We start from the raw sequence: 72,089 nt of genomic DNA on the forward strand, positions 1-72,089 counted from the left end.
GAGCTCAGGGGCACTGCAATTCACAAACCTGCAGAGTTATAAATGATAACTCTCGTCCACAAATATATTGAGGGAAGGCAACGAGGAGGATTTGAAAGCAAGGCAGAATTGCAGGAAACAGATTTCAGGAGGTAGGTTCGAATCGCCTTTAAAGCACAGGAAAAGCGGCAAAACCTCGACCATGATGCCCTTGGCCAAAAAGGGCGTATGCGTTTTTTCCTGAATATATTCAGGAAAAAACGCATACGCCCTTTTTGGCCAACCAAGCAACCTGGAAAGGCAAATCAGCGCTACAAAGAAGTCTCGCTTCCCATCGGTCAAAAGGGCCATGCTGAATACAGTGTCAAAACCAGAAATGCAGGACAGGCCATGGAGAAACGGGAGCCTTGCTACGCTGATGGGCGGGAGGTAAATTGCCAACAGCCACTCTGGAGAAGTGTACGGTGTGTCCTGAAACATCTAAAAAACTCAGCTTAGAGAGCATAGGGCACTTCCACTCATGGGCGTATAAATTGGGAAAATTAAAAATCAGCAAGACACAGGCACCCCAAAGTTTAGGGCTGCTCTGTTGACAAGAACCTCCACTTCGTTACACCTTAAATATCCCAGGCAATAGAAAAATGGATAAAGAAGTTGTGGTCCATATGTATAATGGCATATCACTCAGCAATGAAATCAACATCATAAGGCTAGTAGCAGCATGATGAGAAGATTTAGGTACGACGATTCTAAGTGAAATAAGTCACACAGAAAAAGGCACTTATCATAAGATATCACTAATACAGGGAATGTAAAAACCGCTACACTTGAACTGAATTACAAAACAGAACAGCGTCACACGTTTAGAAAACACATTATGGCTGCTTAACGGGAAAGGTGAGGAGGGGTGATGCATAAAACAAGGCTTCCAAGTTAGCTCAGATACTGTTCCATAAACCCAATATGTAACAGACAAGACCTACTCCTTGCTCAGTGAACTGGATTCAACACCCCCTGTTCACCGCCCAAGAATATATCTGACTAGTAAGACTCTTAAAACCAATGTATTGATATCTCTCTGTAAGTGAGTCAAGTGGGTGTAAAGCGGCATAAACACAGCAGTGAAAAGAAGCTAAACCCCATTATAAAAATCAATTACTTTTAAAAACCCGTGAAACAAAGACAGTGAAAGAGAGAGAAATTCATACAGAATTCGTTCAGGGGCTGGGATGCCACCTGGATTGACCATCTCTAGACCCACAGCTGATTGAGACATAAGGGTGGACACTCTTGGGGCTGAGAGGTTTGGTGAGGTTGGGTGAGCAAACGCAGACCCTTTAAAGTAGTACTTCGTGGTACCCATCCCATGGGTCCAAAATCTCCAGGTTCAAGGGCATCTTCCTACATCGAAAACATGCATGAGAAACCCCGAAGACGGTACACCGTGTGATCGGGAAAGGTTTCTAAAACGCACCTCATTTCTCATCTCCTTGTGCTCGGGCTCGCCATTACAGCCGCTTTACTAGCAATCTCCCTCCTTGGAGAATGAGCACCTTTAACCTCCTGTTCCGTACAGGTTGCAAATTTGTCCTGAGGATGAACGGGAAGAGGGGGAACCAATGAGAGACTAGGTCTAGGTGTGGGGACAGGCACAGGTCACTCTATTTTCCCATCAGGAAGAAGAATTAACCACAGGCTCAGCCTGCCGCCCGGAACCACAATAGGGCCTGAAGCAATCCTGCGCTTTTGCGGCCAGCTCCCAAGAAAGCGAGTTGAAAAATGGAGCTCAGGGGCACTGCAATTCACAAACCTGCAGAGTTAGAAATGATAACTCTCGTCCACAAATATATTGAGGGAAGGCAACGAAGAGGATTTGAAAGCAAGGCAGAATTGCAGGAAACAGATTTCAGGAGGTAGATTCGAATCGCCTTTAAAGCACAGGAAAAGCGGCAAAACCTCGACCATGATGCCCTTGGCCAAAAAGGGCGTATGCGTTTTTTCCTGAATATATTCAGGAAAAAACGCATACGCCCTTTTTGGCCAACCAAGCAACCTGGAAAGGCAAATCAGCGCTACAAAGAAGTCTCGCTTCCCATCGGTCAAAAGGGCCATGCTGAATAAAGTGTCAAAACCAGAAATGCAGCACAGGCCATGGAGAAATGGGAGCCTTGCTATGCTGATGGGCGGCATGTAAATTGCCAACAGCACTCTGGAGAAGTGTACGGTGTGTCCTGAAACCTCTAAAAAACTCAGCTTAGAGAGCATAGGGCACTTCCACTCATGGGCGTATAAATTGGGAAAACTAAAAATCAGCAAGACACAGGCACCCCAAAGTTTAGGGCTGCTCTGTTGACAAGAACCTCCACTTCATTACACCTTAAATATCCCAGGAAAGAGAAAAATGGATAAAGAAGTTGTGGTCCTTATGTACAATGGAATATCACTCAGGCATGAAATCAACGTCATAAGGCTAGTAGCAGCATGATGAGTGGATTTAGGTACGACGATTCTAAGTGAAATGAGTCACACAGAAACACACTTATCGTAAGATATCACTTATAGAGGGAATGTAAAAACCGCTACACTTGAACTGAATTACAAAACAGAACAGAGTCCCACGTTTAGAAAACACACTATGGCTGCTTAACGGGAACGGTGAGGTGGGGTGACGCATAAAACAAGGGTTTCCAATTAGCTCAGATACTGTTCCATAAACCCAATATGTAATAGACAAGACCTACTCCTTGCTCAGTGAACTGGACGCAAAAACCCCCTATTCACCGCCCAAGAATATATCTGACTAGGAAGAATCTTCAAAGCTATGTATTGATATCTCTCTGTAAGTGAGTCAAGTGGGTGTAAAGCACCATAAAAACAGCAGTGAAAAGCAGCTAAACCCCATTATAAAAATCAATTACTTTTAAAAACCCGTGAAACAAAGACAGTGAAAGAGAGAGAAATTCTTACAAAATTCGTTCAGGGGCTGTGATGCCACCTGGATTGACCATATCTAGACCCACAGCTGATTGAGACATAAGGGTGGACACTCTTGGGGCTGAGAGGTTTGGTGAGGTTGGGTGAGCAAACGCAGACCCTTTAAAGTAATACTGCGTGGTACCCATCCCATAGGTCCCAAATCTCCAGCTTCAAGGGCATCTTCCTACATCGAAAACATGCATGAGAAACCCAGAAGATGGTACACCATGTGATCGGGAAAGGTTTCTAAAACGCACCTCATTTCTCATCTCCTTGTGCTCGGGTTCGCCATTCCAGCCGCTTTACTAGCAATCTCCCTCCTTGGACAATGAGCACCTTTAACCTCCTGTTCCGTACAGGTTGCAATTTGTCCTGAGGATGAACGGGAAGAGGGGGAACCAATGAGAGACTAGGTCTAGGTGTGGGGACAGGCACAGGTCACTCTATTTTCCCATCAGGAAGAAGAATTAACCACAGGCTCAGCCTGCCGCCCGGAACCACAATAGGGCCTGAAGCAATCCTGCGCTTTTGGGGCCAGCTCCCAAGAAAGCGAGTTGAAAAATGGAGCTCAGGGGCACTGCAATTCACAAACCTGCAGAGTTATAAATGTTAACTCTCGTCCACAAATATATTGAGGGAAGAAAACGAAGAGGATTTGAAAGCAAGGCAGAATTGCAGGAAACAGATTTCAGGAGGTAGATTCGAAGCGCCTTTAAAGCACAGGAAAAGCGGCAAAACCTCGACCATGATGCCCTTGGCCAAAAAGGGCGTATGCGTTTTTTCCTGAATATATTCAGGAAAAAACGCATACGCCCTTTTTGGCCAACCAAGCAACCTGGAAAGGCAAATCAGCAAAACAAAGAAGTCTCGCTTCCCATCGGTCAAAAGGGCCATGCTGAATAAAGTGTCAAAACCAGAAATGCAGGACAGGGCATGGAGAAACGGGAGCCTTGCTACGCTGATGGGCGGGATGTAAAGTGCCAACAGCCACTCTGGAGAAGTGTACGGTGTGTCCTGAAACATCTAAAAAACTCAGCTTAGAGAGCATAGGGCACTTCCACTCATGGGCGTATAAATTGGGAAAACTAAAAATCAGCAAGACACAGGCACCCCAAAGTTTAGGGCTGCTCTGTTGACAAGAACCTCCACTTCGTTACACCTTAAATATCCCAGGAAATAGAAAAATGGATAAAGAAGTTGTGGTCCATATGTATAATGGCATATCACTCAGCAATGAAATCAACATCATAAGGCTAGTAGCAGCATGATGAGAAGATTTAGGTACGACGATTCTAAGTGAAATAAGTCACAAAGGAAAAGGCACTTATCATAAGATATCACTTATAGAGGGAATGTAAAAACCTCTACACTTGAACTGAATTACAAAACAGAACAGCGTCACACGTTTAGAAAACACACTATGGCTGCTTAACGGGAAAGGTGAGGTGGGGTGATGCATAAAACAAGGGTTTCAAATTAGCTCAGATACTGTTCCATAAACCCAATATGTAACAGACAAGACCTACTCCTTGCTCAGTGAACTGGATTCAACACCCCCTGTTCACCGCCCAAGAATATATCTGACTAGTAAGACTCTTAAAACCAATGTATTGATATCTCTCTGTAAGTGAGTCAAGTGGGTGTAAAGCGGCATAAACACAGCAGTGAAAAGAAGCTAAACCCCATTATAAAAATCAATTACTTTTAAAAACCCGTGAAACAAAGACAGTGAAAGAGAGAGAAATTCATACAGAATTCGTTCAGGGGCTGGGATGCCACCTTTATTGACCATCTCTAGACCCACAGCTGATTGAGACATAAGGGTGGACACTCTTGGGGCTGAGAGGTTTGGTGAGGTTGGGTGAGCAAACGCAGACCCTTTAAAGTAATACTGCGTGGTACCCATCCCATGGGTCCAAAATCTGCAGGTTCAAGGGCATCTTCCTACATCGAAAACATGCATGAGAAACCCAGAAGATGGTACACCGTGTGATCGGGAAAGGTTTCTAAAACGCACCTCATTTCTCATCTCCTTGTGCTCGGGCTCGCCATTCCAGCCGCTTTACTAGCAATCTCCCTCCTTGGAGAATGAGCACCTTTAACCTCCTGTTCCGTACAGGTTGCAAATTTGTCCTGAGGATGAACGGGAAGAGGGGGAACCAATGAGAGACTAGGTCTAGGTGTGGGGACAGGCACAGGTCACTCTATTTTCCCATCAGGAAGAAGAATTAACCACAGGCTCAGCCTGCCGCCCGGAACCACAATAGGGCCTGAAGCAATCCTGCGCTTTTGCGGCCAACTCCCAAGAAAGCGAGTTGAAAAATGGAGCTCAGGGGCACTGCAATTCACAAACCTGCAGAGTTAGAAACGATAACTCTCGTCCACAAATATATTGAGGGAAGGCAACGAAGAGGATTTGAAAGCAAGGCAGAATTGCAGGAAACAGATTTCAGGAGGTAGATTCGAATCGCCTTTAAAGCACAGGAAAAGCGGCAAAACCTCGACCATGATGCCCTTGGCCAAAAAGGGCGTATGCGTTTTTTCCTGAATATATTCAGGAAAAAACGCATACGCCCTTTTTGGCCAACCAAGCAACCTGGAAAGGCAAATCAGCGCTACAAAGAAGTCTCGCTTCCCATCGGTCAAAAGGGCCATGCTGAATCAAGTGTCAAAACCAGAAATGCAGGACAGGCCATGGAGAAACGGGAGCCTTGCTACGCTGATGGGCGGGATGTAAAGTGCCAACAGCCACTCTGGAGAAGTGTACGGTGTGTCCTGAAACATCTAAAAAACTCAGCTTAGAGAGCATAGGGCACTTCCACTCATGGGCGTATAAATTGGGAAAACTAAAAATCAGCAAGACACAGGCACCCCAAAGTTTAGGGCTGACTGTTGTCAAGAACCTCCACTTCATTACACCTTAAATATCCCAGGAAAGAGAAAAATGGATAAAGAAGTTGTGGTCCTTATGTACAATGGAATATCACTCAGGCATGAAATCAACGTCATAAGGCTAGTAGCAGCATGATGAGTGGATTTAGGTACGACGATTCTAAGTGAAATAAGTCACACAGAAAGACACTTATCGTAAGATATCACTTATAGAGGGAATGTAAAAACCGCTCCACTTGAACTGAATTACAAAACAGAACAGAGTCCCACGTTTAGAAAACACACTATGGCTGCTTAACGGGAACGGTGAGGTGGGGTGACGCATAAAACAAGGGTTTCAAATTAGCTCAGATAGCGTTCCATAAACCCAATATGTAATAGACAAGACCTACTCCTTGCTCAGTGCACTGGATGCAAAAACCCCCTATTCACCGCCCAAGAATATATCTGACTAGGAAGAATCTTCAAAGCTATGTATTGATATCTCTCTGTAAGTGAGTCAAGTGGGTGTAAAGCAGCATAAACACAGCAGTGAAAAGCAGCTAAACCCCATTATAAAAATCAATTACTTTTAAAAACCCGTGAAACAAAGACAGTGGAAGAGAGAGAAATTCTTACAAAATTCGTTCAGGGGCTGTGATGCCACCTGGATTGACCATATCTAGACCCACAGCTGATTGAGACATAAGGGTGGACACTCTTGGGGCTGAGAGGTTTGGTGAGGTTGGGTGAGCAAACGCAGACCCTTTAAAGTAATACTGCGTGGTACCCATCCCATAGGTCCCAAATCTCCAGCTTCAAGGGCATCTTCCTACATCGAAAACATGCATGAGAAACCCAGAAGATGGTACACCATGTGATCGGGAAAGGTTTCTAAAACGCACCTCATTTCTCATCTCCTTGTGCTCGGGTTCGCCATTCCAGCCGCTTTACTAGAAATCTCCCTCCTTGGAGAATGAGCACCTTTAACCTCCTGTTCCGTACAGGTTGCAATTTGTCCTGAGGATGAACGGGAAGAGGGGGAACCAATGAGAGACTAGGTCTAGGTGTGGGGACAGGCACAGGTCACTCTATTTTCCCATCAGGAAGAAGAATTAACCACAGGCTCAGCCTGCCGCCCGGAACCACAATAGGGCCTGAAGCAATCCTGCGCTTTTGCGGCCAACTCCCAAGAAAGCGAGTTGAAAAATGGAGCTCAGGGGCACTGCAATTCACAAACCTGCAGAGTTATAAATGTTAACTCTCGTCCACAAATATATTGAGGGAAGAAAACGAAGAGGATTTGAAAGCAAGGCAGAATTGCAGGAAACAGATTTCAGGAGGTAGATTTGAAGCGCCTTTAAAGCACAGGAAAAGCGGCAAAACCTCGACCATGATGCCCTTGGCCAAAAAGGGCGTATGAGTTTTTTCCTGAATATATTCAGGAAAAAACGCATACGCCCTTTTTGGCCAACCAAGCAACCTGGAAAGGCAAATCAGCAAAACAAAGAAGTCTCGCTTCCCATCGGTCAAAAGGGCCATGCTGAATAAAGTGTCAAAGCCAGAAATGCAGGACAGGGCATGGAGAAACGGGAGCCTTGCTACGCTGATGGGCGGGATGTAAAGTGCCAACAGCCACTCTGGAGAAGTGTACGGTGTGTCCTGAAACATCTAAAAAACTCAGCTTAGAGAGCATAGGGCACTTCCACTCATGGGCGTATAAATTGGGAAAACTAAAAATCAGCAAGACACAGGCACCCCAAAGTTTAGGGCTGCTCTGTTGACAAGAACCTCCACTTCGTTACACCTTAAATATCCCAGGAAATAGAAAAATGGATAAAGAAGTTGTGGTCCATATGTATAATGGCATATCACTCAGCAATGAAATCAACATCATAAGGCTAGTAGCAGCATGATGAGAAGATTTAGGTACGACGATTCTAAGTGAAATAAGTCACAAAGGAAAAGGCACTTATCATAAGATATCACTTATAGAGGGAATGTAAAAACCTCTACACTTGAACTGAATTACAAAACAGAACAGCGTCACACGTTTAGAAAACACACTATGGCTGCTTAACGGGAAAGGTGAGGTGGGGTGATGCATAAAACAAGGGTTTCAAATTAGCTCAGATACTGTTCCATAAACCCAATATGTAACAGACAAGACCTACTCCTTGCTCAGTGAACTGGATTCAACACCCCCTGTTCACCGCCCAAGAATATATCTGACTAGTAAGACTCTTAAAACCAATGTATTGATATCTCTCTGTAAGTGAGTCAAGTGGGTGTAAAGCGGCATAAACACAGCAGTGAAAAGAAGCTAAACCCCATTATAAAAATCAATTACTTTTAAAAACCTGTGAAACAAAGACAGTGAAAGAGAGAGAAATTCATACAGAATTCGTTCAGGGGCTGGGATGCCACCTTTATTGACCATCTCTAGACCCACAGCTGATTGAGACATAAGGGTGGACACTCTTGGGGCTGAGAGGTTTGGTGAGGTTGGGTGAGCAAACGCAGACCCTTTAAAGTAATACTGCGTGGTACCCATCCCATGGGTCCAAAATCTGCAGGTTCAAGGGCATCTTCCTACATCGAAAACATGCATGAGAAACCCAGAAGATGGTACACCGTGTGATCGGGAAAGGTTTCTAAAACGCACCTCATTTCTCATCTCCTTGTGCTCGGGCTCGCCATTCCAGCCGCTTTACTAGCAATCTCCCTCCTTGGAGAATGAGCACCTTTAACCTCCTGTTCCGTACAGGTTGCAAATTTGTCCTGAGGATGAACGGGAAGAGGGGGAACCAATGAGAGACTAGGTCTAGGTGTGGGGACAGGCACAGGTCACTCTATTTTCCCATCAGGAAGAAGAATTAACCACAGGCTCAGCCTGCCGCCCGGAACCACAATAGGGCCTGAAGCAATCCTGCGCTTTTGCGGCCAACTCCCAAGAAAGCGAGTTGAAAAATGGAGCTCAGGGGCACTGCAATTCACAAACCTGCAGAGTTATAAATGTTAACTCTCGTCCACAAATATATTGAGGGAAGACAACGAAGAGGATTTGAAAGCAAGGCAGAATTGCAGGAAACAGATTTCAGGAGGTAGATTCGAAGCGCCTTTAAAGCACAGGAAAAGCGGCAAAACCTCGACCATGATGCCCTTGGCCAAAAAGGGCGTATGCGTTTTTTCCTGAATATATTCAGGAAAAAACGCATACGCCCTTTTTGGCCAACCAAGCAACCTGGAAAGGCAAATCAGCGCTACAAAGAAGTCTCGCTTCCCATCGGTCAAAAGGGCCATGCTGAATAAAGTGTCAAAACCAGAAATGCAGCACAGGCCATGGAGAAATGGGAGCCTTGCTATGCTGATGGGCGGCATGTAAATTGCCAACAGCACTCTGGAGAAGTGTACGGTGTGTCCTGAAACCTCTAAAAAACTCAGCTTAGAGAGCATAGGGCACTTCCACTCATGGGCGTATAAATTGGGAAAACTAAAAATCAGCAAGACACAGGCACCCCAAAGTTTAGGGCTGCTCTGTTGACAAGAACCTCCACTTCATTACACCTTAAATATCCCAGGAAAGAGAAAAATGGATAAAGAAGTTGTGGTCCTTATGTACAATGGAATATCACTCAGGCATGAAATCAACATCATAAGGCTAGTAGCAGCATGATGAGAAGATTTAGGTACGACGATTCTAAGTGAAATAAGTCACACAGGAAAAGGCACTTATCATAAGATATCACTTATAGAGGGAATGTAAAAACAGCTACACTTGAACTGAATTACAAAACAGAACAGCGTCACACGTTTAGAAAACACACTATGGCTGCTTAACGGGAAAGGTGAGGTGGGGTGATGCATAAAACAAGGGTTTCCAATTAGCTCAGATAGCGTTCCATAAACCCAATATGTAATAGACAAGACCTACTCCTTGCTCAGTGAACTGGACGCAAAAACCCCCTATTCACCGCCCAAGAATATATCTGACTAGGAAGAATCTTCAAAGCTATGTATTGATATCTCTCTGTAAGTGAGTCAAGTGGGTGTAAAGCACCATAAAAACAGCAGTGAAAAGCAGCTAAACCCCATTATAAAAATCAATTACTTTTAAAAACCCGTGAAACAAAGACAGTGAAAGAGAGAGAAATTCTTACAAAATTCGTTCAGGGGCTGTGATGCCACCTGGATTGACCATATCTAGACCCACAGCTGATTGAGACATAAGGGTGGACACTCTTGGGGCTGAGAGGTTTGGTGAGGTTGGGTGAGCAAACGCAGACCCTTTAAAGTAATACTGCGTGGTACCCATCCCATAGGTCCCAAATCTCCAGCTTCAAGGGCATCTTCCTACATCGAAAACATGCATGAGAAACCCAGAAGACGGTACACCATGTGATCGGGAAAGGTTTCTAAAACGCACCTCATTTCTCATCTCCTTGTGCTCGGGTTCGCCATTCCAGCCGCTTTACTAGAAATCTCCCTCCTTGGAGAATGAGCACCTTAAACCTCCTGTTCCGTACAGGTTGCAATTTGTCCTGAGGATGAACGGGAAGAGGGGGAACCAATGAGAGACTAGGTCTAGGTGTGGGGACAGGCACAGGTCACTCTATTTTCCCATCAGGAAGAAGAATTAACCACAGGCTCAGCCTGCCGCCCGGAACCACAATAGGGCCTGAAGCAATCCTGCGCTTTTGGGGCCAGCTCCCAAGAAAGCGAGTTGAAAAATGGAGCTCAGGGGCACTGCAATTCACAAACCTGCAGAGTTATAAATGTTAACTCTCGTCCACAAATATATTGAGGGAAGACAACGAAGAGGATTTAAAAGCAAGGCAGAATTGCAGGAAACAGATTTCAGGAGGTAGATTCGAAGCGCCTTTAAAGCACAGGAAAAGCGGCAAAACCTCGACCATGATGCCCTTGGCCAAAAAGGGCGTATGCGTTTTTTCCTGAATATATTCAGGAAAAAACGCATACGCCCTTTTTGGCCAACCAAGCAACCTGGAAAGGCAAATCAGCACTACAAAGAAGTCTCGCTTCCCATCGGTCAAAAGGGCCATGCTGAATAAAGTGTCAAAACCAGAAATGCAGGATAGGGCATGGAGAAACGGGAGCCTTGCTACGCTGATGGGCGGGATGTAAATTGCCAACAGCCACTCTGGAGAAGTGTACGGTGTGTCCTGAAACATCTAAAAAACTCAGCTTAGAGAGCATAGGGCACTTCCACTCATGGGCGTATAAATTGGGAAAACTAAAAATCAGCAAGACACAGGCACCCCAAAGTTTAGGGCTGCTCTGTTGACAAGAACCTCCACTTCGTTACACCTTAAATATCCCAGGAAATAGAAAAATGGATAAAGAAGTTGTGGTCCATATGTATAATGGCATATCACTCAGCAATGAAATCAACATCATAAGGCTAGTAGCAGCATGATGAGAAGATTGAGGTACGATGATTCTAAGTGAAATAAGTCACAAAGAAAAAGGCACTTATCATAAGATATCACTTATAGAGGGAATGTAAAAACCTCTACACTTGAACTGAATTACAAAACAGAACAGCGTCACACGTTTAGAAAACACACTATGGCTGCTTAACGGGAAAGGTGAGGTGGGGTGATGCATAAAACAAGGGTTTCAAATTAGCTCAGATACTGTTCCATAAACCCAATATGTAACAGACAAGACCTACTCCTTGCTCAGTGAACTGGATTCAACACCCCCTGTTCACCGCCCAAGAATATATCTGACTAGTAAGACTCTTAAAACCAATGTATTGATATCTCTCTGTAAGTGAGTCAAGTGGGTGTAAAGCGGCATAAACACAGCAGTGAAAAGAAGCTAAACCCCATTATAAAAATCAATTACTTTTAAAAACCCGTGAAACAAAGACAGTGAAAGAGAGAGAAATTCATACAGAATTCGTTCAGGGGCTGGGATGCCACCTGGATTGACCATCTCTAGACCCACAGCTGATTGAGACATAAGGGTGGACACTCTTGGGGCTGAGAGGTTTGGTGAGGTTGGGTGAGCAAACGCAGACCCTTTAAAGTAATACTGCGTGGTACCCATCCCATGGGTCCAAAATCTGCAGGTTCAAGGGCATCTTCCTACATCGAAAACATGCATGAAAAACCCAGAAGATGGTACACCGTGTGATCGGGAAAGGTTTCTAAAACGCACCTCATTTCTCATCTCCTTGTGCTCGGGCTCGCCATTACAGCCGCTTTACTAGCAATCTCCCTCCTTGGAGAATGAGCACCTTTAACCTCCTGTTCCCTACAGGTTGCAAATTTGTCCTGAGGATGAACGGTAAGAGGGGGAACCAATGAGAGACTAGGTCTAGGTGTGGGGCAGGCACAGGTCACTCTATTTTCCCATCAGGAAGAAGAATTAACCACAGGCTCAGCCTGCCGCCCGGAACCACAATAGGGCCTGAAGCAATCCTGCGCTTTTGCGGCCAGCTCCCAAGAAAGCGAGTTGAAAAATGGAGCTCAGGGGCACTGCAATTCACAAACCTGCAGAGTTAGAAACGATAACTCTCGTCCACAAATATATTGAGGGAAGGCAACGAAGAGGATTTGAAAGCAAGGCAGAATTGCAGGAAACAGATTTCAGGAGGTAGATTCGAATCGCCTTTAAAGCACAGGAAAAGCGGCAAAACCTCGACCATGATGCCCTTGGCCAAAAAGGGCGTATGCGTTTTTTCCTGAATATATTCAGGAAAAAACGCATACGCCCTTTTTGGCCAACCAAGCAACCTGGAAAGGCAAATCAGCGCTACAAAGAAGTCTCGCTTCCCATCGGTCAAAAGGGCCATGCTGAATAAAGTGTCAAAACCAGAAATGCAGGACAGGGCATGGAGAAACGGGAGCCTTGCTACGCTGATGGGCGGGATGTAAAGTGCCAACAGCCACTCTGGAGAAGTGTACGGTGTGTCCTGAAACATCTAAAAAACTCAGCTTAGAGAGCATAGGGCACTTCCACTCATGGGCGTATAAATTGGGAAAACTAAAAATCAGCAAGACACAGGCACCCCAAAGTTTAGGGCTGCTCTGTTGACAAGAACCTCCACTTCGTTACACCTTAAATATCCCAGGAAATAGAAAAATGGATAAAGAAGTTGTGGTCCATATGTATAATGGCATATCACTCAGCAATGAAATCAACATCATAAGGCTAGTAGCAGCATGATGAGAAGATTTAGGTACGACGATTCTAAGTGAAATAAGTCACAAAGGAAAAGGCACTTATCATAAGATATCACTTATAGAGGGAATGTAAAAACCTCTACACTTGAACTGAATTACAAAACAGAACAGCGTCACACGTTTAGAAAACACACTATGGCTGCTTAACGGGAAAGGTGAGGTGGGGTGATGCATAAAACAAGGGTTTCAAATTAGCTCAGATACTGTTCCATAAACCCAATATGTAACAGACAAGACCTACTCCTTGCTCAGTGAACTGGATTCAACACCCCCTGTTCACCGCCCAAGAATATATCTGACTAGTAAGACTCTTAAAACCAATGTATTGATATCTCTCTGTAAGTGAGTCAAGTGGGTGTAAAGCGGCATAAACACAGCAGTGAAAAGCAGCTAAACCCCATTATAAAAATCAATTACTTTTAAAAACCCGTGAAACAAAGACAGTGAAAGAGAGAGAAATTCATACAGAATTCGTTCAGGGGCTGGGATGCCACCTTTATTGACCATCACTAGACCCACAGCTGATTGAGACATAAGGGTGGACACTCTTGGGGCTGAGAGGTTTGGTGAGGTTGGGTGAGCAAACACAGACCCTTTAAAGTAATACTGCGTGGTACCCATCCCATGGGTCCAAAATCTCCAGGTTCAAGGGCATCTTCCTACATCGAAAACATGCATGAGAAACCCAGAAGATGGTACACCGTGTGATCGGGAAAGGTTTCTAAAACGCACCTCATTTCTCATCTCCTTGTGCTCGGGCTCGCCATTCCAGCCGCTTTACTAGCAATCTCCCTCCTTGGAGAATGAGCACCTTTAACCTCCTGTTCCGTACAGGTTGCAAATTTGTCCTGAGGATGAACGGGAAGAGGGGGAACCAATGAGACACTAGGTCTAGGTGTGGGGACAGGCACAGGTCACTCTATTTTCCCATCAGGAAGAAGAATTAACCACAGGCTCAGCCTGCCGCCCGGAACCACAATAGGGCCTGAAGCAATCCTGCGCTTTTGCGGCCAGCTCCCAAGAAAGCGAGTTGAAAAATGGAGCTCAGGGGCACTGCAATTCACAAACCTGCAGAGTTAGAAACGATAACTCTCGTCCACAAATATATTGAGGGAAGGCAACGAAGAGGATTTGAAAGCAAGGCAGAATTGCAGGAAACAGATTTCAGGAGGTAGATTCGAATCGCCTTTAAAGCACAGGAAAAGCGGCAAAACCTCGACCATGATGCCCTTGGCCAAAAAGGGCGTATGCGTTTTTTCCTGAATATATTCAGGAAAAAACGCATACGCCCTTTTTGGCCAACCAAGCAACCTGGAAAGGCAAATCAGCGCTACAAAGAAGTCTCGCTTCCCATCGGTCAAAAGGGCCATGCTGAATAAAGTGTCAAAACCAGAAATGCAGGACAGGCCATGGAGAAACGGGAGCCTTGCTACGCTGATGGGCGGGATGTAAAGTGCCAACAGCCACTCTGGAGAAGTGTACGGTGTGTCCTGAAACATCTAAAAAACTCAGCTTAGAGAGCATAGGGCACTTCCACTCATGGGCGTATAAATTGGGAAAACTAAAAATCAGCAAGACACAGGCACCCCAAAGTTTAGGGCTGACTGTTGTCAAGAACCTCCACTTCATTACACCTTAAATATCCCAGGAAAGAGAAAAATGGATAAAGAAGTTGTGGTCCTTATGTACAATGGAATATCACTCAGGCATGAAATCAACGTCATAAGGCTAGTAGCAGCATGATGAGTGGATTTAGGTACGACGATTCTAAGTGAAATAAGTCACACAGAAAGACACTTATCGTAAGATATCACTTATACAGGGAATGTAAAAACCGCTACACTTGAAATGAATTACAAAACAGAACAGAGTCCCACGTTTAGAAAACACACTATGGCTGCTTAACGGGAACGGTGAGGTGGGGTGACGCATAAAACAAGGGTTTCAAATTAGCTCAGATAGCGTTCCATAAACCCAATATGTAATAGACAAGACCTACTCCTTGCTCAGTGAACTGGATTCAACACCCCCTGTTCACCGCCCAAGAATATATCTGACTAGTAAGACTCTTAAAACCAATGTATTGATATCTCTCTGTAAGTGAGTCAAGTGGGTGTAAAGCACCATAAAAAAAGCAGTGAAAAGCAGCTAAACCCCATTATAAAAATCAATTACTTTTAAAAACCCGTGAAACAAAGACAGTGAAAGAGAGAGAAATTCTTACAAAATTCGTTCAGGGGCTGTGATGCCACCTGGATTGACCATATCTAGACCCACAGCTGATTGAGACATAAGGGTGGACACTCTTGGGGCTGAGAGGTTTGGTGAGGTTGGGTGAGCAAACGCAGACCCTTTAAAGAAATACTGCGTGGTACCCATCCCATAGGTCCCAAATCTCCAGCTTCAAGGGCATCTTCCTACATCGAAAACATGCATGAGAAACCCAGAAGATGGTACACCATGTGATCGGGAAAGGTTTCTAAAACGCACCTCATTTCTCATCTCCTTGTGCTCGGGTTCGCCATTCCAGCCGCTTTACTAGAAATCTCCCTCCTTGGAGAATGAGCACCTTTAACCTCCTGTTCCGTACAGGTTGCAATTTGTCCTGAGGATGAACGGGAAGAGGGGGAACCAATGAGAGACTAGGTCTAGGTGTGGGGACAGGCACAGGTCACTCTATTTTCCCATCAGGAAGAAGAATTAACCACAGGCTCAGCCTGCCGCCCGGAACCACAATAGGGCCTGAAGCAATCCTGCGCTTTTGGGGCCAGCTCCCAAGAAAGCGAGTTGAAAAATGGAGCTCAGGGGCACTGCAATTCACAAACCTGCAGAGTTATAAATGTTAACTCTCGTCCACAAATATATTGAGGGAAGACAACGAAGAGGATTTGAAAGCAAGGCAGAATTGCAGGAAACAGATTTCAGGAGGTAGATTCGAAGCGCCTTTAAAGCACAGGAAAAGCGGCAAAACCTCGACCATGATGCCCTTGGCCAAAAAGGGCGTATGCGTTTTTTCCTGAATATATTCAGGAAAAAACGCATACGCCCTTTTTGGCCAACCAAGCAACCTGGAAAGGCAAATCAGCACTACAAAGAAGTCTCGCTTCCCATCGGTCAAAAGGGTCATGCTGAATAAAGTGTCAAAACCAGAAATGCAGGATAGGGCATGGAGAAACGGGAGCCTTGCTACGCTGATGGGCGGGATGTAAATTGCCAACAGCCACTCTGGAGAAGTGTACGGTGTGTCCTGAAACATCTAAAAAACTCAGCTTAGAGAGCATAGGGCACTTCCACTCATGGGCGTATAAATTGGGAAAACTAAAAATCAGCAAGACACAGGCACCCCAAAGTTGAGGGCTGCTCTGTTGACAAGAACCTCCACTTCGTTACACCTTAAATATCCCAGGAAATAGAAAAATGGATAAAGAAGTTGTGGTCCATATGTATAATGGCATATCACTCAGCAATGAAATCAACATCATAAGGCTAGTAGCAGCATGATGAGAAGATTTAGGTACGACGATTCTAAGTGAAATAAGTCACAAAGAAAAAGGCACTTATCATAAGATATCACTTATAGAGGGAATGTAAAAACCTCTACACTTGAACTGAATTACAAAACAGAACAGCGTCACACGTTTAGAAAACACACTATGGCTGCTTAACGGGAAAGGTGAGGTGGGGTGATGCATAAAACAAGGGTTTCAAATTAGCTCAGATACTGTTCCATAAACCCAATATGTAACAGACAAGACCTACTCCTTGCTCAGTGAACTGGATTCAACACCCCCTGTTCACCGCCCAAGAATATATCTGACTAGTAAGACTCTTAAAACCAATGTATTGATATCTCTCTGTAAGTGAGTCAAGTGGGTGTAAAGCGGCATAAACACAGCAGTGAAAAGAAGCTAAACCCCATTATAAAAATCAATTACTTTTAAAAACCCGTGAAACAAAGACAGTGAAAGAGAGAGAAATTCATACAGAATTCGTTCAGGGGCTGGGATGCCACCTGGATTGACCATCTCTAGACCCACAGCTGATTGAGACATAAGGGTGGACACTCTTGGGGCTGAGAGGTTTGGTGAGGTTGGGTGAGCAAACGCAGACCCTTTAAAGTAATACTGCGTGGTACCCATCCCATGGGTCCAAAATCTGCAGGTTCAAGGGCATCTTCCTACATCGAAAACATGCATGAAAAACCCAGAAGATTGTACACCGTGTGATCGGGAAAGGTTTCTAAAACGCACCTCATTTCTCATCTCCTTGTGCTCGGGCTCGCCATTACAGCCGCTTTACTAGCAATCTCCCTCCTTGGAGAATGAGCACCTTTAACCTCCTGTTCCCTACAGGTTGCAAATTTGTCCTGAGGATGAACGGTAAGAGGGGGAACCAATGAGAGACTAGGTCTAGGTGTGGGGCAGGCACAGGTCACTCTATTTTCCCATCAGGAAGAAGAATTAACCACAGGCTCAGCCTGCCGCCCGGAACCACAATAGGGCCTGAAGCAATCCTGCGCTTTTGCGGCCAGCTCCCAAGAAAGCGAGTTGAAAAATGGAGCTCAGGGGCACTGCAATTCACAAACCTGCAGAGTTAGAAACGATAACTCTCGTCCACAAATATATTGAGGGAAGGCAACGAAGAGGATTTGAAAGCAAGGCAGAATTGCAGGAAACAGATTTCAGGAGGTAGATTCGAATCTCCTTTAAAGCACAGGAAAAGCGGCAAAACCTCGACCATGATGCCCTTGGCCAAAAAGGGCGTATGCGTTTTTTCCTGAATATATTCAGGAAAAAACGCATACGCCCTTTTTGGCCAACCAAGCAACCTGGAAAGGCAAATCAGCGCTACAAAGAAGTCTCGCTTCCCATCGGTCAAAAGGGCCATGCTGAATAAAGTGTCAAAACCAGAAATGCAGGACAGGCCATGGAGAAACGGGAGCCTTGCTACGCTGATGGGCGGGATGTAAAGTGCCAACAGCCACTCTGGAGAAGTGTACGGTGTGTCCTGAAACATCTAAAAAACTCAGCTTAGAGAGCATAGGGCACTTCCACTCATGGGCGTATAAATTGGGAAAACTAAAAATCAGCAAGACACAGGCACCCCAAAGTTGAGGGCTGCTCTGTTGACAAGAACCTCCACTTCGTTACACCTTAAATATCCCAGGAAATAGAAAAATGGATAAAGAAGTTGTGGTCCATGTGTATAATGGCATATCACTCAGCAATGAAATCAACATCTTAAGGCTAGTAGCAGCATGATGAGAAGATTTAGGTACGACGATTCTAAGTGAAATAAGTCACACAGAAAAAGACACTTATCATAAGATATCACTTAGAGAGGGAATGTAAAAACCGCTACACTTGAACTGAATTACAAAACAGAACAGCGTCACACGTTTAGAAAACACACTATGGCTGCTTAACGGGAAAGGTGAGGTGGGGTGATGCAGAAAACAAGGGTTTCAAATTAGCTCAGATACTGTTCCATAAACCCAATATGTAACAGACAAGACCTACTCCTTGCTCAGTGAACTGGATGCAACACCCCCTGTTCACCGCCCAAGAATATATCTGACTAGTAAAACTCTTAAAACCAATGTATTGATATCTCTCTGTAAGTGAGTCAAGTGGGTGTAAAGCGGCATAAACACAGCAGTGAAAAGCAGCTAAACCCCATTATAAAAATCAATTACTTTTAAAAACCCGTGAAACAAAGACAGTGAAAGAGAGAGAAATTCATACAGAATTCGTTCAGGGGCTGGGATGCCACCTTTATTGACCATCACTAGACCCACAGCTGATTGAGACATAAGGGTGGACACTCTTGGGGCTGAGAGGTTTGGTGAGGTTGGGTGAGCAAACACAGACCCTTTAAAGTAATACTGCGTGGTACCCATCCCATGGGTCCAAAATCTCCAGGTTCAAGGGCATCTTCCTACATCGAAAACATGCATGAGAAACCCAGAAGATGGTACACCGTGTGATCGGGAAAGGTTCTAAAACGCACCTCATTTCTCATCTCCTTGTGCTCGGGCTCGCCATTCCAGCCGCTTTACTAGCAATCTCCCTCCTTGGAGAATGAGCACCTTTAACCTCCTGTTCCTTACAGGTTGCAAATTTGTCCTGAGGATGAACGGGAAGAGGGGGAACCAATGAGACACTAGGTCTAGGTGTGGGGACAGGCACAGGTCACTCTATTTTCCCATCAGGAAGAAGAATTAACCACAGGCTCAGCCTGCCGCCCGGAACCACAATAGGGCCTGAAGCAATCCTGCGCTTTTGCGGCCAGCTCCCAAGAAAGCGAGTTGAAAAATGGAGCTCAGGGGCACTGCAATTCACAAACCTGCAGAGTTAGAAACGATAACTCTCGTCCACAAATATATTGAGGGAAGGCAACGAAGAGGATTTGAAAGCAAGGCAGAATTGCAGGAAACAGATTTCAGGAGGTAGATTCGAATCGCCTTTAAAGCACAGGAAAAGCGGCAAAACCTCGACCATGATGCCCTTGGCCAAAAAGGGCGTATGCGTTTTTTCCTGAATATATTCAGGAAAAAACGCATACGCCCTTTTTGGCCAACCAAGCAACCTGGAAAGGCAAATCAGCGCTACAAAGAAGTCTCGCTTCCCATCGGTCAAAAGGGCCATGCTGAATAAAGTGTCAAAACCAGAAATGCAGGACAGGCCATGGAGAAACGGGAGCCTTGCTACGCTGATGGGCGGGATGTAAATTGCCAACAGCCACTCTGGAGAAGTGTACGGTGTGTCCTGAAACATCTAAAAAACTCAGCTTAGAGAGCATAGGGCACTTCCACTCATGGGCGTATAAATTGGGAAAACTAAAAATCAGCAAGACACAGGCACCCCAAAGTTTAGGGCTGACTGTTGTCAAGAACCTCCACTTCATTACACCTTAAATATCCCAGGAAAGAGAAAAATGGATAAAGAAGTTGTGGTCCTTATGTACAATGGAATATCACTCAGGCATGAAATCAACGTCATAAGGCTAGTAGCAGCATGATGAGTGGATTTAGGTACGACGATTCTAAGTGAAATAAGTCACACAGAAAGACACTTATCGTAAGATATCACTTATAGAGGGAATGTAAAAACCGCTACACTTGAACTGAATTACAAAACAGAACAGAGTCCCACGTTTAGAAAACACACTATGGCTGCTTAACGGGAACGGTGAGGTGGGGTGACGCATAAAACAAGGGTTTCAAATTAGCTCAGATAGCGTTCCATAAACCCAATATGTAATAGACAAGACCTACTCCTTGCTCAGTGAACTGGACGCAAAAACCCCCTATTCACCGCCCAAGAATATATATGACTAGGAAGAATCTTCAAAGCTATGTATTGATATCTCTCTGTAAGTGAGTCAAGTGGGTGTAAAGCACCATAAAAACAGCAGTGAAAAGCAGCTAAACCCCATTATAAAAATCAATTACTTTTAAAAACCCGTGAAACAAAGACAGTGGAAGAGAGAGAAATTCTTACAAAATTCGTTCAGGGGCTGTGATGCCACCTGGATTGACCATATCTAGACCCACAGCTGATTGAGACATAAGGGTGGACACTCTTGGGGCTGAGAGGTTTGGTGAGGTTGGGTGAGCAAACGCAGACCCTTTAAAGTAATACTGCGTGGTACCCATCCCATAGGTCCCAAATCTCCAGCTTCAAGGGCATCTTCCTACATCGAAAACATGCATGAGAAACCCAGAAGATGGTACACCATGTGATCGGGAAAGGTTTCTAAAACGCACCTCATTTCTCATCTCCTTGTGCTCGGGCTCGCCATTACAGCCGCTTTACTAGCAATCTCCCTCCTTGGAGAATGAGCACCTTTAACCTCCTGTTCCGTACAGGTTGCAATTTGTCCTGAGGATGAACGGGAAGAGGGGGAACCAATGAGAGACTAGGTCTAGGTGTGGGGACAGGCACAGGTCACTCTATTTTCCCATCAGGAAGAAGAATTAACCACAGGCTCAGCCTGCCGCCCGCAACCACAATAGGGCCTGAAGCAATCCTGCGCTTTTGGGGCCAGCTCCCAAGAAAGCGAGTTGAAAAATGGAGCTCAGGGGCACTGCAATTCAAAAACCTGCAGAGTTATAAATGTTGACTCTCGTCCACAAATATATTGAGGGAAGACAATGAAGAGGATTTGAAAGCAAGGCAGAATTGCAGGAAACAGATTTCAGGAGGTAGATTCGAAGCGCCTTTAAAGCACAGGAAAAGCGGCAAAACCTCGACCATGATGCCCTTGGCCAAAAAGGGCGTATGCGTTTTTTCCTGAATATATTCAGGAAAAAACGCATACGCCCTTTTTGGCCAACCAAGCAACCTGGAAAGGCAAATCAGCACTACAAAGAAGTCTCGCTTCCCATCGGTCAAAAGGGCCATGCTGAATAAAGTGTCAAAACCAGAAATGCAGGATAGGGCATGGAGAAACGGGAGCCTTGCTACGCTGATGGGCGGGATGTAAATTGCCAACAGCCACTCTGGAGAAGTGTACGGTGTGTCCTGAAACATCTAAAAAACTCAGCTTAGAGAGCATAGGGCACTTCCACTCATGGGCGTATAAATTGGGAAAACTAAAAATCAGCAAGACACAGGCACCCCAAAGTTTAGGGCTGCTCTGTTGACAAGAACCTCCACTTCGTTATACCTTAAATATCCCAGGAAAGAGAAAAATGGATAAGGAAGTTGTGGTCCTTATGTACAATGGCATATCACTCAGCAATGAAATTAACGTCATAAGGCTAGTAGCAGCATGATGAGAGGATTTAGGTACGACGATTCTAAGTGAAATAAGTCACACAGAAAAAGGCACTTATCATAAGATATCACTTATAGAGGGAATGTAAAAACCGCTACACTTGATCTGAATTACAAAACAGAACAGCGTCACACGTTTAGAAAACACACTATGGCTGCTTAACGGGAACGGTGAGGTGGGGTGATGCATAAAACAAGGGTTTCCAATTAGCTCAGATAGCGTTCCATAAACCCAATATGTAATAGACAAGACCTACTCCTTGCTCAGTGAACTGGACGCAAAAACCCCCTATTCACCGCCCAAGAATATATCTGACTAGGAAGAATCTTCAAAGCTATGTATTGATATCTCTCTGTAAGTGAGTCAAGTGGGTGTAAAGCAGCATAAACACAGCAGTGAAAAGCAGCTAAACCCCATTATAAAAATCAATTACTTTTAAAAACCCGTGAAACAAAGACAGTGAAAGAGAGAGAAATTCTTACAAAATTCGTTCAGGGGCTGTGATGCCACCTGGATTGACCATATCTAGACCCACAGCTGATTGAGACATAAGGGTGGACACTCTTGGGGCTGAGAGGTTTGGTGAGGTTGGGTGAGCAAACGCAGACCCTTTAAAGTAATACTGCGTGGTACCCATCCCATAGGTCCCAAATCTCCAGGTTCAAGGGCATCTTCCTACATCGAAAACATGCATGAGAAACCCAGAAGATGGTACACCATGTGATCGGGAAAGGTTTCTAAAACGCACCTCATTTCTCATCTCCTTGTGCTCGGGTTCGCCATTCCAGCCGCTTTACTAGAAATCTCCCTCCTTGGAGAATGAGCACCTTTAACCTCCTGTTCCGTACAGGTTGCAATTTGTCCTGAGGATGAACGGGAAGAGGGGGAACCAATGAGAGACTAGGTCTAGGTGTGGGGACAGGCACAGGTCACTCTATTTTCCCATCAGGAAGAAGAATTAACCACAGGCTCAGCCTGCCGCCCGGAACCACAATAGGGCCTGAAGCAATCCTGCGCTTTTGGGGCCAGCTCCCAAGAAAGCGAGTTGAAAAATGGAGCTCAGGGGCACTGCAATTCACAGACCTGCAGAGTTAGAAACGATAACTCTCGTCCACAAATATATTGAGGGAAGGCAACGAAGAGGATTTGAAAGCAAGGCAGAATTGCAGGAAACAGATTTCAGGAGGTAGATTCGAATCGCCTTTAAAGCACAGGAAAAGCGGCAAAACCTCGACCATGATGCCCTTGGCCAAAAAGGGCGTATGTGTTTTTTCCTGAATATATTTAGGAAAAAACGCATACGCCCTTTTTGGCCAACCAAGCAACCTGGAAAGGCAAATCAGCGCTACAAAGAAGGCTCGCATCCCATCGGTCAAAAGGGACATGCTGAATAAAGTGTCAAAACCAGAAATGCAGGAGAGGCCATGGAGAAACGGGAGCCTTGCTACGCTGATGGGCGGGATGTAAATTGCCAACAGCCACTCTGGAGAAGTGTACGTTGTGTCCTGAAACATCTAAAAAACTCAGCTTAGAGAGCATAGGGCACTTCTACTCATGGGCGTATAAATTGGGAAAACTAAAAATCAGCAAGACACAGGCACCCCAAAGTTGAGGGCTGCTCTGTTGACAAGAACCTCCACTTCGTTACACCTTAAATATCCCAGGAAAGAGAAAAATGGATAAGGAAGTTGTGGTCCTCATGTACAATGGCATATCACTCAGCAATGAAATTAACGTCATAAGGCTAGTAGCAGCATGATGAGAGGATTTAGGTACGACGATTCTAAGTGAAATAAGTCACACAGAAAAAGGCACTTATCATAAGATATCACTTATAGAGGGAATGTAAAAACCGCTACACTTGAACTGAATTACAAAACAGAACAGCGTCACACGGTTAGAAAACACACTATGGCTGCTTAACGGGAACGGTGAGGTGGGGTGACGCATAACACAAGGGTTTCAAATTAGCTCAGATAGCTTTCCATAAACCCAATATGTAATAGACAAGACCTACTCCTTGCTCAGTGAACTGGACGCAAAAACACCCTATTCACTGCCCAAGAATATATCTGACTAGTAAGACTCTTAAAACCAATGTATTGATATCTCTCTGTAAGTGAGTCAAGTGGGTGTAAAGCGGCATAAACACAGCAGTGAAAAGCAGCTAAACCCCATTATAAAAATCAATTACTTTTAAAAACCCGTGAAACAAAGACAGTGAAAGAGAGAGAAATTCATACAGAATTCGTTCAGGGGCTGGGATGCCACCTTTATTGACAATCTCTAGACCCACAGCTGATTGAGACATAAGGGTGGACACTCTTCGGGCTGAGAGGTTTGGTGAGGTTGGGTGAGCAAACGCAGACCCTTTAAAGTAATACTGCGTGGTACCCATCCCATAGATCCCAAATCTCCAGCTTCAAGGGCATCTTCCTACATCGAAAACATGCATGAGAAACCCAGAAGATGGTACACCATGTGATCGGGAAAGATTTCTAAAACGCACCTCATTTCTCATCCCCTTGTGCTCGGGTTCGCCATTCCAGCCGCTTTACTAGCAATCTCCCTCCTTGGAGAATGAGCCCTTTTAACCTCCTGTTCCGAACAGGTTGCAATTTGTCCTGAGGATGAACGGGAAGAGGGGGAACCAATGAGAGACTAGGTCTAGGTGTGGGGACAGGCACAGGTCACTCTATTTTCCCATCAGGAAGAAGAATTAACCACAGGCTCAGCCTGCCGCCCGGAACCACAATAGGGCCTGAAGCAATCCTGCGCTTTTGCGGCCAGCTCCCAAGAAAGCGAGTTGAAAAATGGAGCTCAGGGGCACTGCAATTCACAAACCTGCAGAGTTAGAAATGATAACTCTCGTCCACAAATATATTGAGGGAAGGCAACGAAGAGGATTTGAAAGCAAGGCAGAATTGCAGGAAACAGATTTCAGGAGGTAGATTCCAATCGCCTTTAAAGCACAGGAAAAGTGGCAAAACCTCGACCATGATGCCCTTGGCCAAAAAGGGCGTATGCGTTTTTTCCTGAATATATTCAGGAAAAAACGCATACGCCCTTTTTGGCCAACCAAGCAACCTGGAAAGGCAAATCAGCGCTACAAAGAAGTCTCGCTTCCCATCGGTCAAAAGGGCCATGCTGAATAAAGTGTCAAAACCAGAAATGCAGGACAGGCCATGGAGAAACGGGAGCCTTGCTACGCTGATGGGCGGGATGTAAAGTGCCAACAGCCACTCTGGAGAAGTGTACGGTGTGTCCTGAAACATCTAAAAAACTCAGCTTAGAGAGCATAGGGCACTTCAACTCATGGGCGTATAAATTGGGAAAACTAAAAATCAGCAAGACACAGGCACCCCAAAGTTGAGGGCTGCTCTGTTGACAAGAACCTCCACTTCGTTACACCTTAAATATCCCAGGAAAGAGAAAAATGGATAAAGAAGTTGTGCTCCATATGTATAATGGCATATCACTCAGCAATGAAATCAACATCATAAGGCTAGTAGCAGCATGATGAGAAGACTTAGGTACGACGATTCTAAGTGAAATAAGTCACACAGAAAAAGGCACTTATCATAAGATATCACTTATAGAGGGAATGTAAAAACCGCTACACTTGAACTGAATTACAAAACAGAACAGCGTCACACGTTTAGAAAACACACTATGGCTGCTTAACGGGAAAGGTGAGGTGGGGTGATACATAAAACAAGGGTTTCAAATTAGCTCAGATACTGTTCCATAAACCCAATATGTAACAGACAAGACCTACTCCTTGCTCAGTGAACTGGATTCAACACCCCCTGTTCACCGCCCAAGAATATATCTGACTAGTAAGACTCTTAAAACCAATGTATTGATATCTCTCTGTAAGTGAGTCAAGTGGGTGTAAAGCGGCATAAACACAGCAGTGAAAAGCAGCTAAACCCCATTATAAAAATCAATTACTTTTAAAAACCCGTGAAACAAAGACAGTGAAAGAGAGAGAAATTCATACAGAATTCGTTCAGGGGCTGGGATGCCACCTTTATTGACAATCTCTAGACCCACAGCTGATTGAGACATAAGGGTGGACACTCTTCGGGCTGAGAGGTTTGGTGAGGTTGGGTGAGCAAACGCAGACCCTTTAAAGTAGTACTTCGTGGTACCCATCCCATGGGTCCAAAATCTCCAGGTTCAAGGGCATCTTCCTACATCGAAAACATGCATGAGAAACCCAGAAGATGGTACACCGTGTGATCGGGAAAGGTTTCTAAAACGCACCTCATTTCTCATCTCCTTGTGCTCGGGCTCGCCATTCCAGCCGCTTTACTAGCAATCTCCCTCCTTGGAGAATGAGCACCTTTAACCTCCTGTTCCGTACAGGTTGCAAATTTGTCCTGAGGATGAACGGGAAGAGGGGGAACCAATGAGAGACTAGGTCTAGGTGTGGGGACAGGCACAGGTCACTCTATTTTCCCATCAGGAAGAAGAATTAACCACAGGCTCAGCCTGCCGCCCGGAACCACAATAGGGCCTGAAGCAATCCTGCGCTTTTGCGGCCAGCTCCCAAGAAAGCGAGTTGAAAAATGGAGCTCAGGGGCACTGCAATTCACAAACCTGCAGAGTTAGAAATGATAACTCTCGTCCACAAATATATTGAGGGAAGGCAACGAAGAGGATTTGAAAGCAAGGCAGAATTGCAGGAAACAGATTTCAGGAGGTAGATTCCAATCGCCTTTAAAGCACAGGAAAAGCGGCAAAACCTCGACCATGATGCCCTTGGCCAAAAAGGGCGTATGCGTTTTTTCCTGAATATATTCAGGAAAAAACGCATACGCCCTTTTTGGCCAACCAAGCAACCTGGAAAGGCAAATCAGCGCTACAAAGAAGTCTCGCTTCCCATCGGTCAAAAGGTCCATGCTGAATAAAGTTTCAAAACCAGAAATGCAGGACAGGCCATGGAGAAACGGGAGCCTTGCTACGCTGATGGGCGGGATGTAAAGTGCCAACAGCCACTCTGGAGAAGTGTACGGTGTGTCCTGAAACATCTAAAAAACTCAGCTTAGAGAGCATAGGGCACTTCAACTCATGGGCGTATAAATTGGGAAAACTAAAAATCAGCAAGACACAGGCACCCCAAAGTTGAGGGCTGCTCTGTTGACAAGAACCTCCACTTCGTTACACCTTAAATATCCCAGGAAAGAGAAAAATGGATAAAGAAGTTGTGGTCCATATGTATAATGGCATATCACTCAGCAATGAAATCAACATCATAAGGCTAGTAGCAGCATGATGAGAAGACTTAGGTACGACGATTCTAAGTGAAATAAGTCACACAGAAAAAGGCACTTATCATAAGATATCACTTATAGAGGGAATGTAAAAACCGCTACACTTGAACTGAATTACAAAACAGAACAGCGTCACACGTTTAGAAAACACACTATGGCTGCTTAACGGGAAAGGTGAGGTGGGGTGATGCATAAAACAAGGGTTTCAAATTAGCTCAGATACTGTTCCATAAACCCAATATGTAACAGACAAGACCTACTCCTTGCTCAGTGAACTGGATGCAACACCCCCTGTTCACCGCCCAAGAATATATCTGACTAGTAAAACTCTTAAAACCAATGTATTGATATCTCTCTGTAAGTGAGTCAAGTGGGTGTAAAGCGGCATAAACACAGCAGTGAAAAGCAGCTAAACCCCATTATAAAAATCAATTACTTTTAAAAACCCGTGAAACAAAGACAGTGAAAGAGAGAGAAATTCATACAGAATTCGTTCAGGGGCTGGGATGCCACCTTTATTGACCATCACTAGACCCACAGCTGATTGAGACATAAGGGTGGACACTCTTGGGGCTGAGAGGTTTGGTGAGGTTGGGTGAGCAAACGCAGACCCTTTAAAGTAATACTGCATGGTACCCATCCCATAGGTCCCAAATCTCCAGCTTCAAGGGCATCTTCCTACATCGAAAACATGCATGAGAAACCCAGAAGATGGTACACCATGTGATCGGGAAAGGTTTCTAAAACGCACCTCATTTCTCATCTCCTTGTGCTCGGGTTCGCCATTCCAGCCGCTTTACTAGAAATCTCCCTCCTTGGAGAATGAGCACCTTTAACCTCCTGTTCCGTACAGGTTGCAATTTGTCCTGAGGATGAACGGGAAGAGGGGGAACCAATGAGAGACTAGGTCTAGGTGTGGGGACAGGCACAGGTCACTCTATTTTCCTATCAGGAAGAAGAATTAACCACAGGCTCAGCCTGCCGCCCGGAACCAGAATAGGGCCTGAAGCAAACCTGCGCTTTTGGGGCCAGCTCCCAAGAAAGCGAGTTGAAAAATGGAGCTCAGGGGCACTGCAATTCACAAACCTGCAGAGTTAGAAACGATAACTCTCGTCCACAAATATATTGAGGGAAGGCAACGAAGAGGATTTGAAAGCAAGGCAGAATTGCAGGAAACAGATTTCAGGAGGTAGATTCGAATCGCCTTTAAAGCAGAGGAAAAGCGGGAAAACCTCGACCATGATGCCCTTGGCCAAAAAGGGCGTATGCGTTTTTTCCTGAATATATTCAGGAAAAAACGCATACGCCCTTTTTGGCCAACCAAGCAACCTGGAAAGGCAAATCAGCGCTACAAAGAAGTCTCGCTTCCCATCGGTCAAAAGGGCCATGCTGAATAAAGTGTCAAAACCAGAAATGCAGGACAGGGCATGGAGAAACGGGAGCCTTGCTACGCTGATGGGCGGGATGTAAAGTGCCAACAGCCACTCTGGAGAAGTGTACGGTGTGTCCTGAAACATCTAAAAAACTCAGCTTTGAGAGCATAGGGCACTTCCACTCATGGGCGTATAAATTGGGAAAACTAAAAATCAGCAAGACACAGGCACCCCAAAGTTTAGGGCTGCTCTGTTGACAAGAACCTCCACTTCGTTACACCTTAAATATCCCAGGAAATAGAAAAATGGATAAAGAAGTTGTGGTCCATATGTATAATGGCATATCACTCAGCAATGAAATCAACATCATAAGGCTAGTAGCAGCATGATGAGAAGATTTAGGTACGACGATTCTAAGTGAAATAAGTCACACAGAAAAAGACACTTATCATAAGATATCACTTAGAGAGGGAATGTAAAAACCGCTACACTTGAACTGAATTACAAAACAGAACAGCGTCACACGTTTAGAAAACACACTATGGCTGCTTAACGGGAAAGGTGAGGTGGGGTGATGCAGAAAACAAGGGTTTCAAATTAGCTCAGATACTGTTCCATAAACCCAATATGTAACAGACAAGACCTACTCCTTGCTCAGTGAACTGGATTCAACACCCCCTGTTCACCGCCCAAGAATATATCTGACTAGTAAAACTCTTAAAACCAATGTATTGATATCTCTCTGTAAGTGAGTCAAGTGGGTGTAAAGCGGCATAAACACAGCAGTGAAAAGCAGCTAAACCCCATTATAAAAATCAATTACTTTTAAAAACCCGTGAAACAAAGACAGGGAAAGAGAGAGAAATTCATACAGAATTCGTTCAGGGGCTGGGATGCCACCTTTATTGACCATCACTAGACCCACAGCTGATTGAGACATAAGGGTGGACACTCTTGGGGCTGAGAGGTTTGGTGAGGTTGGGTGAGCAAACACAGACCCTTTAAAGTAATACTGCGTGGTACCCATCCCATGGGTCCAAAATCTCCAGGTTCAAGGGCATCTTCCTACATCGAAAACATGCATGAGAAACCCAGAAAATGGTACACCGTGTGATCGGGAAAGGTTTCTAAAACGCACCTTATTTCTCATCTCCTTGTGCTCGGGCTCGCCATTCCAGCCGCTTTACTAGCAATCTCCCTCCTTGGAGAATGAGCACCTTTAACCTCCTGTTCCGTACAGGTTGCAAATTTGTCCTGAGGATGAACGGGAAGAGGGGGAACCAATGAGACACTAGGTCTAGGTGTGGGGACAGGCACAGGTCACTCTATTTTCCCATCAGGAAGAAGAATTAACCACAGGCTCAGCCTGCCGCCCGGAACCACAATAGGGCCTGAAGCAATCCTGCGCTTTTGCGGCCAGCTCCCAAGAAAGCGAGTTGAAAAATGGAGCTCAGGGGCACTGCAATTCACAAACCTGCAGAGTTAGAAACGATAACTCTCGTCCACAAATATATTGAGGGAAGGCAACGAAGAGGATTTGAAAGCAAGGCAGAATTGCAGGAAACAGATTTCAGGAGGTAGATTCCAATCGCCTTTAAAGCACAGGAAAAGCGGCAAAACCTCGACCATGATGCCCTTGGCCAAAAAGGGCGTATGTGTTTTTTCCTGAATATATTTAGGAAAAAACGCATACGCCCTTTTTGGCCAACCAAGCAACCTGGAAAGGCAAATCAGCGCTACAAAGAAGGCTCGCATCCCATCGGTCAAAAGGGACATGCTGAATAAAGTGTCAAAACCAGAAATGCAGGAGAGGCCATGGAGAAACGGGAGCCTTGCTACGCTGATGGGCGGGATGTAAATTGCCAACAGCCACTCTGGAGAAGTGTACGTTGTGTCCTGAAACATCTAAAAAACTCAGCTTAGAGAGCATAGGGCACTTCTACTCATGGGCGTACAAATTGGGAAAACTAAAAATCAGCAAGACACAGGCACCCCAAAGTTGAGGGCTGCTCTGTTGACAAGAACCTCCACTTCGTTACACCTTAAATATCCCAGGAAAGAGAAAAATGGATAAGGAAGTTGTGGTCCTCATGTACAATGGCATATCACTCAGCAATGAAATTAACGTCATAAGGCTAGTAGCAGCATGATGAGAGGATTTAGGTACGACGATTCTAAGTGAAATAAGTCACACAGAAAAAGGCACTTATCATAAGATATCACTTATAGAGGGAATGTAAAAACCGCTACACTTGAACTGAATTACAAAACAGAACAGCGTCACACGGTTAGAAAACACACTATGGCTGCTTAACGGGAACGGTGAGGTGGGGTGACGCATAACACAAGGGTTTCAAATTAGCTCAGATAGCTTTCCATAAACCCAATATGTAATAGACAAGACCTACTCCTTGCTCAGTGAACTGGACGCAAAAACACCCTATTCACTGCCCAAGAATATATCTGACTAGTAAGACTCTTAAAACCAATGTATTGATATCTCTCTGTAAGTGAGTCAAGTGGGTGTAAAGCGGCATAAACACAGCAGTGAAAAGCAGCTAAACCCCATTATAAAAATCAATTACTTTTAAAAACCCGTGAAACAAAGACAGTGAAAGAGAGAGAAATTCATACAGAATTCGTTCAGGGGCTGGGATGCCACCTTTATTGACAATCTCTAGACCCACAGCTGATTGAGACATAAGGGTGGACACTCTTCGGGCTGAGAGGTTTGGTGAGGTTGGGTGAGCAAACGCAGACCCTTTAAAGTAATACTGCGTGGTACCCATCCCATAGATCCCAAATCTCCAGCTTCAAGGGCATCTTCCTACATCGAAAACATGCATGAGAAACCCAGAAGATGGTACACCATGTGATCGGGAAAGATTTCTAAAACGCACCTCATTTCTCATCCCCTTGTGCTCGGGTTCGCCATTCCAGCCGCTTTACTAGCAATCTCCCTCCTTGGAGAATGAGCCCTTTTAACCTCCTGTTCCGAACAGGTTGCAATTTGTCCTGAGGATGAACGGGAAGAGGGGGAACCAATGAGAGACTAGGTCTAGGTGTGGGGACAGGCACAGGTCACTCTATTTTCCCATCAGGAAGAAGAATTAACCACAGGCTCAGCCTGCCGCCCGGAACCACAATAGGGCCTGAAGCAATCCTGCGCTTTTGCGGCCAGCTCCCAAGAAAGCGAGTTGAAAAATGGAGCTCAGGGGCACTGCAATTCACAGACCTGCAGAGTTAGAAATGATAACTCTCGTCCACAAATATATTGAGGGAAGGCAACGAAGAGGATTTGAAAGCAAGGCAGAATTGCAGGAAACAGATTTCAGGAGGTAGATTCCAATCGCCTTTAAAGCACAGGAAAAGTGGCAAAACCTCGACCATGATGCCCTTGGCCAAAAAGGGCGTATGCGTTTTTTCCTGAATATATTCAGGAAAAAACGCATACGCCCTTTTTGGCCAACCAAGCAACCTGGAAAGGCAAATCAGCGCTACAAAGAAGTCTCGCTTCCCATCGGTCAAAAGGGCCATGCTGAATAAAGTGTCAAAACCAGAAATGCAGGACAGGCCATGGAGAAACGGGAGCCTTGCTACGCTGATGGGCGGGATGTAAAGTGCCAACAGCCACTCTGGAGAAGTGTACGGTGTGTCCTGAAACATCTAAAAAACTCAGCTTAGAGAGCATAGGGCACTTCAACTCATGGGCGTATAAATTGGGAAAACTAAAAATCAGCAAGACACAGGCACCCCAAAGTTGAGGGCTGCTCTGTTGACAAGAACCTCCACTTCGTTACACCTTAAATATCCCAGGAAAGAGAAAAATGGATAAAGAAGTTGTGCTCCATATGTATAATGGCATATCACTCAGCAATGAAATCAACATCATAAGGCTAGTAGCAGCATGATGAGAAGACTTAGGTACGACGATTCTAAGTGAAATAAGTCACACAGAAAAAGGCACTTATCATAAGATATCACTTATAGAGGGAATGTAAAAACCGCTACACTTGAACTGAATTACAAAACAGAACAGCGTCACACGTTTAGAAAACACACTATGGCTGCTTAACGGGAAAGGTGAGGTGGGGTGATACATAAAACAAGGGTTTCAAATTAGCTCAGATACTATTCCATAAACCCAATATGTAACAGACAAGACCTACTCCTTGCTCAGTGAACTGGATTCAACACCCCCTGTTCACCGCCCAAGAATATATCTGACTAGTAAGACTCTTAAAACCAATGTATTGATATCTCTCTGTAAGTGAGTCAAGTGGGTGTAAAGCGGCATAAACACAGCAGTGAAAAGCAGCTAAACCCCATTATAAAAATCAATTACTTTTAAAAACCCGTGAAACAAAGACAGTGAAAGAGAGAGAAATTCATACAGAATTCGTTCAGGGGCTGGGATGCCACCTTTATTGACAATCTCTAGACCCACAGCTGATTGAGACATAAGGGTGGACACTCTTCGGGCTGAGAGGTTTGGTGAGGTTGGGTGAGCAAACGCAGACCCTTTAAAGTAGTACTTCGTGGTACCCATCCCATGGGTCCAAAATCTCCAGGTTCAAGGGCATCTTCCTACATCGAAAACATGCATGAGAAACCCAGAAGATGGTACACCGTGTGATCGGGAAAGGTTTCTAAAACGCACCTCATTTCTCATCTCCTTGTGCTCGGGTTCGCCATTCCAGCCGCTTTACTAGAAATCTCCCTCCTTGGAGAATGAGCACCTTTAACCTCCTGTTCCGTACAGGTTGCAATTTGTCCTGAGGATGAACGGGAAGAGGGGGAACCAATGAGAGACTAGGTCTAGGTGTGGGGACAGGCACAGGTCACTCTATTTTCCCATCAGGAAGAAGAATTAACCACAGGCTCAGCCTGCCGCCCGGAACCACAATAGGGCCTGAAGCAATCCTGCGCTTTTGGGGCCAGCTCCCAAGAAAGCGAGTTGAAAAATGGAGCTCAGGGGCACTGCAATTCACAAACCTGCAGAGTTATAAATGTTAACTCTCGTCCACAAATATATTGAGGGAAGACAACGAAGAGGATTTGAAAGCAAGGCAGAATTGCAGGAAACAGATTTCAGGAGGTAGATTCGAAGCGCCTTTAAAGCACACGAAAAGCGGCAAAACCTCGACCATGATGCCCTTGGCCAAAAAGGGCGTATACGTTTTTTCCTGAATATATTCAGGAAAAAACGCATACGCCCTTTTTGGCCAACCAAGCAACCTGGAAAGGCAAATCAGCACTACAAAGAAGTCTCGCTTCCCATCGGTCAAAAGGGCCATGCTGAATAAAGTTTCAAAACCAGAAATGCAGGATAGGGCATGGAGAAACGGGAGCCTTGCTACGCTGATGGGCGGGATGTAAATTGCCAACAGCCACTCTGGAGAAGTGTACGGTGTGTCCTGAAACATCTAAAAAACTCAGCTTAGAGAGCATAGGGCACTTCCACTCATGGGCGTATAAATTGGGAAAACTAAAAACCAGCAAGACACAGGCACCCCAAAGTTGAGGGCTGCTCTGTTGACAAGAACCTCCACTTCGTTACACCTTAAATATCCCAGGAAATAGAAAAATGGATAAAGAAGTTGTGGTCCATATGTATAATGGCATATCACTCAGCAATGAAATCAACATCATAAGGCTAGTAGCAGCATGATGAGAAGATTTAGGTACGACGATTCTAAGTGAAATAAGTCACAAAGAAAAAGGCACTTATCATAAGATATCACTTATAGAGGGAATGTAAAAACCTCTACACTTGAACTGAATTACAAAACAGAACAGCGTCACACGTTTAGAAAACACACTATGGCTGCTTAACGGGAAAGGTGAGGTGGGGTGATGCATAAAACAAGGGTTTCAAATTAGCTCAGATACTGTTCCATAAACCCAATATGTAACAGACAAGACCTACTCCTTGCTCAGTGAACTGGATTCAACACCCCCTGTTCACCGCCCAAGAATATATCTGACTAGTAAGACTCTTAAAACCAATGTATTGATATCTCTCTGTAAGTGAGTCAAGTGGGTGTAAAGCGGCATAAACACAGCAGTGAAAAGAAGCTAAACCCCATTATAAAAATCAATTACTTTTAAAAACCCGTGAAACAAAGACAGTGAAAGAGAGAGAAATTCATACAGAATTCGTTCAGGGGCTGGGATGCCACCTGGATTGACCATCTCTAGACCCACAGCTGATTGAGACATAAGGGTGGACACTCTTGGGGCTGAGAGGTTTGGTGAGGTTGGGTGAGCAAACGCAGACCCTTTAAAGTAATACTGCGTGGTACCCATCCCATGGGTCCAAAATCTGCAGGTTCAAGGGCATCTTCCTACATCGAAAACATGCATGAAAAACCCAGAAGATTGTACACCGTGTGATCGGGAAAGGTTTCTAAAACGCACCTCATTTCTCATCTCCTTGTGCTCGGGCTCGCCATTACAGCCGCTTTACTAGCAATCTCCCTCCTTGGAGAATGAGCACCTTTAACCTCCTGTTCCGTACAGGTTGCAAATTTCTCCTGAGGATGAACGGGAAGAGGGGGAACCAATGAGAGACTAGGTCTAGGTGTGGGGCAGGCACAGGTCACTCTATTTTCCCATCAGGAAGAAGAATTAACCACAGGCTCAGCCTGCCGCCCGGAACCACAATAGGGCCTGAAGCAATCCTGCGCTTTTGCGGCCAGCTCCCAAGAAAGCGAGTTGAAAAATGGAGCTCAGGGGCACTGCAATTCACAAACCTGCAGAGTTAGAAACGATAACTCTCGTCCACAAATATATTGAGGGAAGGCAACGAAGAGGATTTGAAAGCAAGGCAGAATTGCAGGAAACAGATTTCAGGAGGTAGATTCGAATCGCCTTTAAAGCACAGGAAAAGCGGCAAAACCTCGACCATGATGCCCTTGGCCAAAAAGGGCGTATGCGTTTTTTCCTGAATATATTCAGGAAAAAACGCATACGCCCTTTTTGGCCAACCAAGCAACCTGGAAAGGCAAATCAGCGCTACAAAGAAGTCTCGCTTCCCATCGGTCAAAAGGGCCATGCTGAATAAAGTGTCAAAACCAGAAATGCAGGACAGGCCATGGAGAAACGGGAGCCTTGCTACGCTGATGGGCGGGATGTAAAGTGCCAACAGCCACTCTGGAGAAGTGTACGGTGTGTCCTGAAACATCTAAAAAACTCAGCTTAGAGAGCATAGGGCACTTCCACTCATGGGCGTATAAATTGGGAAAACTAAAAATCAGCAAGACACAGGCACCCCAAAGTTGAGGGCTGCTCTGTTGACAAGAACCTCCACTTCGTTACACCTTAAATATCCCAGGAAATAGAAAAATGGATAAAGAAGTTGTGGTCCATGTGTATAATGGCATATCACTCAGCAATGAAATCAACATCTTAAGGCTAGTAGCAGCATGATGAGAAGATTTAGGTACGACGATTCTAAGTGAAATAAGTCACACAGAAAAAGACACTTATCATAAGATATCACTTAGAGAGGGAATGTAAAAACCGCTACACTTGAACTGAATTACAAAACAGAACAGCGTCACACGTTTAGAAAACACACTATGGCTGCTTAACGGGAAAGGTGAGGTGGGGTGATGCAGAAAACAAGGGTTTCAAATTAGCTCAGATACTGTTCCATAAACCCAATATGTAACAGACAAGACCTACTCCTTGCTCAGTGAACTGGATTCAACACCCCCTGTTCACCGCCCAAGAATATATCTGACTAGTAAAACTCTTAAAACCAATGTATTGATATCTCTCTGTAAGTGAGTCAAGTGGGTGTAAAGCGACATAAACACAGCAGTGAAAAGCAGCTAAACCCCATTATAAAAATCAATTACTTTTAAAAACCCGTGAAACAAAGACAGTGAAAGAGAGAGAAATTCATACAGAATTCGTTCAGGGGCTGGGATGCCACCTTTATTGACCATCACTAGACCCACAGCTGATTGAGACATAAGGGTGGACACTCTTGGGGCTGAGAGGTTTGGTGAGGTTGGGTGAGCAAACACAGACCCTTTAAAGTAATACTGCGTGGTACCCATCCCATGGGTCCAAAATCTCCAGGTTCAAGGGCATCTTCCTACATCGAAAACATGCATGAGAAACCCAGAAGATGGTACACCGTGTGATCGGGAAAGGTTTCTAAAACGCACCTCATTTCTCATCTCCTTGTGCTCGGGCTCGCCATTCCAGCCGCTTTACTAGCAATCTCCCTCCTTGGAGAATGAGCACCTTTAACCTCCTGTTCCGTACAGGTTGCAAATTTGTCCTGAGGATGAACGGGAAGAGGGGGAACCAATGAGACACTAGGTCTAGGTGTGGGGACAGGCACAGGTCACTCTATTTTCCCATCAGGAAGAAGAATTAACCACAGGCTCAGCCTGCCGCCCGGAACCACAATAGGGCCTGAAGCAATCCTGCGCTTTTGCGGCCAGCTCCCAAGAAAGCGAGTTGAAAAATGGAGCTCAGGGGCACTGCAATTCACAAACCTGCAGAGTTAGAAACGATAACTCTCGTCCACAAATATATTGAGGGAAGGCAACGAAGAGGATTTGAAAGCAAGGCAGAATTGCAGGAAACAGATTTCAGGAGGTAGATTCGAATCGCCTTTAAAGCACAGGAAAAGCGGCAAAACCTCGACCATGATGCCCTTGGCCAAAAAGGGCGTATGCGTTTTTTCCTGAATATATTCAGGAAAAAACGCATACGCCCTTTTTGGCCAACCAAGCAACCTGGAAAGGCAAATCAGCGCTACAAAGAAGTCTCGCTTCCCATCGGTCAAAAGGGCCATGCTGAATAAAGTGTCAAAACCAGAAATGCAGGACAGGCCATGGAGAAACGGGAGCCTTGCTACGCTGATGGGCGGGATGTAAAGTGCCAACAGCCACTCTGGAGAAGTGTACGGTGTGTCCTGAAACATCTAAAAAACTCAGCTTAGAGAGCATAGGGCACTTCCACTCATGGGCGTATAAATTGGGAAAACTAAAAATCAGCAAGACACAGGCACCCCAAAGTTTAGGGCTGACTGTTGTCAAGAACCTCCACTTCATTACACCTTAAATATCCCAGGAAAGAGAAAAATGGATAAAGAAGTTGTGGTCCTTATGTACAATGGAATATCACTCAGGCATGAAATCAACGTCATAAGGCTAGTAGCAGCATGATGAGTGGATTTAGGTACGACGATTCTAAGTGAAATGAGTCACACAGAAACACACTTATCGTAAGATATCACTTATAGAGGGAATGTAAAAACCGCTACACTTGAAATGAATTACAAAACAGAACAGAGTCCCACGTTTAGAAAACACACTATGGCTGCTTAACGGGAACGGTGAGGTGGGGTGACGCATAAAACAAGGGTTTCCAATTAGCTCAGATAGCGTTCCATAAACCCAATATGTAATAGACAAGACCTACTCCTTGCTCAGTGAACTGGACGCAAAAACCCCCTATTCACCGCCCAAGAATATATATGACTAGGAAGAATCTTCAAAGCTATGTATTGATATCTCTCTGTAAGTGAGTCAAGTGGGTGTAAAGCACCATAAAAACAGCAGTGAAAAGCAGCTAAACCCCATTATAAAAATCAATTACTTTTAAAAACCCGTGAAACAAAGACAGTGAAAGAGAGAGAAATTCTTACAAAATTCGTTCAGGGGCTGTGATGCCACCTGGATTGACCATATCTAGACCCACAGCTGATTGAGACATAAGGGTGGACACTCTTGGGGCTGAGAGGTTTGGTGAGGTTGGGTGAGCAAACGCAGACCCTTTAAAGTAATACTGCGTGGTACCCATCCCATAGGTCCCAAATCTCCAGCTTCAAGGGCATCTTCCTACATCGAAAACATGCATGAGAAACCCAGAAGATGGTACACCATGTGATCGGGAAAGGTTTCTAAAACGCACCTCATTTCTCATCTCCTTGTGCTCGGGTTCGCCATTCCAGCCGCTTTACTAGAAATCTCCCTCCTTGGAGAATGAGCACCTTAAATCTCCTGTTCCGTACAGGTTGCAATTTGTCCTGAGGATGAACGGGAAGAGGGGGAACCAATGAGAGACTAGGTCTAGGTGTGGGGACAGGCACAGGTCACTCTATTTTCCCATCAGGAAGAAGAATTAACCACAGGCTCAGCCTGCCGCCCGGAACCACAATAGGGCCTGAAGCAATCCTGCGCTTTTGGGGCCAGCTCCCAAGAAAGCGAGTTGAAAAATGGAGCTCAGGGGCACTGCAATTCACAAACCTGCAGAGTTATAAATGTTAACTCTCGTCCACAAATATATTGAGGGAAGAAAACGAAGAGGATTTGAAAGCAAGGCAGAATTGCAGGAAACAGATTTCAGGAGGTAGATTCGAAGCGCCTTTAAAGCACAGGAAAAGCGGCAAAACCTCGACCATGATGCCCTTGGCCAAAAAGGGCGTATGCGTTTTTTCCTGAATATATTTAGGAAAAAACGCATACGCCCTTTTTGGCAAACCAAGCAACCTGTAAAGGCAAATCAGCGCTACAAAGAAGGCTCGCTTCCCATCGGTCAAAAGGGCCATGCTGAATAAAGTGTCAAAACCAGAAATGCAGGACAGGGCATGGAGAAACGGGAGCCTTGCTACGCTGATGGGCGGGATGTAAAGTGCCAACAGCCACTCTGGAGAAGTGTACGGTGTGTCCTGAAACATCTAAAAAACTCAGCTTAGAGAGCATAGGGCACTTCCACTCATGGGCGTATAAATTGGGAAAACTAAAAATCAGCAAGACACAGGCACCCCAAAGTTTAGGGCTGCTCTGTTGACAAGAACCTCCACTTCGTTACACCTTAAATATCCCAGGAAATAGAAAAATGGATAAAGAAGTTGTGGTCCATATGTATAATGGCATATCACTCAGCAATGAAATCAACATCATAAGGCTAGTAGCAGCATGATGAGAAGATTTAGGTACGACGATTCTAAGTGAAATAAGTCACACAGAAAAAGACACTTATCATAAGATATCACTTAGAGAGGGAATGTAAAAACCGCTACACTTGAACTGAATTACAAAACAGAACAGCGTCACACGTTTAGAAAACACACTATGGCTGCTTAACGGGAAAGGTGAGGTGGGGTGATGCATAAAACAAGGGTTTCAAATTAGCTCAGATACTGTTCCATAAACCCAATATGTAACAGACAAGACCTACTCCTTGCTCAGTGAACTGGATTCAACACCCCCTGTTCACCGCCCAAGAATATATCTGACTAGTAAGACTCTTAAAACCAATGTATTGATATCTCTCTGTAAGTGAGTCAAGTGGGTGTAAAGCGGCATAAACACAGCAGTGAAAAGAAGCTAAACCCCATTATAAAAATCAATTACTTTTAAAAACCCGTGAAACAAAGACAGTGAAAGAGAGAGAAATTCATACAGAATTCGTTCAGGGGCTGGGATGCCACCTTTATTGACCATCTCTAGACCCACAGCTGATTGAGACATAAGGGTGGACACTCTTGGGGCTGAGAGGTTTGGTGAGTTTGGGTGAGCAAACGCAGACCCTTTAAAGTAATACTGCGTGGTACCCATCCCATGGGTCCAAAATCTGCAGGTTCAAGGGCATCTTCCTACATCGAAAACATGCATGAGAAACCCAGAAGATGGTACACCGTGTGATCGGGAAAGGTTTCTAAAACGCACCTCATTTCTCATCTCCTTGTGCTCGGGCTCGCCATTCCAGCCGCTTTACTAGCAATCTCCCTCCTTGGAGAATGAGCACCTTTAACCTCCTGTTCCGTACAGGTTGCAAATTTGTCCTGAGGATGAACGGGAAGAGGGGGAACCAATGAGAGACTAGGTCTAGGTGTGGGGACAGGCACAGGTCACTCTATTTTCCCATCAGGAAGAAGAATTAACCACAGGCTCAGCCTGCCGCCCGGAACCACAATAGGGCCTGAAGCAATCCTGCGCTTTTGCGGCCAACTCCCAAGAAAGCGAGTTGAAAAATGGAGCTCAGGGGCACTGCAATTCACAAACCTGCAGAGTTAGAAACGATAACTCTCGTCCACAAATATATTGAGGGAAGGCAACGAAGAGGATTTGAAAGCAAGGCAGAATTGCAGGAAACAGATTTCAGGAGGTAGATTCGAATCGCCTTTAAAGCACAGGAAAAGCGGCAAAACCTCGACCATGATGCCCTTGGCCAAAAAGGGCGTATGCGTTTTTTCCTGAATATATTCAGGAAAAAACGCATACGCCCTTTTTGGCCAACCAAGCAACCTGGAAAGGCAAATCAGCGCTACAAAGAAGTCTCGCTTCCCATCGGTCAAAAGGGCCATGCTGAATCAAGTGTCAAAACCAGAAATGCAGGACAGGCCATGGAGAAACGGGAGCCTTGCTACGCTGATGGGCGGGATGTAAAGTGCCAACAGCCACTCTGGAGAAGTGTACGGTGTGTCCTGAAACATCTAAAAAACTCAGCTTAGAGAGCATAGGGCACTTCCACTCATGGGCGTATAAATTGAGAAAACTAAAAATCAGCAAGACACAGGCACCCCAAAGTTTAGGGCTGACTGTTGTCAAGAACCTCCACTTCATTACACCTTAAATATCCCAGGAAAGAGAAAAATGGATAAAGAAGTTGTGGTCCTTATGTACAATGGAATATCACTCAGGCATGAAATCAACGTCAAAAGGCTAGTAGCAGCATGATGAGTGGATTTAGGTACGACGATTCTAAGTGAAATAAGTCACACAGAAAGACACTTATCGTAAGATATCACTTATAGAGGGAATGTAAAAACCGCTCCACTTGAACTGAATTACAAAACAGAACAGAGTCCCACGTTTAGAAAACACACTATGGCTGCTTAACGGGAACGGTGAGGTGGGGTGACGCATAAAACAAGGGTTTCAAATTAGCTCAGATAGCGTTCCATAAACCCAATATGTAATAGACAAGACCTACTCCTTGCTCAGTGCACTGGATGCAAAAACCCCCTATTCACCGCCCAAGAATATATCTGACTAGGAAGAATCTTCAAAGCTATGTATTGATATCTCTCTGTAAGTGAGTCAAGTGGGTGTAAAGCAGCATAAACACAGCAGTGAAAAGCAGCTAAACCCCATTATAAAAATCAATTACTTTTAAAAACCCGTGAAACAAAGACAGTGGAAGAGAGAGAAATTCTTACAAAATTCGTTCAGGGGCTGTGATGCCACCTGGATTGACCATATCTAGACCCACAGCTGATTGAGACATAAGGGTGGACACTCTTGGGGCTGAGAGGTTTGGTGAGGTTGGGTGAGCAAACACAGACCCTTTAAAGTAATACTGCGTGGTACCCATCCCATAGGTCCCAAATCTCCAGCTTCAAGGGCATCTTCCTACATCGAAAACATGCATGAGAAACCCAGAAGATGGTACACCATGTGATCGGGAAAGGTTTCTAAAACGCACCTCATTTCTCATCTCCTTGTGCTTGGGTTCGCCATTCCAGCCGCTTTACTAGAAATCTCCCTCCTTGGAGAATGAGCACCTTTAACCTCCTGTTCCGTACAGGTTGCAATTTGTCCTGAGGATGAACGGGAAGAGGGGGAACCAATGAGAGACTAGGTCTAGGTGTGGGGACAGGCACAGGTCACTCTATTTTCCCATCAGGAAGAAGAATTAACCACAGGCTCAGCCTGCCGCCCGGAACCACAATAGGGCCTGAAGCAATCCTGCGCTTTTGCGGCCAACTCCCAAGAAAGCGAGTTGAAAAATGGAGCTCAGGGGCACTGCAATTCACAAACCTGCAGAGTTATAAATGTTAACTCTCGTCCACAAATATATTGAGGGAAGAAAACGAAGAGGATTTGAAAGCAAGGCAGAATTGCAGGAAACAGATTTCAGGAGGTAGATTTGAAGCGCCTTTAAAGCACAGGAAAAGCGGCAAAACCTCGACCATGATGCCCTTGGCCAAAAAGGGCGTATGCGTTTTTTCCTGAATATATTCAGGAAAAAACGCATACGCCCTTTTTGGCCAACCAAGCAACCTGGAAAGGCAAATCAGCAAAACAAAGAAGTCTCGCTTCCCATCGGTCAAAAGGGCCATGCTGAATAAAGTGTCAAAGCCAGAAATGCAGGACAGGCCATGGAGAAACGGGAGCCTTGTAAGGCTGATGGGCGGGATGTAAAGTGCCAACAGCCACTCTGGAGAAGTGTACGGTGTGTCCTGAAACATCTAAAAAACTCAGCTTAGAGAGCATAGGGCACTTCCACTCATGGGCGTATAAATTGGGAAAACTAAAAATCAGCAAGACACAGGCACCCCAAAGTTTAGGGCTGCTCTGTTGACAAGAACCTCCACTTCGTTACACCTTAAATATCCCAGGAAATAGAAAAATGGATAAAGAAGTTGTGGTCCATATGTATAATGGCATATCACTCAGCAATGAAATCAACATCATAAGGCTAGTAGCAGCATGATGAGAAGATTTAGGTACGACGATTCTAAGTGAAATAAGTCACAAAGGAAAAGGCACTTATCATAAGATATCACTTATAGAGGGAATGTAAAAACCTCTACACTTGAACTGAATTACAAAACAGAACAGCGTCACACGTTTAGAAAACACACTATGGCTGCTTAACGGGAAAGGTGAGGTGGGGTGATGCATAAAACAAGGGTTTCAAATTAGCTCAGATACTGTTCCATAAACCCAATATGTAACAGACAAGACCTACTCCTTGCTCAGTGAACTGGATTCAACACCCCCTGTTCACCGCCCAAGAATATATCTGACTAGTAAGACTCTTAAAACCAATGTATTGATATCTCTCTGTAAGTGAGTCAAGTGGGTGTAAAGCGGCATAAACACAGCAGTGAAAAGAAGCTAAACCCCATTATAAAAATCAATTACTTTTAAAAACCCGTGAAACAAAGACAGTGAAAGAGAGAGAAATTCATACAGAATTCGTTCAGGGGCTGGGATGCCACCTGGATTGACCATCTCTAGACCCACAGCTGATTGAGACATAAGGGTGGACACTCTTGGGGCTGAGAGGTTTGGTGAGGTTGGGTGAGCAAACGCAGACCCTTTAAAGTAATACTGCGTGGTACCCATCCCATGGGTCCAAAATCTGCAGGTTCAAGGGCATCTTCCTACATCGAAAACATGCATGAAAAACCCAGAAGATGGTACACCGTGTGATCGGGAAAGGTTTCTAAAACGCACCTCATTTCTCATCTCCTTGTGCTCGGGCTCGCCATTACAGCCGCTTTACTAGCAATCTCCCTCCTTGGAGAATGAGCACCTTTAACCTCCTGTTCCCTACAGGTTGCAAATTTGTCCTGAGGATGAACGGTAAGAGGGGGAACCAATGAGAGACTAGGTCTAGGTGTGGGGCAGGCACAGGTCACTCTATTTTCCCATCAGGAAGAAGAATTAACCACAGGCTCAGCCTGCCGCCCGGAACCACAATAGGGCCTGAAGCAATCCTGCGCTTTTGCGGCCAGCTCCCAAGAAAGCGAGTTGAAAAATGGAGCTCAGGGGCACTGCAATTCACAAACCTGCAGAGTTAGAAACGATAACTCTCGTCCACAAATATATTGAGGGAAGGCAACGAAGAGGATTTGAAAGCAAGGCAGAATTGCAGGAAACAGATTTCAGGAGGTAGATTCGAATCGCCTTTAAAGCACAGGAAAAGCGGCAAAACCTCGACCATGATGCCCTTGGCCAAAAAGGGCGTATGCGTTTTTTCCTGAATATATTCAGGAAAAAACGCATACGCCCTTTTTGGCCAACCAAGCAATCTGGAAAGGCAAATCAGCAAAACAAAGAAGTCTCGCTTCCCATCGGTCAAAAGGGCCATGCTGAATAAAGTGTCAAAACCAGAAATGCAGGACAGGCCATGGAGAAACGGGAGCCTTGCTACGCTGATGGGCGGGATGTAAAGTGCCAACAGCCACTCTGGAGAAGTGTACGGTGTGTCCTGAAACATCTAAAAAACTCAGCTTAGAGAGCATAGGGCACTTCCACTCATGGGCGTATAAATTGGGAAAACTAAAAATCAGCAAGACACAGGCACCCCAAAGTTGAGGGCTGCTCTGTTGACAAGAACCTCCACTTCGTTACACCTTAAATATCCCAGGAAATAGAAAAATGGATAAAGAAGTTGTGGTCCATGTGTATAATGGCATATCACTCAGCAATGAAATCAACATCTTAAGGCTAGTAGCAGCATGATGAGAAGATTTAGGTACGACGATTCTAAGTGAAATAAGTCACACAGAAAAAGACACTTATCATAAGATATCACTTAGAGAGGGAATGTAAAAACCGCTACACTTGAACTGAATTACAAAACAGAACAGCGTCACACGTTTAGAAAACACACTATGGCTGCTTAACAGGAAAGGTGAGGTGGGGTGATGCAGAAAACAAGGGTTTCAAATTAGCTCAGATACTGTTCCATAAACCCAATATGTAACAGACAAGACCTACTCCTTGCTCAGTGAACTGGATTCAACACCCCCTGTTCACCGCCCAAGAATATATCTGACTAGTAAAACTCTTAAAATCAATGTATTGATATCTCTCTGTAAGTGAGTCAAGTGGGTGTAAAGCGGCATAAACACAGCAGTGAAAAGCAGCTAAACCCCATTATAAAAATCAATTACTTTTAAAAACCCGTGAAACAAAGACAGTGAAAGAGAGAGAAATTCATACAGAATTCGTTCAGGGGCTGGGATGCCACCTTTATTGACCATCACTAGACCCACAGCTGATTGAGACATAAGGGTGGACACTCTTGGGGCTGAGAGGTTTGGTGAGGTTGGGTGAGCAAACACAGACCCTTTAAAGTAATACTGCGTGGTACCCATCCCATGGGTCCAAAATCTCCAGGTTTAAGGGCATCTTCCTACATCGAAAACATGCATGAGAAACCCAGAAGATGGTACACCGTGTGATCGGGAAAGGTTTCTAAAACGCACCTCATTTCTCATCTCCTTGTGCTCGGGCTCGCCATTCCAGCCGCTTTACTAGCAATCTCCCTCCTTGGAGAATGAGCACCTTTAACCTCCTGTTCCGTACAGGTTGCAAATTTGTCCTGAGGATGAACGGGAAGAGGGGGAACCAATGAGACACTAGGTCTAGGTGTGGGGACAGGCACAGGTCACTCTATTTTCCCATCAGGAAGAAGAATTAACCACAGGCTCAGCCTGCCGCCCGGAACCACAATAGGGCCTGAAGCAATCCTGCGCTTTTGCGGCCAGCTCCCAAGAAAGCGAGTTGAAAAATGGAGCTCAGGGGCACTGCAATTCACAAACCTGCAGAGTTAGAAACGATAACTCTCGTCCACAAATATATTGAGGGAAGGCAACGAAGAGGATTTGAAAGCAAGGCAGAATTGCAGGAAACAGATTTCAGGAGGTAGATTCGAATCGCCTTTAAAGCACAGGAAAAGCGGCAAAACCTCGACCATGATGCCCTTGGCCAAAAAGGGCGTATGCGTTTTTTCCTGAATATATTCAGGAAAAAACGCATACGCCCTTTTTGGCCAACCAAGCAACCTGGAAAGGCAAATCAGCGCTACAAAGAAGTCTCGCTTCCCATCGGTCAAAAGGGCCATGCTGAATAAAGTGTCAAAACCAGAAATGCAGGACAGGGCATGGAGAAACGGGAGCCTTGCTACGCTGATGGGCGGGATGTAAAGTGCCAACAGCCACTCTGGAGAAGTGTACGGTGTGTCCTGAAACATCTAAAAAACTCAGCTTAGAGAGCATAGGGCACTTCCACTCATGGGCGTATAAATTGGGAAAACTAAAAATCAGCAAGACACAGGCACCCCAAAGTTTAGGGCTGCTCTGTTGACAAGAACCTCCACTTCGTTACACCTTAAATATCCCAGGAAATAGAAAAATGGATAAAGAAGTTGTGGTCCATATGTATAATGGCATATCACTCAGCAATGAAATCAACATCATAAGGCTAGTAGCAGCATGATGAGAAGATTTAGGTACGACGATTCTAAGTGAAATAAGTCACAAAGGAAAAGGCACTTATCATAAGATATCACTTATAGAGGGAATGTAAAAACCTCTACACTTGAACTGAATTACAAAACAGAACAGCGTCACACGTTTAGAAAACACACTATGGCTGCTTAACGGGAAAGGTGAGGTGGGGTGATGCATAAAACAAGGGTTTCAAATTAGCTCAGATACTGTTCCATAAACCCAATATGTAACAGACAAGACCTACTCCTTGCTCAGTGAACTGGATTCAACACCCCCTGTTCACCGCCCAAGAATATATCTGACTAGTAAGACTATTAAAACCAATGTATTGATATCTCTCTGTAAGTGAGTCAAGTGGGTGTAAAGCGGCATAAACACAGCAGTGAAAAGAAGCTAAACCCCATTATAAAAATCAATTACTTTTAAAAACCCGTGAAACAAAGACAGTGAAAGAGAGAGAAATTCATACAGAATTCGTTCAGGGGCTGGGATGCCACCTTTATTGACCATCTCTAGACCCACAGCTGATTGAGACATAAGGGTGGACACTCTTGGGGCTGAGAGGTTTGGTGAGGTTGGGTGAGCAAACGCAGACCCTTTAAAGTAATACTGCGTGGTACCCATCCCATGGGTCCAAAATCTGCAGGTTCAAGGGCATCTTCCTACATCGAAAACATGCATGAGAAACCCAGAAGATGGTACACCGTGTGATCGGGAAAGGTTTCTAAAACGCACCTCATTTCTCATCTCCTTGTGCTCGGGCTCGCCATTCCAGCCGCTTTACTAGCAATCTCCCTCCTTGGAGAATGAGCACCTTTAACCTCCTGTTCCGTACAGGTTGCAAATTTGTCCTGAGGATGAACGGGAAGAGGGGGAACCAATGAGAGACTAGGTCTAGGTGTGGGGACAGGCACAGGTCACTCTATTTTCCCATCAGGAAGAAGAATTAACCACAGGCTCAGCCTGCCGCCCGGAACCACAATAGGGCCTGAAGCAATCCTGCGCTTTTGCGGCCAACTCCCAAGAAAGCGAGTTGAAAAATGGAGCTCAGGGGCACTGCAATTCACAAACCTGCAGAGTTCGAAACGATAACTCTCGTCCACAAATATATTGAGGGAAAGCAACGAAGAGGATTTGAAAGCAAGGCAGAATTGCAGGAAACAGATTTCAGGAGGTAGATTCGAATCGCCTTTAAAGCACAGGAAAAGCGGCAAAACCTCGACCATGATGCCCTTGGCCAAAAAGGGCGTATGCGTTTTTTCCTGAATATATTCAGGAAAAAACGCATACGCCCTTTTTGGCCAACCAAGCAACCTGGAAAGGCAAATCAGCGCTACAAAGAAGTCTCGCTTCCCATCGGTCAAAAGGGCCATGCTGAATAAAGTGTCAAAACCAGAAATGCAGGACAGGCCATGGAGAAACGGGAGCCTTGCTACGCTGATGGGCGGGATGTAAATTGCCAACAGCCACTCTGGAGAAGTGTACGGTGTGTCCTGAAACATCTAAAAAACTCAGCTTAGAGAGCATAGGGCACTTCCACTCATGGGCGTATAAATTGGGAAAACTAAAAATCAGCAAGACACAGGCACCCCAAAGTTGAGGGCTGCTCTGTTGACAAGAACCTCCACTTCATTACACCTTAAATATCCCAGGAAAGAGAAAAATGGATAAAGAAGTTGTAGTCCTTATGCACAATGGAATATCACTCAGGCATGAAATCAACGTCATAAGGCTAGTAGCAGCATGATGAGTGGATTTAGGTACGACGATTCTAAGTGAAATAAGTCACACAGAAAGTCACTTATCGTAAGATATCACTTATAGAGGGAATGTAAAAACCGCTACACTTGAACTGAATTACAAAACAGAACAGAGTCCCACGTTTAGAAAACACACTATGGCTGCTTAACGGGAACGGTGAGGTGGGGTGACGCATAACACAAGGGTTTCAAATTAGCTCAGATAGCTTTCCATAAACCCAATATGTAATAGACAAGACCTACTCCTTGCTCAGTGAACTGGACGCAAAAACACCCTATTCACCGCCCAAGAATATATCTGACTAGGAAGAATCTTCAAAGCTATGTATTGATATCTCTCTGTAAGTGAGTCACATGGGTGTAAAGCACCATAAAAACAGCAGTGAAAAGCAGCTAAACCCCATTATAAAAATCAATTACTTTTAAAAACCCGTGAAACAAAGACAGTGAAAGAGAGAGAAATTCTTACAAAATTCGTTCAGGGGCTGTGATGCCACCTGGATTGACCATATCTAGACCCACAGCTCATTGAGACATAAGGGTGGACACTCTTGGGGCTGAGAGGTTTGGTGAGGTTGGGTGAGCAAACGCAGACCCTTTAAAGTAATACTGCGTGGTACCCATCCCATAGGTCCCAAATCTCCAGCTTCAAGGGCATCTTCCTACATCGAAAACATGCATGAGAAACCCAGAAGATGGTACACCATGTGATCGGGAAAGATTTCTAAAATGCACCTCATTTCTCATCTCCTTGTGCTCGGGTTCGCCATTCCAGCCGCTTTACTAGCAATCTCCCTCCTTGGAGAATGAGCCCTTTTAACCTCCTGTTCCGAACAGGTTGCAATTTGTCCTGAGGATGAACGGGAAGAGGGGGAACCAATGAGAGACTAGGTCTAGGTGTGGGGACAGGCACAGGTCACTCTATTTTCCCATCAGAAAGAAGAATTAACCACAGGCTCAGCCTGCCGCCCGGAACCACAATAGGGCCTGAAGCAATCCTGCGCTTTTGGGGCCAGCTCCCAAGAAAGCGAGTTGAAAAATGGAGCTCAGGGGCACTGCAATTCACAAACCTGCAGAGTTAGAAATGATAACTCTCGTCCACAAATATATTGAGGGAAGGCAACGAAGAGGATTTGAAAGCAAGGCAGAATTGCAGGAAACAGATTTCAGGAGGTAGATTCGAATCGCCTTTAAAGCACAGGAAAAGCGGCAAAACCTCGACCATGATGCCCTTGGCCAAAAAGGGCGTATGCGTTTTTTCCTGAATATATTCAGGAAAAAACGCATACGCCCTTTTTGGCCAACCAAGCAACCTGGAAAGGCAAATCAGCGCTACAAAGAAGTCTCGCTTCCCATCGGTCAAAAGGGCCATGCTGAATAAAGTGTCAAAACCAGAAATGCAGGACAGGCCATGGAGAAACGGGAGCCTTGCTACGCTGATGGGCGGGATGTAAATTGCCAACAGCCACTCTGGAGAAGTGTACGGTGTGTCCTGAAACATCTAAAAAACTCAGCTTAGAGAGCATAGGGCACTTCCACTCATGGGCGTATAAATTGGGAAACCTAAAAATCAGCAAGACACAGGCACCGCAAAGTTTAGGGCTGCTCTGTTGACAAGAACCTCCACTTCGTTACACCTTAAATATCCCAGGAAAGAGAAAAATGGATAAAGAAGTTGTGGTCCATATGTATAATGGCATATCACTCAGCTATGAAATCAACATCATAAGGCTAGTAGCAGCATGATGAGAAGACTTAGGTACGACGATTCTAAGTGAAATAAGTCACACAGAAAAAGGCACTTATCATAAGATATCACTTATAGAGGGAATGTAAAAACCGCTACACTTGAACTGAATTACAAAACAGAACAGCGTCACACGTTTAGAAAACACACTATGGCTGCTTAACGGGAAAGGTGAGGTGGGGTGATACATAAAACAAGGGTATCAAATTAGCTCAGATACTGTTCAATAAACCCAATATGTAACAGACAAGACCTACTCCTTGCTCAGTGAACTGGATTCAACACCCCCTGTTCACCGCCCAATAATATATCTGACTAGTAAGACTCTTAAAACCAATGTATTGATATCTCTCTGTAAGTGAGTCAAGTGGGTGTAAAGCGGCATAAACACAGCAGTGAAAAGCAGCTAAACCCCATTATAAAAATCAATTACTTTTAAATACCCGTGAAACAAAGACAGGGAAAGAGAGAGAAATTCATACAGAATTCGTTCAGGGGCTGGGATGCCACCTTTATTGACAATCTCTAGACCCACAGCTGATTGAGACATAAGGGTGGACACTCTTCGGGCTGAGAGGTTTGGTGAGGTTGGGTGAGCAAACACAGACCCTTTAAAGTAGTACTTCGTGGTACCCATCCCATGGGTCCAAAATCTCCAGGTTCAAGGGCATCTTCCTACATCGAAAACATGCATGAGAAACCCAGAAGATGGTACACCGTGTGATCGGGAAAGGTTTCTAAAACGCACCTCATTTCTCATCTCCTTGTGCTCGGGCTCGCCATTCCAGCCGCTTTACTAGCAATCTCCCTCCTTGGAGAATGAGCACCTTTAACCTCCTGTTCCGTACAGGTTGCAAATTTGTCCTGAGGATGAACGGGAAGAGGGGGAACCAATGAGAGACTAGGTCTAGGTGTGGGGACAGGCACAGGTCACTCTATTTTCCCATCAGGAAGAAGAATTAACCACAGGCTCAGCCTGCCGCCCGGAACCACAATAGGGCCTGAAGCAATCCTGCGCTTTTGCGGCCAGCTCCCAAGAAAGCGAGTTGAAAAATGGAGCTCAGGGGCACTGCAATTCACAAACCTGCAGAGTTAGAAATGATAACTCTCGTCCACAAATACATTGAGGGAAGGCAACGAAGAGGATTTGAAAGCAAGGCAGAATTGCAGGAAACAGATTTCAGGAGGTAGATTCCAATCGCCTTTAAAGCACAGGAAAAGCGGCAAAACCTCGACCATGATGCCCTTGGCCAAAAAGGGCGTATGCGTTTTTTCCTGAATATATTCAGGAAAAAACGCATACGCCCTTTTTGGCCAACCAAGCAACCTGGAAAGGCAAATCAGCGCTACAAAGAAGTCTCGCTTCCCATCGGTCAAAAGGGCCATGCTGAATAAAGTGTCAAAACCAGAAATGCAGGACAGGCCATGGAGAAACGGGAGCCTTGCTACGCTGATGGGCGGGATGTAAATTGCCAACAGCCACTCTGGAGAAGTGTACGGTGTGTCCTGAAACATCTAAAAAACTCAGCTTAGAGAGCATAGGGCACTTCCACTCATGGGCGTATAAATTGGGAAAACTAAAAATCAGCAAGACACAGGCACCCCAAAGTTTAGGGCTGCTCTGTTGACAAGAACCTCCACTTCATTACACCTTAAATATCCCAGGAAAGAGAAAAATGGATAAAGAAGTTGTACTCCTTATGCACAATGGAATATCACTCAGGCATGAAATCAACGTCATAAGGCTAGTAGCAGCATGATGAGTGGATTTAGGTACGACGATTCTAAGTGAAATAAGTCACACAGAAAGACACTTATCGTAAGATATCACTTATAGAGGGAATGTAAAAACCGCTACACTTGAACTGAATTACAAAACAGAACAGAGTCCCACGTTTAGAAAACACACTATGGCTGCTTAACGGGAACGGTGAGGTGGGGTGACGCATAACACAAGGGTTTCAAATTAGCTCAGATAGCTTTCCATAAACCCAATATGTAATAGACAAGACCTACTCCTTGCTCAGTGAACTGGACGCAAAAACACCCTATTCACCGCCCAAGAATATATCTGACTAGGAAGAATCTTCAAAGCTATGTATTGATATCTCTCTGTAAGTGAGTCACATGGGTGTAAAGCACCATAAAAACAGCAGTGAAAAGCAGCTAAACCCCATTATAAAAATCAATTACTTTTAAAAACCCGTGAAACAAAGACAGTGAAAGAGAGAAAAATTCTTACAAAATTCGTTCAGGGGCTGTGATGCCACCTGGATTGACCATATCTAGACCCACAGCTCATTGAGACATAAGGGTGGACACTCTTGGGGCTGAGAGGTTTGGTGAGGTTGGGTGAGCAAACGCAGACCCTTTAAAGTAATACTGCATGGTACCCATCCCATAGGTCCCAAATCTCCAGCTTCAAGGGCATCTTCCTACATCGAAAACATGCATGAGAAACCCAGAAGATGGTACACCATGTGATCGGGAAAGATTTCTAAAATGCACCTCATTTCTCATCTCCTTGTGCTCGGGTTCGCCATTCCAGCCGCTTTACTAGCAATCTCCCTCCTTGGAGAATGAGCCCTTTTAACCTCCTGTTCCGAACAGTTTGCAATTTGTCCTGAGGATGAACGGGAAGAGGGGGAACCAATGAGAGACTAGGTCTAGGTGTGGGGACAGGCACAGGTCACTCTATTTTCCCATCAGGAAGAAGAATTAACCACAGGCTCAGCCTGCCGCCCGGAACCACAATAGGGCCTGAAGCAATCCTGCGCTTTTGCGGCCAGCTCCCAAGAAAGCGAGTTGAAAAATGGAGCTCAGGGGCACTGCAATTCACAAACCTGCAGAGTTAGAAATGATAACTCTCGTCCACAAATATATTGAGGGAAGGCAACGAAGAGGATTTGAAAGCAAGGCAGAATTGCAGGAAACAGATTTCAGGAGGTAGATTCGAATCGCCTTTAAAGCACAGGAAAAGCGGCAAAACCTCGACCATGATGCCCTTGGCCAAAAAGGGCGTATGCGTTTTTTCCTGAATATATTCAGGAAAAAACGCATACGCCCTTTTTGGCCAACCAAGCAACCTGGAAAGGCAAATCAGCGCTACAAAGAAGTCTCGCTTCCCATCGGTCAAAAGGGCCATGCTGAATAAAGTGTCAAAACCAGAAATGCAGGACAGGCCATGGAGAAACGGGAGCCTTGCTACGCTGATGGGCGGGATGTAAATTGCCAACAGCCACTCTGGAGAAGTGTACGGTGTGTCCTGAAACATCTAAAAAACTCAGCTTAGAGAGCATAGGGCACTTCCACTCATGGGCGTATAAATTGGGAAACCTAAAAATCAGCAAGACACAGGCACCGCAAAGTTTAGGGCTGCTCTGTTGACAAGAACCTCCACTTCGTTACACCTTAAATATCCCAGGAAAGAGAAAAATGGATAAAGAAGTTGTGGTCCATATGTATAATGGCATATCACTCAGCAATGAAATCAACATCATAAGGCTAGTAGCAGCATGATGAGAAGACTTAGGTACGACGATTCTAAGTGAAATAAGTCACACAGAAAAAGGCACTTATCATAAGATATCACTTATAGAGGGAATGTAAAAACCGCTACACTTGAACTGAATTACAAAACAGAACAGCGTCACACGTTTAGAAAACACACTATGGCTGCTTAACGGGAAAGGTGAGGTGGGGTGATACATAAAACAAGGGTATCAAATTAGCTCAGATACTGTTCAATAAACCCAATATGTAACAGACAAGACCTACTCCTTGCTCAGTGAACTGGATTCAACACCCCCTGTTCACCGCCCAATAATATATCTGACTAGTAAGACTCTTAAAACCAATGTATTGATATCTCTCTGTAAGTGAGTCAAGTGGGTGTAAAGCGGCATAAACACAGCAGTGAAAAGCAGCTAAACCCCATTATAAAAATCAATTACTTTTAAATACCCGTGAAACAAAGACAGGGAAAGAGAGAGAAATTCATACAGAATTCGTTCAGGGGCTGGGATGCCACCTTTATTGACAATCTCTAGACCCACAGCTGATTGAGACATAAGGGTGGACACTCTTCGGGCTGAGAGGTTTCGTGAGGTTGGGTGAGCAAACACAGACCCTTTAAAGTAGTACTTCGTGGTACCCATCCCATGGGTCCAAAATCTCCAGGTTCAAGGGCATCTTCCTACATCGAAAACATGCATGAGAAACCCAGAAGATGGTACACCGTGTGATCGGGAAAGGTTTCTAAAACGCACCTCATTTCTCATCTCCTTGTGCTCGGGCTCGCCATTCCAGCCGCTTTACTAGCAATCTCCCTCCTTGGAGAATGAGCACCTTTAACCTCCTGTTCCGTACAGGTTGCAAATTTGTCCTGAGGATGAACGGGAAGAGGGGGAACCAATGAGAGACTAGGTCTAGGTGTGGGGACAGGCACAGGTCACTCTATTTTCCCATCAGGAAGAAGAATTAACCACAGGCTCAGCCTGCCGCCCGGAACCACAATAGGGCCTGAAGCAATCCTGCGCTTTTGCGGCCAGCTCCCAAGAAAGCGAGTTGAAAAATGGAGCTCAGGGGCACTGCAATTCACAAACCTGCAGAGTTAGAAATGATAACTCTCGTCCACAAATATATTGAGGGAAGGCAACGAAGAGGATTTGAAAGCAAGGCAGAATTGCAGGAAACAGATTTCAGGAGGTAGATTCCAATCGCCTTTAAAGCACAGGAAAAGCGGCAAAACCTCGACCATGATGCCCTTGGCCAAAAAGGGCGTATGCGTTTTTTCCTGAATATATTCAGGAAAAAACGCATACGCCCTTTTTGGCCAACCAAGCAACCTGGAAAGGCAAATCAGCGCTACAAAGAAGTCTCGCTTCCCATCGGTCAAAAGGGCCATGCTGAATAAAGTGTCAAAACCAGAAATGCAGGACAGGCCATGGAGAAACGGGAGCCTTGCTACGCTGATGGGCGGGATGTAAAGTGCCAACAGCCACTCTGGAGAAGTGTACGGTGTGTCCTGAAACATCTAAAAAACTCAGCTTAGAGAGCATAGGGCACTTCCACTCATGGGCGTATAAATTGGGAAAACTAAAAATCAGCAAGACACAGGCACCCCAAAGTTTAGGGCTGCTCTGTTGACAAGAACCTCCACTTCATTACACCTTAAATATCCCAGGAAATAGAAAAATGGATAAAGAAGTTGTACTCCTTATGCACAATGGAATATCACTCAGGCATGAAATCAACGTCATAAGGCTAGTAGCAGCATGATGAGTGGATTTAGGTACGACGATTCTAAGTGAAATAAGTCACACAGAAAGACACTTATCGTAAGATATCACTTATAGAGGGAATGTAAAAACCGCTACACTTGAACTGAATTACAAAACAGAACAGAGTCCCACGTTTAGAAAACACACTATGGCTGCTTAACGGGAACGGTGAGGTGGGGTGACGCATAACACAAGGGTTTCAAATTAGCTCAGATAGCTTTCCATAAACCCAATATGTAATAGACAAGACCTACTCCTTGCTCAGTGAACTGGACGCAAAAACACCCTATTCACCGCCCAAGAATATATCTGACTAGGAAGAATCTTCAAAGCTATGTATTGATATCTCTCTGTAAGTGAGTCACGTGGGTGTAAAGCACCATAAAAACAGCAGTGAAAAGCACCTAAACCCCATTATAAAAATCAATTACTTTTAAAAACCCGTGAAACAAAGACAGTGAAAGAGAGAGAAATTCTTACAAAATTCGTTCAGGGGCTGTGATGCCACCTGGATTGACCATATCTAGACCCACAGCTCATTGAGACATAAGGGTGGACACTCTTGGGGCTGAGAGGTTTGGTGAGGTTGGGTGAGCAAACGCAGACCCTTTAAAGTAATACTGCGTGGTACCCATCCCATAGGTCCCAAATCTCCAGCTTCAAGGGCATCTTCCTACATCAAAAACATGCATGAGAAACCCAGAAGATGGTACACCATGTGATCGGGAAAGATTTCTAAAACGCACCTCATTTCTCATCTCCTTGTGCTCGGGTTCGCCATTCCAGCCGCTTTACTAGCAATCTCCCTCCTTGGAGAATGAGCCCTTTTAACCTCCTGTTCCGAACAGGTTGCAATTTGTCCTGAGGATGAACGGGAAGAGGGGGAACCAATGAGAGACTAGGTCTAGGTGTGGGGACAGGCACAGGTCACTCTATTTTCCCATCAGGAAGAAGAATTAACCACAGGCTCAGCCTGCCGCCCGGAACCACAATAGGGCCTGAAGCAATCCTGCGCTTTTGGGGCCAGCTCCCAAGAAAGCAAGTTGAAAAATGGAGCTCAGGGGCACTGCAATTCACAAACCTGCAGAGTTAGAAATGATAACTCTCGTCCACAAATATATTGAGGGAAGGCAACGAAGAGGATTTGAAAGCAAGGCAGAATTGCAGGAAACAGATTTCAGGAGGTAGATTCGAATCGCCTTTGAAGCACAGGAAAAGGGGCAAAACCTCGACCATGATGCCCTTGGCCAAAAAGGGCGTATGCGTTTTTTCCTGAATATATTCAGGAAAAAACGCATACGCCCTTTTTGGCCAACCAAGCAACCTGGAAAGGCAAATCAGCGCTACAAAGAAGTCTCGCTTCCCATCGGTCAAAAGGGCCATGCTGAATAAAGTGTCAAAACCAGAAATGCAGGACAGGCCATGGAGAAACGGGAGCCTTTCTACGCTGATGGGCGGGATGTAAATTGCCAACAGCCACTCTGGAGAAGTGTACGGTGTGTCCTGAAACATCTAAAAAACTCAGCTTAGAGAGCATAGGGCACTTCCACTCATGGGCGTATAAATTGGGAAAACTGAAAATCAGCAAGACACAGGCACCGCAAAGTTTAGGGCTGCTCTGTTGACAAGAACCTCCACTTCGTTACACCTTAAATATCCCAGGAAAGAGAAAAATGGATAAAGAAGTTGTGGTCCATATGTATAATGGCATATCACTCAGTAATGAAATCAACATCATAAGGCTAGTAGCAGCATGATGAGAAGACTTAGGTACGACGATTCTAAGTGAAATAAGTCACACAGAAAAAGGCACTTATCATAAGATATCACTTATAGAGGGAATGTAAAAACCGCTACACTTGAACTGAATTACAAAACAGAACAGCGTCACACGTTTAGAAAACACACTATGGCTGCTTAACGGGAAAGGTGAGGTGGGGTGATACATAAAACAAGGGTATCAAATTAGCTCAGATACTGTTCAATAAACCCAATATGTAACAGACAAGACCTACTCCTTGCTCAGTGAACTGGATTCAACACCCCCTGTTCACCGCCCAAGAATATATCTGACTAGTAAGACTCTTAAAACCAATGTATTGATATCTCTCTGTAAGTGAGCCAAGTGGGTGTAAAGCACCTTAAAAACAGCAGTGAAAAGCAGCTAAACCCCATTATAAAAATCAATTACTTTTAAAAACCCGCGAAACAAAGACAGGGAAAGAGAGAGAAATTCATACAGAATTCGTTCAGGGGCTGGGATGCCACCTTTATTGACCATCTCTAGACCCACAGCTGATTGAGACATAAGGGTGGACACTCTTCGGGCTGAGAGGTTTGGTGAGGTTGGGTGAGCAAACGCAGACCCTTTAAAGTAATACTGCGTGGTACCCATCCCATGGGTCCAAAATCTCCAGGTGCAAGGGCATCTTCCTACATCGAAAACATGCATGAGAAAACCAGAAGATGGTACACCGTGTGATCGGGAAAGGTTTCTAAAACGCACCTCATTTCTCATCTCCTTGTGCTCGGGTTGGCCATTACAGCCGCTTTACTAGCAATCTCCCTCCTTGGAGAATCAGCCCCTTTAACCTTCTGTTCTGTACAGGTTGCAATTTGTCCTGAGGATAAACGGGAAGAGGGGGAACCAATGAGAGACTAGCTCTAGGTGTTGGGACAGCCACAGGTCACTCTATTTTCCCATCAGGAAGAAGGATTAACCACAGGCTCAGCCTGCCGCCCGGAAGCAGAACAGGGCCTGAAGCAATCCTGTGCTTTTGCGGCCAGCTCCCAAAAAAGCCAGTTGAATAATCGAGCTCAGGGGCACTGCAATTCACAAACCTGTAGAGTTAGAAATGATAACTCTCGTCCACAAATATATTGAGGGAAGGCAACGAAGAGGATTTGAAAGCAAGGCAGAATTGCAGGAAACAGATTTCAGGAGGTAGAGTCGAATCGCCTTTAAAGCACAGGAAAAGCGGCAAAACCTCGACCATGATGCCCTTGGCCAAAAAGGGCGTATGCGTTTATTCCTGAATATATTCAGGAAAAAACGCATACGCCCTTTTTGGCCAACCAAGCAACCTGGAAAGGCAAATCAGCGCTACAAAGAAGTCTCGCTTCCCATCGGTCAAAAGGGCCATGCTGAATAAAGTGTCAAAACCAGAAATGCAGGACAGGCCATGGAGAAACAGGAGCCTTGCTACGCTGATGGGCGGGATGTAAATTGCCAACAGCCACTCTGGAGAAGTGTACGGTGTGTCCTGAAACATCTAAAAAACTCAGCTTAGAGAGCATAGGGCACTTCCACTCATGGGCGTATAAATTGGGAAAACTAAAAATCAGCAAGACACAGGCACCCCAAAGTTTAGGGCTGCTCTGTTGACAAGAACCTCCACTTCGTTACACCTTAAATATCCCAGGAAAGAGAAAAATGGATAAGGAAGTTGTGGTCCTTATGTACAATGGCATATCACTCAGCCTTGAAATTAACGTCATAAGGCTAGTAGCAGCATGATGAGAAGATTTAGGTACGACGATTCTAAGTGAAATAAGTCACACAGAAAAAGACACTTATCATAAGATATCACTTATAGAGGGAATGTAAAAACCGCTACACTTGAACTGAATTACAAAACAGAACAGCGTCACACGTTTAGAAGCCACACTATGGCTGCTTAACGGGAAAGGTGAGGTGGGGTGATGCAGAAAACAAGGGTTTCAAATTAGCTCAGATACTGTTCCATAAACCCAATATGTAACAGACAAGACCTACTCCTTGCTCAGTGAACTGGATTCAACACCACCTGTTCACCGCCCAAGAATATATCTGACTAGTAAGACTCTTAAAACCAATGTATTGATATCTCTCTGTAAGTGAGTCAAGTGGGTGTAAAGCGGCATAAACACAGCAGTGAAAAGCAGCTAAACCCCATTATAAAAATCAATTACTTTTAAAAACCCGTGAAACAAAGACAGTGAAAGAGAGAGAAATTCATACAGAATTCGTTCAGGGGCTGGGATGCCACCTTTATTGACCATCTCTAGACCCACAGCTGATTGAGACATAAGGGTGGACACTCTTGGGGCTGAGAGGTTTGGTGAGGTTGGGTGAGCAAACGCAGACCCTTTAAAGTAATACTGCGTGGTACCCATCCCATGGGTCCAAAATCTCCAGGTTTAAGGGCATCTTCCTACATCGAAAACATGCATGAGAAACCCAGAAGATGGTACACCGTGTGATCGGGAAAGGTTTCTAAAACGCACCTCATTTCTCATCTCCTTGTGCTCGGGCTCGCCATTACAGCCGCTTTACTAGCAATCTCCCTCCTTGGAGAATGAGCACCTTTAACCTCCTGTTCCGTACAGGTTGCAAATTTGTCCTGAGGATGAACGGGAAGAGGGGGAACCAATGAGAGACTAGGTCTAGGTGTGGGGACAGGCACAGGTCACTCTATTTTCCCATCAGGAAGAAGAATTAACCACAGGCTTAGCCTGCCGCCCGGAACCACAATAGGGCCTGAAGCAATCCTGCGCTTTTGGGGCCAGCTCCCAAGAAAGCGAGTTGAAAAATGGAGCTCAGGGGCACTGCAATTCACAAACCTGCAGAGTTATAAACGATAACTCTCGTCCACAAATATATTGAGGGAAGGCAACGAAGAGGATTTGAAAGCAAGGCAGAATTGCAGGAAACAGATTTCAGGAGGTAGATTCGAATCGCCTTTAAAGCACAGGAAAAGCGGCAAAACCTCGACCATGATGCCCTTGGCCAAAAAGGGCGTATGCGTTTATTCCTGAATATATTCAGGAAAAAACGCATACGCCCTTTTTGGCCAACCAAGCAACCTGGAAAGGCAAATCAGCGCTACAAAGAAGTCTCGCTTCCCATCGGTCAAAAGGGCCATGCTGAATAAAGTGTCAAAACCAGAAATGCAGGACAGGCCATGGAGAAACAGGAGCCTTGCTACGCTGATGGGCGGGATGTAAATTGCCAACAGCCACTCTGGAGAAGTGTACGGTGTGTCCTGAAACATCTAAAAAACTCAGCTTAGAGAGCATAGGGCACTTCCACTCATGGGCGTATAAATTGGGAAAACTAAAAATCAGCAAGACACAGGCACCCTAAAGTTTAGGGCTGCTCTGTTGACAAGAACCTCCACTTCATTACACCTTAAATATCCCAGGAAAGGGAAAAATGGATAAAGAAGTTGTGCTCCTTATGTACAATGGAATATCACTCAGGCATGAAATCAACATCATAAGGCTAGTAGCAGCATGATGAGAAGATTTAGGTACGAGGATTCTAAGTGAAATAAGTCACACAGAAAAAGGCACTTATCATAAGATATCACTTATAGAGGGAATGTAAAAACCGCTACACTTGAACTGAATTACAAAACTAAACAGCGTCACACGTTTAGAAAACACACTATGGCTGCTTAACGGGAAAGGTGAGGTGGGGTGATGCAGAAAACAAGGGTTTCAAATTAGCTCAGATACTGTTCCATAAACCCAATATGTAACAGACAAGACCTACTCCTTGCTCAGTGAACTGGATTCAACACCCCCTGTTCACCGCCCAAGAATATATCTGACTAGTAAGACTCTTAAAACCAATGTATTGATATCTCTCTGTAAGTGAGTCAAGTGGGTGTAAAGCGGCATAAACACAGCAGTGAAAAGCAGCTAAACCCCATTATAAAAATCAATTACTTTTAAAAACCCGTGAAACAAAGACAGTGAAAGAGAGAGAAATTCATAGAGAATTCGTTCAGGGGCTGGGATGCCACCTTTATTGACCATCTCTAGACCCACAGCTGATTGAGACATAAGGGTGGACACTCTTGGGGCTGAGAGGTTTGGTGAGGTTGGGTGAGCAAACGCAGACCCTTTAAAGTAATACTGCGTGGTACCCATCCCATGGGTCCAAAATCTCCAGGTTCAAGGGCATCTTCCTACATCGAAAACATGCATGAGAAACCCAGAAGATGGTACACCGTGTGATCGGGAAAGGTTTCTAAAACGCACCTCATTTCTCATCTCCTTGTGCTCGGGCTCGCCATTACAGCCGCTTTACTAGCAATCTCCCTCCTTGGAGAATGAGCACCTTTAACCTCCTGTTCCGTACAGGTTGCAAATTTGTCCTGAGGATGAACGGGAAGAGGGGGAACCAATGAGAGACTAGGTCTAGGTGTGGGGACAGGCACAGGTCACTCTATTTTCCCATCAGGAAGAAGAATTAACCACAGGCTCAGCCTGCCGCCCGGAACCACAATAGGGCCTGAAGCAATCCTGCGCTTTTGCGGCCAGCTCCCAAGAAAGCGAGTTGAAAAATGGAGCTCAGGGGCACTGCAATTCACAAACCTGCAGAGTTATAAATGATAGCTCTCGTCCACAAATATATTGAGGGAAGGCAACGAAGAGGATTTGAAAGCAAGGCAGAATTGCAGGAAACAGATTTCAGGAGGTAGATTCGAATCGCCTTTAAAGCACAGGAAAAGCGGCAAAACCTCGACCATGATGCCCTTGGCCAAAAAGGGCGTATGCGTTTTTTCCTGAATATATTCAGGAAAAAACGCACACGCCCTTTTTGGCCAACCAAGCAACCTGGAAAGGCAAATCAGCGCTACAAAGAAGTCTCGCTTCCCATCGGTCAAAAGGGCCATGCTGAATAAAGTGTCAAAACCAGAAATGCAGGACAGGCCATGGAGAAACGGGAGCCTTGCTACGCTGATGGGCGGGATGTAAATTGCCAACAGCCACTCTGGAGAAGTGTACGGTGTGTCCTGAAACATCTAAAAAACTCAGCTTAGAGAGCATAGGGCACTTCCACTCATGGGCGTATAAATTGGGAAAACTAAAAATCAGCAAGACACAGACACCCCAAAGTTTAGGGCTGCTCTGTTGACAAGAACCTCCACTTCATTACACCTTAAATATCCCAGGAAAGAGAAAAATGGATAAAGAAGTTGTGCTCCTTATGTACAATGGAATATCACTCAGGCATGAAATCAACATCATAAGGCTAGTAGCAGCATGATGAGTGGATTTAGGTACGACGATTCTAAGTGAAATAAGTCACACAGAAAGACACTTATCGTAAGATATCACTTATAGAGGGAATGTAAAAACCGCTACACTTGAACTGAATTACAAAACTAAACAGCGTCACACGTTTGGAAAACACACTATGGCTGCTTAACGGGAAAGGTGAGGTGGGGTGATGCAGAAAACAAGGGTTTCAAATTAGCTCAGATACTGTTCCATAAACCCAATATGTAACAGACAAGACCTACTCCTTGCTCAGTGAACTGGATTCAACACCACCTGTTCACCGCCCAAGAATATATCTGACTAGTAAGACTCTTAAAACCAATGTATTGATATCTCTCTGTAAGTGAGTCAAGTGGGTGTAAAGCGGCATAAACACAGCAGTGAAAAGCAGCTAAACCCCATTATAAAAATCAATTACTTTTAAAAACCCGTGAAACAAAGACAGTGAAAGAGAGAGAAATTCATACAGAATTCGTTCAGGGGCTGGGATGCCACCTTTATTGACCATCTCTAGACCCACAGCTGATTGAGACATAAGGGTGGACACTCTTGGGGCTGAGAGGTTTGGTGAGGTTGGGTGAGCAAACGCAGACCCTTTAAAGTAATACTGCGTGGTACCCATCCCATGGGTCCAAAATCTCCAGGTTCAAGGGCATCTTCCTACATCGAAAACATGCATGAGAAACCCAGAAGATGGTACACCGTGTGATCGGGAAAGGTTTCTAAAACGCACCTCATTTCTCATCTCCTTGTGCTCGGGCTCGCCATTACAGCCGCTTTACTAGCAATCTCCCTCCTTGGAGAATGAGCACCTTTAACCTCCTGTTCCGTACAGGTTGCAAATTTGTCCTGAGGATGAACGGGAAGAGGGGGAACCAATGAGAGACTAGGTCTAGGTGTGGGGACAGGCACAGGTCACTCTATTTTCCCATCAGGAAGAAGAATTAACCACAGGCTCAGCCTGCCGCCCGGAACCACAATAGGGCCTGAAGCAATCCTGCGCTTTTGGGGCCAGCTCCCAAGAAAGCGAGTTGAAAAATGGAGCTCAGGGGCACTGCAATTCACAAACCTGCAGAGTTAGAAATGATAACTCTCGTCCACAAATATATTGAGGGAAGGCAACGAAGAGGATTTGAAAGCAAGGCAGAATTGCAGGAAACAGATTTCAGGAGGTAGATTCGAATCGCCTTTAAAGCACAGGAAAAGCGGCAAAACCTCGACCATGATGCCCTTGGCCAAAAAGGGCGTATGCGTTTTTTCCTGAATATATTCAGGAAAAAACGCATACGCCCTTTTTGGCCAACCAAGCAACCTGGAAAGGCAAATCAGCGCTACAAAGAAGTCTCGCTTCCCATCGGTCAAAAGGGCCATGCTGAATAAAGTGTCAAAACCAGAAATGCAGGACAGGCCATGGAGAAACGGGAGCCTTGCTACGCTGATGGGCGGGATGTAAATTGCCAACAGCCACTCTGGAGAAGTGTACGGTGTGTCCTGAAACATCTAAAAAACTCAGCTTAGAGAGCATAGGGCACTTCCACTCATGGGCGTATAAATTGGGAAAACTAAAAATCAGCAAGACACAGGCACCCCAAAGTTTAGGGCTGCTCTGTTGACAAGAACCTCCACTTCATTACACCTTAAATATCCCAGGAAAGAGAAAAATGGATAAAGAAGTTGTAGTCCTTATGCACAATGGAATATCACTCAGGCATGAAATCAACGTCATAAGGCTAGTAGCAACATGATGAGTGGATTTAGGTACGACGATTCTAAGTGAAATAAGTCACACAGAAAGACACTTATCGTAAGATATCACTTATAGAGGGAATGTAAAAACCGCTACACTTGAACTGAATTACAAAACAGAACAGAGTCCCACGTTTAGAAAACACACTATGGCTGCTTAACGGGAACAGTGAGGTGGGGTGACGCATAAAACAAGGGTTTCAAATTAGCTCAGATAGCTTTCCATAAACCCAATATGTAATAGACAAGACCTACTCCTTGCTCAGTGAACTGGACGCAAAAACACCCTATACACCGCCCAAGAATATATCTGACTAGGAAGAATCTTCAAAGCTATGTATTGATATCTCTCTGTAAGTGAGTCACGTGGGTGTAAAGCACCATAAAAACAGCAGTGAAAAGCAGCTAAACCCCATTATAAAAATCAATTACTTTTAAAAACCCGTGAAACAAAGACAGTGAAAGAGAGAGAAATCCTTACAAAATTCGTTCAGGGGCTGTGATGCCACCTGGATTGACCATATCTAGACCCACAGCTCATTGAGACATAAGGGTGGACACTCTTGGGGCTGAGAGTTTCGGTGAGGTTGGGTGAGCAAACGCAGACCCTTTAAAGTAATACTGCGTGGTACCCATCCCATAGGTCCCAAATCTCCAGCTTCAAGGGCATCTTCCTACATCGAAAACATGAATGAGAAACCCAGAAGATGGTACACCATGTGATCGGGAAAGATTTCTAAAACGCACCTCATTTCTCATCTCCTTGTGCTCGGGTTCGCCATTCCAGCCGCTTTACTAGCAATCTCCCTCCTTGGAGAATGAGCCCTTTTAACCTCCTGTTCCGAACAGGTTGCAATTTGTCCTGAGGATGAACGGGAAGAGGGGGAACCAATGAGAGACTAGGTCTAGGTGTGGGGACAGGCACAGGTCACTCTATTTTCCCATCAGGAAGAAGAATTAACCACAGGCTCAGCCTGCCGCCCGGAACCACAATAGGGCCTGAAGCAATCCTGCGCTTTTGGGGCCAGCTCCCAAGAAAGCGAGTTGAAAAATGGAGCTCAGGGGCACTGCAATTCACAAACCTGCAGAGTTAGAAATGATAACTCTCGTCCACAAATATATTGAGGGAAGGCAACGAAGAGGATTTGAAAGCAAGGCAGAATTGCAGGAAACAGATTTCAGGAGGTAGATTCGAATCGCCTTTAAAGCACAGGAAAAGCGGCAAAACCTCGACCATGATGCCCTTGGCCAAAAAGGGCGTATGCGTTTTTTCCTGAATATATTCAGGAAAAAACGCATACGCCCTTTTTGGCCAACCAAGCAACCTGGAAAGGCAAATCAGCGCTACAAAGAAGTCTCGCTTCCCATCGGTCAAAAGGGCCATGCTGAATAAAGTGTCAAAACCAGAAATGCAGGACAGGCCATGGAGAAACGGGAGCCTTGCTACGCTGATGGGCGGGATGTAAATTGCCAACAGCCACTCTGGAGAAGTGTACGGTGTGTCCTGAAACATCTAAAAAACTCAGCTTAGAGAGCATAGGGCACTTCCACTCATGGGCGTATAAATTGGGAAACGTAAAAATCAGCAAGACACAGGCACCGCAAAGTTTAGGGCTGCTCTGTTGACAAGAACCTCCACTTCGTTACACCTTAAATATCCCAGGAAAGAGAAAAATGGATAAAGAAGTTGTGGTCCATATGTATAATGGCATATCACTCAGCAATGAAATCAACATCATAAGGCTAGTAGCAGCATGATGAGAAGACTTAGGTACGACGATTCTAAGTGAAATAAGTCACACAGAAAAAGGCACTTATCATAAGATATCACTTATAGAGGGAATGTAAAAACCGCTACACTTGAACTGAATTACAAAACAGAACAGCGTCACACGTTTAGAAAACACACTATGGCTGCTTAACGGGAAAGGTGAGGTGGGGTGATACATAAAACAAGGGTATCAAATTAGCTCAGATACTGTTCAATAAACCCAATATGTAACAGACAAGACCTACTCCTTGCTCAGTGAACTGGATTCAACACCCCCTGTTCACCGCCCAAGAATATATCTGACTAGTAAGACTCTTAAAACCAATGTATTGATATCTCTCTGTAAGTGAGTCAAGTGGGTGTAAAGCGGCATAAACACAGCAGTGAAAAGCAGCTAAACCCCATTATAAAAATCAATTACTTTTAAAAACCCGTGAAACAAAGACAGTGAAAGAGAGAGAAATTCATACAGAATTCGTTCAGGGGCTGGGATGCCACCTTTATTGACCATCTCTAGACCCACAGCTGATTGAGACATAAGGGTGGACACTCTTCGGGCTGAGAGGTTTGGTGAGGTTGGGTGAGCAAACGCAGACCCTTTAAAGTAATACTGCGTGGTACCCATCCCATGGGTCCAAAATCTCCAGCTTCAAGGGCATCTTCCTACATCGAAAACATGCATGAGAAACCCAGAAGATGGTACACCGTGTGATCGGGAAAGGTTTCTAAAACGCACCTCATTTCTCATCTCCTTGTGCTCGGGCTCGCCATTACAGCCGCTTTACTAGCAATCTCCCTCCTTGGAGAATGAGCACCTTTAACCTCCTGTTCCGTACAGGTTGCAAATTTGTCCTGAGGATGAACGGGAAGAGGGGGAACCAATGAGAGACTAGGTCTAGGTGTGGGGACAGGCACAGGTCACTCTATTTTCCCATCAGGAAGAAGAATTAACCACAGGCTCAGCCTGCCGCCCGGAACCACAATAGGGCCTGAAGCAATCCTGTGCTTTTGGGGCCAGCTCCCAAAGAAAGCGAGTTGAAAAATGGAGCTCAGGGGCACTGCAATTCACAAACCTGCAGAGTTAGAAATGATAACTCTCGTCCACAAATATATTGAGGGAAGGCAACGAAGAGGATTTGAAAGCAAGGCAGAATTGCAGGAAACAGATTTCAGGAGGTAGATTCGAATCGCCTTTAAAGCACAGGAAAAGCGGCAAAACCTCGACCATGATGCCCTTGGCCAAAAAGGGCGTATGCGTTTTTTCCTGAATATATTCAGGAAAAAACGCATACGCCCTTTTTGGCCAACCAAGCAACCTGGAAAGGCAAATCAGCGCTACAAAGAAGTCTCGCTTCCCATCGGTCAAAAGGGCCATGCTGAATAAAGTGTCAAAACCAGAAATGCAGGACAGGCCATGGAGAAACGGGAGCCTTGCTACGCTGATGGGCGGGATGTAAATTGCCAACAGCCACTCTGGAGAAGTGTACGGTGTGTCCTGAAACATCTAAAAAACTCAGCTTAGAGAGCATAGGGCACTTCCACTCATGGGCGTATAAATTGGGAAAACTAAAAATCAGCAAGACACAGGCACCCCAAAGTTTAGGGCTGCTCTGTTGACAAGAACCTCCACTTCATTACACCTTAAATATCCCAGGAAAGAGAAAAATGGATAAAGAAGTTGTAGTCCTTATGCACAATGGAATATCACTCAGGCATGAAATCAACGTCATAAGGCTAGTAGCAGCATGATGAGTGGATTTAGGTACGACGATTCTAAGTGAAATAAGTCACACAGAAAGACACTTATCGTAAGATATCACTTATAGAGGGAATGTAAAAACCGCTACACTTGAACTGAATTACAAAACAGAACAGAGTCCCACGTTTAGAAAACACACTATGGCTGCTTAACGGGAACAGTGAGGTGGGGTGACGCATAAAACAAGGGTTTCAAATTAGCTCAGATAGCTTTCCATAAACCCAATATGTAATAGACAAGACCTACTCCTTGCTCAGTGAACTGGACGCAAAAACACCCTATACACCGCCCAAGAATATATCTGACTAGGAAGAATCTTCAAAGCTATGTATTGATATCTCTCTGTAAGTGAGTCACGTGGGTGTAAAGCACCATAAAAACAGCAGTGAAAAGCAGCTAAACCCCATTATAAAAATCAATTACTTTTAAAAACCCGTGAAACAAAGACAGTGAAAGAGAGAGAAATCCTTACAAAATTCGTTCAGGGGCTGTGATGCCACCTGGATTGACCATATCTAGACCCACAGCTCATTGAGACATAAGGGTGGACACTCTTGGGGCTGAGAGTTTCGGTGAGGTTGGGTGAGCAAACGCAGACCCTTTAAAGTAATACTGCGTGGTACCCATCCCATAGGTCCCAAATCTCCAGCTTCAAGGGCATCTTCCTACATCGAAAACATGCATGAGAAACCCAGAAGATGGTACACCATGTGATCGGGAAAGATTTCTAAAACGCACCTCATTTCTCATCTCCTTGTGCTCGGGTTCGCCATTCCAGCCGCTTTACTAGCAATCTCCCTCCTTGGAGAATGAGCCCTTTTAACCTCCTGTTCCGAACAGGTTGCAATTTGTCCTGAGGATGAACGGGAAGAGGGGGAACCAATGAGAGACTAGGTCTAGGTGTGGGGACACGCACAGGTCACTCTATTTTCCCATCAGGAAGAAGAATTAACCACAGGCTCAGCCTGCCGCCCGGAACCACAATAGGGCCTGAAGCAATCCTGCGCTTTTGGGGCCAGCTCCCAAGAAAGCGAGTTGAAAAATGGAGCTCAGGGGCACTGCAATTCACAAACCTGCAGAGTTAGAAATGATAACTCTCGTCCACAAATATATTGAGGGAAGGCAACGAAGAGGATTTGAAAGCAAGGCAGAATTGCAGGAAACAGATTTCAGGAGGTAGATTCGAATCGCCTTTAAAGCACAGGAAAAGCGGCAAAACCTCGACCATGATGCCCTTGGCCAAAAAGGGCGTATGCGTTTTTTCCTGAATATATTCAGGAAAAAACGCATACGCCCTTTTTGGCCAACCAAGCAACCTGGAAAGGCAAATCAGCGCTACAAAGAAGTCTCGCTTCCCATCGGTCAAAAGGGCCATGCTGAATAAAGTGTCAAAACCAGAAATGCAGGACAGGCCATGGAGAAACGGGAGCCTTGCTACGCTGATGGGCGGGATGTAAATTGCCAACAGCCACTCTGGAGAAGTGTACGGTGTGTCCTGAAACATCTAAAAAACTCAGCTTAGAGAGCATAGGGCACTTCCACTCATGGGCGTATAAATTGGGAAAACTAAAAATCAGCAAGACACAGGCACCCCAAAGTTTAGGGCTGCTCTGTTGACAAGAACCTCCACTTCATTACACCTTAAATATCCCAGGAAAGAGAAAAATGGATAAAGAAGTTGTAGTCCTTATGCACAATGGAATATCACTCAGGCATGAAATCAACGTCATAAGGCTAGTAGCAGCATGATGAGTGGATTTAGGTACGACGATTCTAAGTGAAATAAGTCACACAGAAAGACACTTATCGTAAGATATCACTTATAGAGGGAATGTAAAAACCGCTACACTTGAACTGAATTACAAAACAGAACAGAGTCCCACGTTTAGAAAACACACTATGGCTGCTTAACGGGAACAGTGAGGTGGGGTGACGCATAAAACAAGGGTTTCAAATTAGCTCAGATAGCTTTCCATAAACCCAATATGTAATAGACAAGACCTACTCCTTGCTCAGTGAACTGGACGCAAAAACACCCTATACACCGCCCAAGAATATATCTGACTAGGAAGAATCTTCAAAGCTATGTATTGATATCTCTCTGTAAGTGAGTCACGTGGGTGTAAAGCACCATAAAAACAGCAGTGAAAAGCAGCTAAACCCCATTATAAAAATCAATTACTTTTAAAAACCCGTGAAACAAAGACAGTGAAAGAGAGAGAAATCCTTACAAAATTCGTTCAGGGGCTGTGATGCCACCTGGATTGACCATATCTAGACCCACAGCTCATTGAGACATAAGGGTGGACACTCTTGGGGCTGAGAGTTTCGGTGAGGTTGGGTGAGCAAACGCAGACCCTTTAAAGTAATACTGCGTGGTACCCATCCCATAGGTCCCAAATCTCCAGCTTCAAGGGCATCTTCCTACATCGAAAACATGCATGAGAAACCCAGAAGATGCTACACCATGTGATCGGGAAAGATTTCTAAAACGCACCTCATTTCTCATCTCCTTGTGCTCGGGTTCGCCATTCCAGCCGCTTTACTAGCAATCTCCCTCCTTGGAGAATGAGCCCTTTTAACCTCCTGTTCCGAACAGGTTGCAATTTGTCCTGAGGATGAACGGGAAGAGGGGGAACCAATGAGAGACTAGGTCTAGGTGTGGGGACAGGCACAGGTCACTCTATTTTCCCATCAGGAAGAAGAATTAACCACAGGCTCAGCCTGCCGCCCGGAACCACAATAGGGCCTGAAGCAATCCTGCGCTTTTGGGGCCAGCTCCCAAGAAAGCGAGTTGAAAAATGGAGCTCAGGGGCACTGCAATTCACAAACCTGCAGAGTTAGAAATGATAACTCTCGTCCACAAATATATTGAGGGAAGGCAACGAAGAGGATTTGAAAGCAAGGCAGAATTGCAGGAAACAGATTTCAGGAGGTAGATTCGAATCGCCTTTAAAGCACAGGAAAAGCGGCAAAACCTCGACCATGATGCCCTTGGCCAAAAAGGGCGTATGCGTTTTTTCCTGAATATATTCAGGAAAAAACGCATACGCCCTTTTTGGCCAACCAAGCAACCTGGAAAGGCAAATCAGCGCTACAAAGAAGTCTCGCTTCCCATCGGTCAAAAGGGCCATGCTGAATAAAGTGTCAAAACCAGAAATGCAGGACAGGCCATGGAGAAACGGGAGCCTTGCTACGCTGATGGGCGGGATGTAAATTGCCAACAGCCACTCTGGAGAAGTGTACGGTGTGTCCTGAAACATCTAAAAAACTCAGCTTAGAGAGCATAGGGCACTTCCACTCATGGGCGTATAAATTGGGAAACCTAAAAATCAGCAAGACACAGGCACCGCAAAGTTTAGGGCTGCTCTGTTGACAAGAACCTCCACTTCGTTACACCTTAAATATCCCAGGAAAGAGAAAAATGGATAAAGAAGTTGTGGTCCATATGTATAATGGCATATCACTCAGCAATGAAATCAACATCATAAGGCTAGTAGCAGCATGATGAGAAGACTTAGGTACGACGATTCTAAGTGAAATAAGTCACACAGAAAAAGGCACTTATCATAAGATATCACTTATAGAGGGAATGTAAAAACCGCTACACTTGAACTGAATTACAAAACAGAACAGCGTCACACGTTTAGAAAACACACTATGGCTGCTTAACGGGAAAGGTGAGGTGGGGTGATACATAAAACAAGGGTATCAAATTAGCTCAGATACTGTTCAATAAACCCAATATGTAACAGACAAGACCTACTCCTTGCTCAGTGAACTGGATTCAACACCCCCTGTTCACCGCCCAAGAATATATCTGACTAGTAAGACTCTTAAAACCAATGTATTGATATCTCTCTGTAAGTGAGTCAAGTGGGTGTAAAGCGGCATAAACACAGCAGTGAAAAGCAGCTAAACCCCATTATAAAAATCAATTACTTTTAAAAACCCGTGAAACAAAGACAGTGAAAGAGAGAGAAATTCATACAGAATTCGTTCAGGGGCTGGGATGCCACCTTTATTGACCATCTCTAGACCCACAGCTGATTGAGACATAAGGGTGGACACTCTTCGGGCTGAGAGGTTTGGTGAGGTTGGGTGAGCAAACGCAGACCCTTTAAAGTAATACTGCGTGGTACCCATCCCATGGGTCCAAAATCTCCAGGTTCAAGGGCATCTTCCTACATCGAAAACATGCATGAGAAACCCAGAAGATGGTACACCGTGTGATCGGGAAAGGTTTCTAAAACGCACCTCATTTCTCATCTCCTTGTGCTCGGGCTCGCCATTACAGCCGCTTTACTAGCAATCTCCCTCCTTGGAGAATGAGCACCTTTAACCTCCTGTTCCGTACAGGTTGCAAATTTGTCCTGAGGATGAACGGGAAGAGGGGGAACCAATGAGAGACTAGGTCTAGGTGTGGGGACAGGCACAGGTCACTCTATTTTCCCATCAGGAAGAAGAATTAACCACAGGCTCAGCCTGCCGCCC

Source organism: Balaenoptera borealis (assembly GCF_965194805.1).
Source record: "Balaenoptera borealis genome assembly, chromosome: 6".
In the NCBI taxonomy this organism is placed as follows: Eukaryota; Metazoa; Chordata; class Mammalia; order Artiodactyla; family Balaenopteridae; genus Balaenoptera; species Balaenoptera borealis.